Source organism: Plectrocnemia conspersa, unplaced genomic scaffold (assembly GCF_051122295.1).
Source record: "Plectrocnemia conspersa isolate PC_06_02 unplaced genomic scaffold, ASM5112229v1 ptg000014l, whole genome shotgun sequence".
NCBI classification, from domain to species: domain Eukaryota; kingdom Metazoa; phylum Arthropoda; class Insecta; order Trichoptera; family Polycentropodidae; genus Plectrocnemia; species Plectrocnemia conspersa.
Window position 1 is genome coordinate 33039297 of NW_028277178.1, and position 72089 is coordinate 33111385.

The following is a 72089-nucleotide window of genomic DNA, read 5'->3' on the forward strand; positions in this document are numbered from 1 at the left end:
AATCTTATGAGCGTATGTATGGTGGGTCGATCGACTCATCACACTAAACGTGTTTTGAAAAAAAAATACTTTTATTTTTTAATTTTTAATTTTTTTGTATAGTATCGTAAGTATAGTTGAAAGCTCTATTTGGTATAAAAAATTCAAGTCAATTTCTTAAATAGAAGCTTCATACGAGCGTTAACTGTATGCAGAGTCGCATAAAAGCTCGTTCGAGGTCTCGGTCAATATATGGTAAGACTCGGTTTTTATTAAAAAAAAAAAAATTAAAAATTGCTTTTATATGCAAAATAAAATTCCAAACACTTTTTGCATACGACATTTTTCAGTAGGATTTGATTTAGCAAAGTTATGACACTTTGAATTTTTACGATAGCCGCCATTTTGAAAAAAAATTTTATATATTTTTTTTAAACATAACGTATAGGGGCTGCACGTTAGTTCTATGCGATATTAAAAATTAAAATTTTAATCTTCGAAACCAAGCAGTTAAGAGCGTTAACTCTTCCGAAAGTCTCAAAATGGCTAGTATGGGGGTACGATCGAACTGATACATCGCTTGTTTTCAAGCAAAAATATATATTTTTTATATTTTACTTAGATGAGCTTTAGGCTTCTCAACATTTCATGTATAGAGACCTTTTTGACAAAATTGAACACTACTGAGTAATAAGTGATTGAATTTTAATACTTGTCGCCATTTTGCAAAAAATTGACAAAATGGATTTTGCTAACAAACATACACAGGATGCTTAAGAATTCTATACTGTCACAAAATTTTGAAATTCAAATATGTATAAATAAGCTCACACTGACCTTAACTATATTGAAAATCTTATGAGCGTATGTATGGTGGGTCGATCGACTCATCACACTAAACGTGTTTTGAAAAAAAAATACTTTTATTTTTTAATTTTTAATTTTTTTGTATAGTATCGTAAGTATAGTTGAAAGCTCTATTTGGTATAAAAAATTCAAGTCAATTTCTTAAATAGAAGCTTCATACGAGCGTTAACTGTATGCAGAGTCGCATAAAAGCTCGTTCGAGGTCTCGGTCAATATATGGTAAGACTCGGTTTTTATTAAAAAAAAAATAATTAAAAATTGCTTTTATATGCAAAATAAAATTCCAAACACTTTTTGCATACGACATTTTTCAGTAGGATTTGATTTAGCAAAGTTATGACACTTTGAATTTTTACGATAGCCGCCATTTTGAAAAAACATTTTATATATTTTTTTTAAACATAACGTATAGGGGCTGCACGTTAGTTCTATGCGATATTAAAAATTAAAATTTAAATCTTCGAAACCAAGCAGTTAAGAGCGTTAACTCTTCCGAAAGTCTCAAAATGGCTAGTATGGGGGTACGATCGAACTGATACATCGCTTGTTTTCAAGCTAAAATATATATTTTTTATATTTTACTTAGATGAGCTTTAGGCTTCTCAACATTTCATGTATAGAGACCTTTTTGACAAAATTGAACACTACTGAGTAATAAGTGATTGAATTTTAATACTTGTCGCCATTTTGCAAAAAATTGACAAAATGGATTTTGCTAACAAACATACACAGGATGCTTAAGAATTCTATACTGTCACAAAATTTTGAAATTCAAATATGTATAAATAAGCTCACACTGACCTTAACTATATTGAAAATCTTATGAGCGTATGTATGGTGGGTCGATCGACTCATCACACTAAACGTGTTTTGAAAAAAAAATACTTTTATTTTTTAATTTTTAATTTTTTTGTACAGTATCGTAAGTATAGTTGAAAGCTCTATTTGGTATAAAAAATTCAAGTCAATTTCTTAAATAGAAGCTTCATACGAGCGTTAACTGTATGCAGAGTCGCATAAAAGCTCGTTCGAGGTCTCGGTCAATATATGGTAAGACTCGGTTTTTATTAAAAAAAAAATAATTAAAAATTGCTTTTATATGCAAAATAAAATTCCAAACACTTTTTGCATACGACATTTTTCAGTAGGATTTGATTTAGCAAAGTTATGACACTTTGAATTTTTACGATAGCCGCCATTTTGAAAAAAAATTTTATATATTTTTTTTAAACATAACGTATAGGGGCTGCACGTTAGTTCTTAGCGATATTAAAAATTAAAATTTTAATCTTCGAAACCAAGCAGTTAAGAGCGTTAACTCTTCCGAAAGTCTCAAAATGGCTAGTATGGGGGTACGATCGAACTGATACATCGCTTGTTTTCAAGCAAAAATATATATTTTTTATATTTTACTTAGATGAGCTTTAGGCTTCTCAACATTTCATGGATAGAGACCTTTTTGACAAAATTGAACACTACTGAGTAATAAGTGATTGAATTTTAATACTTGTCGCCATTTTGCAAAAAATTGACAAAATGGATTTTGCTAACAAACATACACAGGATGCTTAAGAATTCTATACTGTCACAAAATTTTGAAATTCAAATATGTATAAATAAGCTCACACTGACCTTAACTATATTGAAAATCTTATGAGCGTATGTATGGTGGGTCGATCGACTCATCACACTAAACGTGTTTTGAAAAAAAAATACTTTTATTTTTTAATTTTTAATTTTTTTGTATAGTATCGTAAGTATAGTTGAAAGCTCTATTTGGTATAAAAAATTCAAGTCAATTTCTTAAATAGAAGCTTCATACGAGCGTTAACTGTATGCAGAGTCGCATAAAAGCTCGTTCGAGGTCTCGGTCAATATATGGTAAGACTCGGTTTTTATTAAAAAAAAATAATTAAAAATTGCTTTTATATGCAAAATAAAATTCCAAACACTTTTTGCATACGACATGTTTCAGTAGGATTTGATTTAGCAAAGTTATGACACTTTGAATTTTTACGATAGCCGCCATTTTGAAAAAAAATTTTATATATTTTTTTTAAACATAACGTATAGGGGCTGCACGTTAGTTCTATGCGATATTAAAAATTAAAATTTTAATCTTCGAAACCAAGCAGTTAAGAGCGTTAACTCTTCCGAAAGTCTCAAAATGGCTAGTATGGGGGTACGATCGAACTGATACATCGCTTTTTTTCAAGCAAAAATATATATTTTTTATATTTTACTTAGATGAGCTTTAGGCTTCTCAACATTTCATGTATAGAGACCTTTTTGACAAAATTGAACACTACTGAGTAATAAGTGATTGAATTTTAATACTTGTCGCCATTTTGCAAAAAATTGACAAAATGGATTTTGCTAACAAACATACACAGGATGCTTAAGAATTCTATACTGTCACAAAATTTTGAAATTCAAATATGTATAAATAAGCTCACACTGACCTTAACTATATTGAAAATCTTATGAGCGTATGTATGGTGGGTCGATCGACTCATCACACTAAACGTGTTTTGAAAAAAAAATACTTTTATTTTTTAATTTTTAATTTTTTTGTATAGTATCGTGAGTATAGTTGAAAGCTCTATTTGGTATAAAAAATTCAAGTCAATTTCTTAAATAGAAGCTTCATGCGAGCGTTAACTGTATGCAGAGTCGCATAAAAGCTCGTTCGAGGTCTCGGTCAATATATGGTAAGACTCGGTTTTTATTAAAAAAAAAATAATTAAAAATTGCTTTTATATGCAAAATAAAATTCCAAACACTTTTTGCATACGACATTTTTCAGTAGGATTTGATTTAGCAAAGTTATGACACTTTGAATTTTTACGATAGCCGCCATTTTGAAAAAAAATATAATATATTTTTTTTAAACATAACGTATAGGGGCTGCACGTTAGTTCTATGCGATATTAAAAATTAAAATTTTAATCTTCGAAACCAAGCAGTTAAGAGCGTTAACTCTTCCGAAAGTCTCAAAATGGCTAGTATGGGGGTACGATCGAACTGATACATCGCTTGTTTTCAAGCAAAAATATATATTTTTTATATTTTACTTAGATGAGCTTTAGGCTTCTCAACATTTCATGTATAGAGACCTTTTTGACAAAATTGAACACTACTGAGTAATAAGTGATTGAATTTTAATACTTGTCGCCATTTTGCAAAAAATTGACAAAATGGATTTTGCTAACAAACATACACAGGATGCTTAAGAATTCTATACTGTCACAAAATTTTGAAATTCAAATATGTATAAATAAGCTCACACTGACCTTAACTATATTGAAAATCTTATGAGCGTATGTATGGTGGGTCGATCGACTCATCACACTAAACGTGTTTTGAAAAAAAAATACTTTTATTTTTTAATTTTTAATTTTTTTGTACAGTATCGTAAGTATAGTTGAAAGCTCTATTTGGTATAAAAAATTCAAGTCAATTTCTTAAATAGAAGCTTCATACGAGCGTTAACTGTATGCAGAGTCGCATAAAAGCTCGTTCGAGGTCTCGGTCAATTTATGGTAAGACTCGGTTTTTATTAAAAAAAAAATAATTAAAAATTGCTTTTATATGCAAAATAAAATTCCGAACACTTTTTGCATACGACATTTTTCAGTAGGATTTGATTTAGCAAAGTTATGACACTTTGAATTTTTACGATAGCCGCCATTTTGAAAAAAAATTTTATATATTTTTTTTAAACATAACGTATAGGGGCTGTACGTTAGTTCTATGCGATATTAAAAATTAAAATTTTAATCTTCGAAACCAAGCAGTTAAGAGCGTTAACTCTTCCGAAAGTCTCAAAATGGCTAGTATGGGGGTACGATCGAACTGATACATCGCTTGTTTTCAAGCAAAAATATATATTTTTTATATTTTACTTAGATGAGCTTTAGGCTTCTCAACATTTCATGTATAGAGACCTTTTTGACAAAATTGAACACTACTGAGTAATAAGTGATTGAATTTTAATACTTGTCGCCATTTTGCAAAAAATTGACAAAATGGATTTTGCTAACAAACATACACAGGATGCTTAAGAATTCTATACTGTCACAAAATTTTGAAATTCAAATATGTATAAATAAGCTCACACTGACCTTAACTATATTGAAAATCTTATGAGCGTATGTATGGTGGGTCGATCGACTCATCACACTAAACGTGTTTTGAAAAAAAAATACTTTTATTTTTTAATTTTTAATTTTTTTGTACAGTATCGTAAGTATAGTTGAAAGCTCTATTTGGTATAAAAAATTCAAGTCAATTTCTTTAATAGAAGCTTCATACGAGCGTTAACTGTATGCAGAGTCGCATAAAAGCTCGTTCGAGGTCTCGGTCAATATATGGTAAGACTCGGTTTTTATTAAAAAAAAAATAATTAAAAATTACTTTTATATGCAAAATAAAATTCCAAACACTTTTTGCATACGACATTTTTCAGTAGGATTTGATTTAGCAAAGTTATGACACTTTGAATTTTTACGATAGCCGCCATTTTGAAAAAAAATTTTATATATTTTTTTTAAACATAACGTATAGGGGCTGCACGTTAGTTCTTAGCGATATTAAAAATTAAAATTTTAATCTTCGAAACCAAGCAGTTAAGAGCGTTAACTCTTCCGAAAGTCTCAAAATGGCTAGTATGGGGGTACGATCGAACTGATACATCGCTTGTTTTCAAGCAAAAATATATATTTTTTATATTTTACTTAGATGAGCTTTAGGCTTCTCAACATTTCATGTATAGAGACCTTTTTGACAAAATTGAACACTACTGAGTAATAAGTGATTGAATTTTAATACTTGTCGCCATTTTGCAAAAAATTGACAAAATGGATTTTGCTAACAAACATACACAGGATGCTTAAGAATTCTATACTGTCACAAAATTTTGAAATTCAAATATGTATAAATAAGCTCACACTGACCTTAACTATATTGAAAATCTTATGAGCGTATGTATGGTGGGTCGATCGACTCATCACACTAAACGTGTTTTGAAAAAAAAATACTTTTATTTTTTAATTTTTAATTTTTTTGTATAGTATCGTAAGTATAGTTGAAAGCTCTATTTGGTATAAAAAATTCAAGTCAATTTCTTAAATAGAAGCTTCATACGAGCGTTAACTGTATGCAGAGTCGCATAAAAGCTCGTTCGAGGTCTCGGTCAATATATGGTAAGACTCGGTTTTTATTAAAAAAAAAATAATTAAAAATTGCTTTTATATGCAAAATAAAATTCCAAACACTTTTTGCATACGACATTTTTCAGTAGGATTTGATTTAGCAAAGTTATGACACTTTGAATTTTTACGATAGCCGCCATTTTGAAAAAAAATTTTATATATTTTTTTTAAACATAACGTATAGGGGCTGCACGTTAGTTCTATGCGATATTAAAAATTAAAATTTTAATCTTCGAAACCAAGCAGTTAAGAGCGTTAACTCTTCCGAAAGTCTCAAAATGGCTAGTATGGGGGTACGATCGAACTGATACATCGCTTGTTTTCAAGCAAAAATATATATTTTTTATATTTTACTTAGATGAGCTTTAGGCTTCTCAACATTTCATGTATAGAGACCTTTTTGACAAAATTGAACACTACTGAGTAATAAGTGATTGAATTTTAATACTTGTCGCCATTTTGCAAAAAATTGACAAAATGGATTTTGCTAACAAACATACACAGGATGCTCAAGAATTCTATACTGTCACAAAATTTTGAAATTCAAATATGTATAAATAAGCTCACACTGACCTTAACTATATTGAAAATCTTATGAGCGTATGTATGGTGGGTCGATCGACTCATCACACTAAACGTGTTTTGAAAAAAAAATACTTTTATTTTTTAATTTTTAATTTTTTTGTATAGTATCGTAAGTATAGTTGAAAGCTCTATTTGGTGTAAAAAATTCAAGTCAATTTCTTAAATAGAAGCTTCATACGAGCGTTAACTGTATGCAGAGTCGCATAAAAGCTCGTTCGAGGTCTCGGTCAATATATGGTAAGACTCGGTTTTTATTAAAAAAAAAATAATTAAAAATTGCTTTTATATGCAAAATAAAATTCCAAACACTTTTTGCATACGACATTTTTCAGTAGGATTTGATTTAGCAAAGTTATGACACTTTGAATTTTTACGATAGCCGCCATTTTGAAAAAAAATTTTATATATTTTTTTTAAACATAACGTATAGGGGCTGCACGTTAGTTCTATGCGATATTAAAAATTAAAATTTTAATCTTCGAAACCAAGCAGTTAAGAGCGTTAACTCTTCCGAAAGTCTCAAAATGGCTAGTATGGGGGTACGATCGAACTGATACATCGCTTGTTTTCAAGCAAAAATATATATTTTTTATATTTTACTTAGATGAGCTTTAGGCTTCTCAACATTTCATGTATAGAGACCTTTTTGACAAAATTGAACACTACTGAGTAATAAGTGATTGAATTTTAATACTTGTCGCCATTTTGCAAAAAATTGACAAAATGGATTTTGCTAACAAACATACACAGGATGCTTAAGAATTCTATACTGTCACAAAATTTTGAAATTCAAATATGTATAAATAAGCTCACACTGACCTTAACTATATTGAAAATCTTATGAGCGTATGTATGGTGGGTCGATCGACTCATCACACTAAACGTGTTTTGAAAAAAAAATACTTTTATTTTTTAATTTTTAATTTTTTTGTATAGTATCGTAAGTATAGTTGAAAGCTCTATTTGGTATAAAAAATTCAAGTCAATTTCTTAAATAGAAGCTTCATACGAGCGTTAACTGTATGCAGAGTCGCATAAAAGCTCGTTCGAGGTCTCGGTCAATATATGGTAAGACTCGGTTTTTATTAAAAAAAAAATAATTAAAAATTGCTTTTATATGCAAAATAAAATTCCAAACACTTTTTGCATACGACATTTTTCAGTAGGATTTGATTTAGCAAAGTTATGACACTTTGAATTTTTACGATAGCCGCCATTTTGAAAAAAAATTTTATATATTTTTTTTAAACATAACGTATAGGGGCTGCACGTTAGTTCTATGCGATATTAAAAATTAAAATTTTAATCTTCGAAACCAAGCAGTTAAGAGCGTTAACTCTTCCGAAAGTCTCAAAATGGCTAGTATGGGGGTACGATCGAACTGATACATCGCTTGTTTTCAAGCAAAAATATATATTTTTTATATTTTACTTAGATGAGCTTTAGGCTTCTCAACATTTCATGTATAGAGACCTTTTTGACAAAATTGAACACTACTGAGTAATAAGTGATTGAATTTTAATACTTGTCGCCATTTTGCAAAAAATTGACAAAATGGATTTTGCTAACAAACATACACAGGATGCTTAAGAATTCTATACTGTCACAAAATTTTGAAATTCAAATATGTATAAATAAGCTCACACTGACCTTAACTATATTGAAAATCTTATGAGCGTATGTATGGTGGGTCGATCGACTCATCACACTAAACGTGTTTTGAAAAAAAAATACTTTTATTTTTTAATTTTTAATTTTTTTGTACAGTATCGTAAGTATAGTTGAAAGCTCTATTTGGTATAAAAAATTCAAGTCAATTTCTTAAATAGAAGCTTCATACGAGCGTTAACTGTATGCAGAGTCGCATAAAAGCTCGTTCGAGGTCTCGGTCAATTTATGGTAAGACTCGGTTTTTATTAAAAAAAAAATAATTAAAAATTGCTTTTATATGCAAAATAAAATTCCGAACACTTTTTGCATACGACATTTTTCAGTAGGATTTGATTTAGCAAAGTTATGACACTTTGAATTTTTACGATAGCCGCCATTTTGAAAAAAAATTTTATATATTTTTTTTAAACATAACGTATAGGGGCTGTACGTTAGTTCTATGCGATATTAAAAATTAAAATTTTAATCTTCGAAACCAAGCAGTTAAGAGCGTTAACTCTTCCGAAAGTCTCAAAATGGCTAGTATGGGGGTACGATCGAACTGATACATCGCTTGTTTTCAAGCAAAAATATATATTTTTTATATTTTACTTAGATGAGCTTTAGGCTTCTCAACATTTCATGTATAGAGACCTTTTTGACAAAATTGAACACTACTGAGTAATAAGTGATTGAATTTTAATACTTGTCGCCATTTTGCAAAAAATTGACAAAATGGATTTTGCTAACAAACATACACAGGATGCTTAAGAATTCTATACTGTCACAAAATTTTGAAATTCAAATATGTATAAATAAGCTCACACTGACCTTAACTATATTGAAAATCTTATGAGCGTATGTATGGTGGGTCGATCGACTCATCACACTAAACGTGTTTTGAAAAAAAAATACTTTTATTTTTTAATTTTTAATTTTTTTGTACAGTATCGTAAGTATAGTTGAAAGCTCTATTTGGTATAAAAAATTCAAGTCAATTTCTTAAATAGAAGCTTCATACGAGCGTTAACTGTATGCAGAGTCGCATAAAAGCTCGTTCGAGGTCTCGGTCAATATATGGTAAGACTCGGTTTTTATTAAAAAAAAAATAATTAAAAATTGCTTTTATATGCAAAATAAAATTCCAAACACTTTTTGCATACGACATTTTTCAGTAGGATTTGATTTAGCAAAGTTATGACACATTGAATTTTTACGATAGCCGCCATTTTGAAAATAAATTTCATATATTTTTTTTAAACATAACGTATAGGGGCTGCACGTTAGTTCTATGCGATATTAAAAATTAAAATTTTAATCTTCGAAACCAAGCAGTTAAGAGCGTTAACTCTTCCGAAAGTCTCAAAATGGCTAGTATGGGGGTACGATCGAACTGATACATCGCTTGTTTTCAAGCAAAAATATATATTTTTTATATTTTACTTAGATGAGCTTTAGGCTTCTCAACATTTCATGTATAGAGACCTTTTTGACATAATTGAACACTACTGAGTAATAAGTGATTGAATTTTAATACTTGTCGCCATTTTGCAAAAAATTGACAAAATGGATTTTGCTAACAAACATACACAGGATGCTTAAGAATTCTATACTGTCACAAAATTTTGAAATTCAAATATGTATAAATAAGCTCACACTGACCTTAACTATATTGAAAATCTTATGAGCGTATGTATGGTGGGTCGATCGACTCATCACACTAAACGTGTTTTGAAAAAAAAATACTTTTATTTTTTAATTTTTAATTTTTTTGTATAGTATCGTAAGTATAGTTGAAAGCTCTATTTGGTATAAAAAATTCAAGTCAATTTCTTAAATAGAAGCTTCATACGAGCGTTAACTGTATGCAGAGTCGCATAAAAGCTCGTTCGAGGTCTCGGTCAATATATGGTAAGACTCGGTTTTTATTAAAAAAAAAATAAATAAAAACTGCTTTTATATGCAAAATAAAATTCCAAACACTTTTTGCATACGACATTTTTCAGTAGGATTTGATTTAGCAAAGTTATGACACTTTGAATTTTTACGATAGCCGCCATTTTGAAAAAAAATTTTATATATTTTTTTTAAACATAACGTATAGGGGCTGCACGTTAGTTCTATGCGATATTAAAAATTAAAATTTTAATCTTCGAAACCAAGCAGTTAAGAGCGTTAACTCTTCCGAAAGTCTCAAAATGGCTAGTATGGGGGTACGATCGAACTGATACATCGCTTGTTTTCAAGCAAAAATATATATTTTTTATATTTTACTTAGATGAGCTTTAGGCTTCTCAACATTTCATGTATAGAGACCTTTTTGACAAAATTGAACACTACTGAGTAATAAGTGATTGAATTTTAATACTTGTCGCCATTTTGCAAAAAATTGACAAAATGGATTTTGCTAACAAACATACACAGGATGCTCAAGAATTCTATACTGTCACAAAATTTTGAAATTCAAATATGTATAAATAAGCTCACACTGACCTTAACTATATTGAAAATCTTATGAGCGTATGTATGGTGGGTCGATCGACTCATCACACTAAACGTGTTTTGAAAAAAAAATACTTTTATTTTTTAATTTTTAATTTTTTTGTATAGTATCGTAAGTATAGTTGAAAGCTCTATTTGGTGTAAAAAATTCAAGTCAATTTCTTAAATAGAAGCTTCATACGAGCGTTAACTGTATGCAGAGTCGCATAAAAGCTCGTTCGAGGTCTCGGTCAATATATGGTAAGACTCGGTTTTTATTAAAAAAAAAATAATTAAAAATTGCTTTTATATGCAAAATAAAATTCCAAACACTTTTTGCATACGACATTTTTCAGTAGGATTTGATTTAGCAAAGTTATGACACTTTGAATTTTTACGATAGCCGCCATTTTGAAAAAAAATTTTATATATTTTTTTTAAACATAACGTATAGGGGCTGCACGTTAGTTCTATGCGATATTAAAAATTAAAATTTTAATCTTCGAAACCAAGCAGTTAAGAGCGTTAACTCTTCCGAAAGTCTCAAAATGGCTAGTATGGGGGTACGATCGAACTGATACATCGCTTGTTTTCAAGCAAAAATATATATTTTTTATATTTTACTTAGATGAGCTTTAGGCTTCTCAACATTTCATGTATAGAGACCTTTTTGACAAAATTGAACACTACTGAGTAATAAGTGATTGAATTTTAATACTTGTCGCCATTTTGCAAAAAATTGACAAAATGGATTTTGCTAACAAACATACACAGGATGCTTAAGAATTCTATACTGTCACAAAATTTTGAAATTCAAATATGTATAAATAAGCTCACACTGACCTTAACTATATTGAAAATCTTATGAGCGTATGTATGGTGGGTCGATCGACTCATCACACTAAACGTGTTTTGAAAAAAAAATACTTTTATTTTTTAATTTTTAATTTTTTTGTATAGTATCGTAAGTATAGTTGAAAGCTCTATTTGGTATAAAAAATTCAAGTCAATTTCTTAAATAGAAGCTTCATACGAGCGTTAACTGTATGCAGAGTCGCATAAAAGCTCGTTCGAGGTCTCGGTCAATATATGGTAAGACTCGGTTTTTATTAAAAAAAAAAAAATTAAAAATTGCTTTTATATGCAAAATAAAATTCCAAACCCTTTTTGCATACGACATTTTTCAGTAGGATTTGATTTAGCAAAGTTATGACACTTTGAATTTTTACGATAGCCGCCATTTTGAAAAAAAATTTTATATATTTTTTTTAAACATAACGTATAGGGGCTGCACGTTAGTTCTATGCGATATTAAAAATTAAAATTTTAATCTTCGAAACCAAGCAGTTAAGAGCGTTAACTCTTCCGAAAGTCTCAAAATGGCTAGTATGGGGGTACGATCGAACTGATACATCGCTTGTTTTCAAGCAAAAATATATATTTTTTATATTTTACTTAGATGAGCTTTAGGCTTCTCAACATTTCATGTATAGAGACCTTTTTGACAAAATTGAACACTACTGAGTAATAAGTGATTGAATTTTAATACTTGTCGCCATTTTGCAAAAAATTGACAAAATGGATTTTGCTAACAAACATACACAGGATGCTTAAGAATTCTATACTGTCACAAAATTTTGAAATTCAAATATGTATAATTAAGCTCACACTGACCTTAACTATATTGAAAATCTTATGAGCGTATGTATGGTGGGTCGATCGACTCATCACACTAAACGTGTTTTGAAAAAAAAATACTTTTATTTTTTAATTTTTAATTTTTATGTATAGTATCGTAAGTATAGTTGAAAGCTCTATTTGGTATAAAAAATTCAAGTCAATTTCTTAAATAGAAGCTTCATACGAGCGTTAACTGTATGCAGAGTCGCATAAAAGCTCGTTCGAGGTCTCGGTCAATATATGGTAAGACTCGGTTTTTATTAAAAAAAAAATAATTAAAAATTGCTTTTATATGCAAAATAAAATTCCAAACACTTTTTGCATACGACATTTTTCAGTAGGATTTGATTTAGCAAAGTTATGACACTTTGAGATTTTACGATAGCCGCCATTTTGAAAAAAAAATTTATATATTTTTTTTAAACATAACGTATAGGGGCTGCACGTTAGTTCTATGCGATATTAAAAATTAAAATTTTAATCTTCGAAACCAAGCAGTTAAGAGCGTTAACTCTTCCGAAAGTCTCAAAATGGCTAGTATGGGGGTACGATCGAACTGATACATCGCTTGTTTTCAAGCAAAAATATATATTTTTTATATTTTACTTAGATGAGCTTTAGGCTTCTCAACATTTCATGTATAGAGACCTTTTTGACAAAATTAAACACTACTGAGTAATAAGTGATTGAATTTTAATACTTGTCGCCATTTTGCAAAAAATTGACAAAATGGATTTTGCTAACAAACATACACAGGATGCTTAAGAATTCTATACTGTCACAAAATTTTGAAATTCAAATATGTATAAATAAGCTCACACTGACCTTAACTATATTAAAAATCTTATGAGCGTATGTATGGTGGGTCGATCGACTCATCACACTAAACGTGTTTTGAAAAAAAAATACTTTTATTTTTTAATTTTTAATTTTTTTGTATAGTATCGTAAGTATAGTTGAAAGCTCTATTTGGTATAAAAAATTCAAGTCAATTTCTTAAATAGAAGCTTCATACGAGCGTTAACTGTATGCAGAGTCGCATAAAAGCTCGTTCGAGGTCTCGGTCAATATATGGTAAGACTCGGTTTTTATTAAAAAAAAAATAATTAAAAATTGCTTTTATATGCAAAATAAAATTCCAAACACTTTTTGCATACGACATTTTTCAGTAGGATTTGATTTAGCAAAGTTATGACACTTTGAATTTTTACGATAGCCGCCATTTTGAAAAAAAATTTTATATATTTTTTTTAAACATAACGTATAGGGGCTGCACGTTAGTTCTATGCGATATTAAAAATTAAAATTTTAATCTTCGAAACCAAGCAGTTAAGAGCGTTAACTCTTCCGAAAGTCTCAAAATGGCTAGTATGGGGGTACGATCGAACTGATACATCGCTTGTTTTCAAGCAAAAATATATATTTTTTATATTTTACTTAGATGAGCTTTAGGCTTCTCAACATTTCATGTATAGAGACCTTTTTGACAAAATTGAACACTACTGAGTAATAAGTGATTGAATTTTAATACTTGTCGCCATTTTGCAAAAAATTGACAAAATGGATTTTGCTAACAAACATACACAGGATGCTTAAGAATTCTATACTGTCACAAAATTTTGAAATTCAAATATGTATAAATAAGCTCACACTGACCTTAACTATATTGAAAATCTTATGAGCGTATGTATGGTGGGTCGATCGACTCATCACACTAAACGTGTTTTGAAAAAAAAATACTTTTATTTTTTAATTTTTAATTTTTTTGTATAGTATCGTAAGTATAGTTGAAAGCTCTATTTGGTATAAAAAATTCAAGTCAATTTCTTAAATAGAAGCTTCATACGAGCGTTAACTGTATGCAGAGTCGCATAAAAGCTCGTTCGAGGTCTCGGTCAATATATGGTAAGACTCGGTTTTTATTAAAAAAAAAATAATTAAGAATTGCTTTTATATGCAAAATAAAATTCCAAACACTTTTTGCATACGACATTTTTCAGTAGGATTTGATTTAGCAAAGTTATGACACTTTGAGATTTTACGATAGCCGCCATTTTGAAAAAAAATTTTATATATTTTTTTTAAACATAACATATAGGGGCTGCACGTTAGTTCTATGCGATATTAAAAATTAAAATTTTAATCTTCGAAACCAAGCAGTTAAGAGCGTTAACTCTTCCGAAAGTCTCAAAATGGCTAGTATGGGGGTACGATCGAACTGATACATCGCTTGTTTTCAAGCAAAAATATATATTTTTTATATTTTACTTAGATGAGCTTTAGGCTTCTCAACATTTCATGTATAGAGACCTTTTTGACAAAATTAAACACTACTGAGTAATAAGTGATTGAATTTTAATACTTGTCGCCATTTTGCAAAAAATTGACAAAATGGATTTTGCTAACAAACATACACAGGATGCTTAAGAATTCTATACTGTCACAAAATTTTGAAATTCAAATATGTATAAATAAGCTCACACTGACCTTAACTATATTGAAAATCTTATGAGCGTATGTATGGTGGGTCGATCGACTCATCACACTAAACGTGTTTTGAAAAAAAAATACTTTTATTTTTTAATTTTTAATTTTTTTGTACAGTATCGTAAGTATAGTTGAAAGCTCTATTTGGTATAAAAAATTCAAGTCAATTTCTTAAATAGAAGCTTCATACGAGCGTTAACTGTATGCAGAGTCGCATAAAAGCTCGTTCGAGGTCTCGGTCAATATATGGTAAGACTCGGTTTTTATTAAAAAAAAAATAATTAAGAATTGCTTTTATATGCAAAATAAAATTCCAAACACTTTTTGCATACGACATTTTTCAGTAGGATTTGATTTAGCAAAGTTATGACACTTTGAGATTTTACGATAGCCGCCATTTTGAAAAAAAATTTTATATATTTTTTTTAAACATAACGTATAGGGGCTGCACGTTAGTTCTATGCGATATTAAAAATTAAAATTTTAATCTTCGAAACCAAGCAGTTAAGAGCGTTAACTCTTCCGAAAGTCTCAAAATGGCTAGTATGGGGGTACGATCGAACTGATACATCGCTTGTTTTCAAGCAAAAATATATATTTTTTATATTTTACTTAGATGAGCTTTAGGCTTCTCAACATTTCATGTATAAAGACCTTTTTGACAAAATTGAACACTACTGATTAATAAGTGATTGAATTTTAATACTTGTCGCCATTTTGCAAAAAATTGACAAAATGGATTTTGCTAACAAACATACACAGGATGCTTAAGAATTCTATACTGTCACAAAATTTTGAAATTCAAATATGTATAAATAAGCTCACACTGACCTTAACTATATTGAAAATCTTATGAGCGTATGTATGGTGGGTCGATCGACTCATCACACTAAACGTGTTTTGAAAAAAAAATACTTTTATTTTTTAATTTTTAATTTTTTTGTATAGTATCGTAAGTATAGTTAAAAGCTCTATTTGGTATAAAAAATTCAAGTCAATTTCTCAAATAGAAGCTTCATACGAGCGCTAACTGTATGCAGAGTCGCATAAAAGCTCGTTCGAGGTCTCGGTCAATATATGGTAAGACTCGGTTTTTATTAAAAAAAAAATAATTAAAAATTGCTTTTATATGCAAAATAAAATTCCAAACACTTTTTGCATACGACATTTTTCAGTAGGATTTGATTTAGCAAAGTTATGACACTTTGAATTTTTACGATAGCCGCCATTTTGAAAAAAAATTTTATATATTTTTTTTAAACATAACGTATAGGGGCTGCACGTTAGTTCTATGCGATATTAAAAATTAAAATTTTAATCTTCGAAACCAAGCAGTTAAGAGCGTTAACTCTTCCGAAAGTCTCAAAATGGCTAGTATGGGGGTACGATCGAACTGATACATCGCTTGTTTTCAAGCAAAAATATATATTTTTTATATTTTACTTAGATGAGCTTTAGGCTTCTCAACATTTCATGTATAGAGACCTTTTTGACAAAATTGAACACTACTGAGTAATAAGTGATTGAATTTTAATACTTGTCACCATTTTGCAAAAAATTGACAAAATGGATTTTGCTAACAAACATACACAGGATGCTTAAGAATTCTATACTGTCACAAAATTTTGAAATTCAAATATGTATAAATAAGCTCACACTGACCTTAACTATATTGAAAATCTTATGAGCGTATGTATGGTGGGTCGATCGACTCATCACACTAAACGTGTTTTGAAAAAAAAATACTTTTATTTTTTAATTTTTAATTTTTTTGTATAGTATCGTAAGTATAGTTGAAAGCTCTATTTGGTATAAAAAATTCAAGTCAATTTCTTAAATAGAAGCTTCATACGAGCGTTAACTGTATGCAGAGTCGCATAAAAGCTCGTTCGAGGTCTCGGTCAATATATGGTAAGACTCGGTTTTTATTAAAAAAAAAATAATTAAAAATTGCTTTTATATGCAAAATAAAATTCCAAACACTTTTTGCATACGACATTTTTCAGTAGGATTTGATTTAGCAAAGTTATGACACTTTGAATTTTTACGATAGCCGCCATTTTGAAAAAAAATTTTATATATTTTTTTTAAACATAACGTATAGGGGCTGCACGTTAGTTCTATGCGATATTAAAAATTAAAATTTTAATCTTCGAAACCAAGCAGTTAAGAGCGTTAACTCTTCCGAAAGTCTCAAAATGGCTAGTATGGGGGTACGATCGAACTGATACATCGCTTGTTTTCAAGCAAAAATATATATTTTTTATATTTTACTTAGATGAGCTTTAGGCTTCTCAACATTTCATGTATAGAGACCTTTTTGACAAAATTGAACACTACTGAGTAATAAGTGATTGAATTTTAATACTTGTCGCCATTTTGCAAAAAATTGACAAAATGGATTTTGCTAACAAACATACACAGGATGCTTAAGAATTCTATACTGTCACAAAATTTTGAAATTCAAATATGTATAAATAAGCTCACACTGACCTTAACTATATTAAAAATCTTATGAGCGTATGTATGGTGGGTCGATCGACTCATCACACTAAACGTGTTTTGAAAAAAAAATACTTTTATTTTTTAATTTTTAATTTTTTTGTACAGTATCGTAAGTATAGTTGAAAGCTCTATTTGGTATAAAAAATTCAAGTCAATTTCTTAAATAGAAGCTTCATACGAGCGTTAACTGTATGCAGAGTCGCATAAAAGCTCGTTCGAGGTCTCGGTCAATATATAGTAAGACTCGGTTTTTATTAAAAAAAAAATAATTAAAAATTGCTTTTATATGCAAAATAAAATTCCAAACACTTTTTGCGTACGACATTTTTCAGTAGGATTAGATTTAGCAAAGTTATGACACTTTGAATTTTTACGATAACCGCGATTTTGAAAAAAAATTTTATATATTTTTTTTAAACATAACGTATAGGGGCTGCACGTTAGTTCTATGCGATATTAAAAATTAAAATTTTAATCTTCGAAACCAAGCAGTTAAGAGCGTTAACTCTTCCGAAAGTCTCAAAATGGCTAGTATGGGGGTACGATCGAACTGATACATCGCTTGTTTTCAAGCAAAAATATATATTTTTTATATTTTACTTAGATGAGCTTTAGGCTTCTCAACATTTCATGTATAGAGACCTTTTTGACAAAATTGAACACTACTGAGTAATAAGTGATTGAATTTTAATACTTGTCGCCATTTTGCAAAAAATTGACAAAATGGATTTTGCTAACAAACATACACAGGATGCTTAAGAATTCTATACTGTCACAAAATTTTGAAATTCAAATATGTATAAATAAGCTCACACTGACCCTAACTATATTGAAAATCTTATGAGCGTATGTATGGTGGGTCGATCGACTCATCACACTAAACGTGTTTTGAAAAAAAAATACTTTTATTTTTTAATTTTTAATTTTTTTGTATAGTATCGTAAGTATAGTTGAAAGCTCTATTTGGTATAAAAAATTCAAGTCAATTTCTTAAATAGAAGCTTCATACGAGCGTTAACTGTATGCAGAGTCGCATAAAAGCTCGTTCGAGGTCTCGGTCAATATATGGTAAGACTCGGTTTTTATTAAAAAAAAAATAATTAAAAATTGCTTTTATATGCAAAATAAAATTCCAAACACTTTTTGCATACGACATTTTTCAGTAGGATTTGATTTAGCAAAGTTATGACACTTTGAATTTTTACGATAGCCGCCATTTTGAAAAAAAATTTTATATATTTTTTTTAAACATAACGTATAGGGGCTGCACGTTAGTTCTATGCGATATTAAAAATTAAAATTTTAATCTTCGAAACCAAGCAGTTAAGAGCGTTAACTCTTCCGAAAGTCTCAAAATGGCTAGTATGGGGGTACGATCGAACTGATACATCGCTTGTTTTCAAGCAAAAATATATATTTTTTATATTTTACTTAGATGAGCTTTAGGCTTCTCAACATTTCATGTATAGAGACCTTTTTGATAAAATTAAACACTACTGAGTAATAAGTGATTGAATTTTAATACTTGTCGCCATTTTGCAAAAAATTGACAAAATGGATTTTGCTAACAAACATACACAGGATGCTTAGGAATTCTATACTGTCACAAAATTTTGAAATTCAAATATGTATAAATAAGCTCACACTGACCTTAACTATATTGAAAATCTTATGAGCGTATGTATGGTGGGTCGATCGACTCATCACACTAAACGTGTTTTGAAAAAAAAATACTTTTATTTTTTAATTTTTAATTTTTTTGTATAGTATCGTAAGTATAGTTGAAAGCTCTATTTGGTATAAAAAATTCAAGTCAATTTCTTAAATAGAAGCTTCATACGAGCGTTAACTGTATGCAGAGTCGCATAAAAGCTCGTTTGAGGTCTCGGTCAATATATGGTAAGACTCGGTTTTTATTAAAAAAAAAATAATTAAAAATTGCTTTTATATGCAAAATATAATTCCAAACACTTTTTGCATACGACATTTTTCAGTAGGATTTGATTTAGCAAAGTTATGACACTTTAAATTTTTACGATAGCCGCCATTTTGAAAAAAAATTTTATATATTTTTTTTAAACATAACGTATAGGGGCTGCACGTTAGTTCTATGCGATATTAAAAATTAAAATTTTAATCTTCGAAACCAAGCAGTTAAGAGCGTTAACTCTTCCGAAAGTCTCAAAATGGCTAGTATGGGGGTACGATCGAACTGATACATCGCTTGTTTTCAAGCAAAAATATATATTTTTTATATTTTACTTAGATGAGCTTTAGGCTTCTCAACATTTCATGTATAGAGACCTTTTTGACAAAATTGAACACTACTGAGTAATAAGTGATTGAATTTTAATACTTGTCGCCATTTTGCAAAAAATTGACAAAATGGATTTTGCTAACAAACATACACAGGATGCTTAAGAATTCTATACTGTCACAAAATTTTGAAATTCAAATATGTATAAATAAGCTCACACTGACCTTAACTATATTGAAAATCTTATGAGCGTATGTATGGTGGGTCGATCGACTCATCACACTAAACGTGTTTTGAAAAAAAAATACTTTTATTTTTTAATTTTTAATTTTTTTGTATAGTATCGTAAGTATAGTTGAAAGCTCTATTTGGTATAAAAAATTCAAGTCAATTTCTTAAATAGAAGCTTCATACGAGCGTTAACTGTATGCAGAGTCGCATAAAAGCTCGTTCGAGGTCTCGGTCAATATATGGTAAGACTCGGTTTTTATTAAAAAAAAAATAATTAAAAATTGCTTTTATATGCAAAATAAAATTCCAAACACTTTTTGCATACGACATTTTTCAGTAGGATTTGATTTAGCAAAGTTATGACACTTTGAATTTTTACGATAGCCGCCATTTTGAAAAAAAAAATTATATATTTTTTTTAAACATAACGTATAGGGGCTGCACGTTAGTTCTATGCGATATTAAAAATTAAAATTTTAATCTTCGAAACCAAGCAGTTAAGAGCGTTAACTCTTCCGAAAGTCTCAAAATGGCTAGTATGGGGGTACGATCGAACTGATACATCGCTTGTTTTCAAGCAAAAATATATATTTTTTATATTTTACTTAGATGAGCTTTAGGCTTCTCAACATTTCATGTATAGAGACCTTTTTGATAAAATTAAACACTACTGAGTAATAAGTGATTGAATTTTAATACTTGTCGCCATTTTGCAAAAAATTGACAAAATGGATTTTGCTAACAAACATACACAGGATGCTTAGGAATTCTATACTGTCACAAAATTTTCAAATTCAAATATGTATAAATAAGCTCACACTGACCTTAACTATATTGAAAATCTTATGAGCGTATGTATGGTGGGTCGATCGACTCATCACACTAAACGTGTTTTGAAAAAAAAATACTTTTATTTTTTAATTTTTCATTTTTTTGTATAGTATCGTAAGTATAGTTGAAAGCTCTATTTGGTATAAAAAATTCAAGTCAATTTCTTAAATAGAAGCTTCATACGAGCGTTAACTGTATGCAGAGTCGCATAAAAGCTCGTTTGAGGTCTCGGTCAATATATGGTAAGACTCGGTTTTTATTAAAAAAAAAATAATTAAAAATTGCTTTTATATGCAAAATATAATTCCAAACACTTTTTGCATACGACATTTTTCAGTAGGATTTGATTTAGCAAAGTTATGACACTTTGAATTTTCACGATAGCCGCCATTTTGAAAAAAAAATTTATATATTTTTTTTAAACATAACGTATAAGGGCTGCACGTTAGTTCTATGCGATATTAAAAATTAAAATTTTAATCTTCGAAACCAAGCAGTTAAGAGCGTTAACTCTTCCGAAAGTCTCAAAATGGCTAGTATGGGGGTACGATCGAACTGATACATCGCTTGTTTTCAAGCAAAAATATATATTTTTTATATTTTACTTAGATGAGCTTTAGGCTTCTCAACATTTCATGTATAGAGACCTTTTTGACAAAATTGAACACTACTGAGTAATAAGTGATTGAATTTTAATACTTGTCGCCATTTTGCAAAAAATTGACAAAATGGATTTTGCTAACAAACATACACAGGATGCTTAAGAATTCTATACTGTCACAAAATTTTGAAATTCAAATATGTATAAATAAGCTCACACTGACCTTAACTATATTGAAAATCTTATGAGCGTATGTATGGTGGGTCGATCGACTCATCACACTAAACGTGTTTTGAAAAAAAAATACTTTTATTTTTTAATTTTTAATTTTTTTGTATAGTATCGTAAGTATAGTTGAAAGCTCTATTTGGTATAAAAAATTCAAGTCAATTTCTTAAATAGAAGCTTCATACGAGCGTTAACTGTATGCAGAGTCGCATAAAAGCTCGTTCGAGGTCTCGGTCAATATATGGTAAGACTCGGTTTTTATTAAAAAAAAAATAATTAAAAATTGCTTTTATATGCAAAATAAAATTCCAAACACTTTTTGCATACGACATTTTTCAGTAGGATTTGATTTAGCAAAGTTATGACACTTTGAATTTTTACGATAGCCGCCATTTTGAAAAAAATTTTTATATATTTTTTTTAAACATAACGTATAGGGGCTGCACGTTAGTTCTATGCGATATTAAAAATTAAAATTTTAATCTTCGAAACCAAGCAGTTAAGAGCGTTAACTCTTCCGAAAGTCTCAAAATGGCTAGTATGGGGGTACGATCGAACTGATACATCGCTTGTTTTCAAGCAAAAATATATATTTTTTATATTTTACTTAGATGAGCTTTAGGCTTCTCAACATTTCATGTATAGAGACCTTTTTGACAAAATTGAACACTACTGAGTAATAAGTGATTGAATTTTAATACTTGTCGCCATTTTGCAAAAAATTGACAAAATGGATTTTGCTAACAAACATACACAGGATGCTTAAGAATTCTATACTGTCACAAAATTTTGAAATTCAAATATGTATAAATAAGCTCACACTGACCTTAACTATATTGAAAATCTTATGAGCGTATGTATGGTGGGTCGATCGACTCATCACACTAAACGTGTTTTGAAAAAAAAATACTTTTATTTTTTAATTTTTAATTTTTTTGTATAGTATCGTAAGTATAGTTGAAAGCTCTATTTGGTATAAAAAATTCAAGTCAATTTCTTAAATAGAAGCTTCATACGAGCGTTAACTGTATGCAGAGTCGCATAAAAGCTCGTTCGAGGTCTCGGTCAATATATGGTAAGACTCGGTTTTTATTAAAAAAAAAATAATTAAAAATTGCTTTTATATGCAAAATAAAATTCCAAACACTTTTTGCATACGACATTTTTCAGTAGGATTTGATTTAGCAAAGTTATGACACTTTGAATTTTTACGATAGCCGCCATTTTGAAAAAAAAAATTATATATTTTTTTTAAACATAACGTATAGGGGCTGCACGTTAGTTCTATGCGATATTAAAAATTAAAATTTTAATCTTCGAAACCAAGCAGTTAAGAGCGTTAACTCTTCCGAAAGTCTCAAAATGGCTAGTATGGGGGTACGATCGAACTGATACATCGCTTGTTTTCAAGCAAAAATATATATTTTTTATATTTTACTTAGATGAGCTTTAGGCTTCTCAACATTTCATGTATAGAGACCTTTTTGATAAAATTAAACACTACTGAGTAATAAGTGATTGAATTTTAATACTTGTCGCCATTTTGCAAAAAATTGACAAAATGGATTTTGCTAACAAACATACACAGGATGCTTAGGAATTCTATACTGTCACAAAATTTTCAAATTCAAATATGTATAAATAAGCTCACACTGACCTTAACTATATTGAAAATCTTATGAGCGTATGTATGGTGGGTCGATCGACTCATCACACTAAACGTGTTTTGAAAAAAAAATACTTTTATTTTTTAATTTTTCATTTTTTTGTATAGTATCGTAAGTATAGTTGAAAGCTCTATTTGGTATAAAAAATTCAAGTCAATTTCTTAAATAGAAGCTTCATACGAGCGTTAACTGTATGCAGAGTCGCATAAAAGCTCGTTTGAGGTCTCGGTCAATATATGGTAAGACTCGGTTTTTATTAAAAAAAAAATAATTAAAAATTGCTTTTATATGCAAAATATAATTCCAAACACTTTTTGCATACGACATTTTTCAGTAGGATTTGATTTAGCAAAGTTATGACACTTTGAATTTTTACGATAGCCGCCATTTTGAAAAAAAATTTTATATATTTTTTTTAAACATAACGTATAGGGGCTGCACGTTAGTTCTATGCGATATTAAAAATTAAAATTTTAATCTTCGAAACCAAGCAGTTAAGAGCGTTAACTCTTCCGAAAGTCTCAAAATGGCTAGTATGGGGGTACGATCGAACTGATACATCGCTTGTTTTCAAGCAAAAATATATATTTTTTATATTTTACTTAGATGAGCTTTAGGCTTCTCAACATTTCATGTATAGAGACATTTTTGACAAAATTGAACACTACTGAGTAATAAGTGATTGAATTTTAATACTTGTCGCCATTTTGCAAAAAATTGACAAAATGGATTTTGCTAACAAACATACACAGGATGCTTAAGAATTCTATACTGTCACAAAATTTTGAAATTCAAATATGTATAAATAAGCTCACACTGACCTTAACTATATTGAAAATCTTATGAGCGTATGTATGGTGGGTCGATCGACTCATCACACTAAACGTGTTTTGAAAAAAAAATACTTTTATTTTTTAATTTTTAATTTTTTTGTATAGTATCGTAAGTATAGTTGAAAGCTCTATTTGGTATAAAAAATTCAAGTCAATTTCTTAAATAGAAGCTTCATACGAGCGTTAACTGTATGCAGAGTCGCATAAAAGCTCGTTCGAGGTCTCGGTCAATATATGGTAAGACTCGGTTTTTATTAAAAAAAAAATAATTAAAAATTGCTTTTATATGCAAAATAAAATTCCAAACACTTTTTGCATACGACATTTTTCAGTAGGATTTGATTTAGCAAAGTTATGACACTTTGAATTTTTACGATAGCCGCCATTTTGAAAAAAAATTTTATATATTTTTTTTAAACATAACATATAGGGGCTGCACGTTAGTTCTATGCGATATTAAAAATTAAAATTTTAATCTTCGAAACCAAGCAGTTAAGAGCGTTAACTCTTCCGAAAGTCTCAAAATGGCTAGTATGGGGGTACGATCGAACTGATACATCGCTTGTTTTCAAGCAAAAATATATATTTTTTATATTTTACTTAGATGAGCTTTAGGCTTCTCAACATTTCATGTATAGAGACCTTTTTGACAAAATTGAACACTACTGAGTAATAAGTGATTGAATTTTAATACTTGTCGCCATTTTGCAAAAAATTGACAAAATGGATTTTGCTAACAAACATACACAGGATGCTTAAGAATTCTATACTGTCACAAAATTTTGAAATTCAAATATGTATAAATAAGCTCACACTGACCTTAACTATATTGAAAATCTTATGAGCGTATGTATGGTGGGTCGATCGACTCATCACACTAAACGTGTTTTGAAAAAAAAATACTTTTATTTTTTAATTTTTAATTTTTTTGTATAGTATCGTAAGTATAGTTGAAAGCTCTATTTGGTATAAAAAATTCAAGTCAATTTCTTAAATAGAAGCTTCATACGAGCGTTAACTGTATGCAGAGTCGCATAAAAGCTCGTTCGAGGTCTCGGTCAATATATGGTAAGACTCGGTTTTTATTAAAAAAAAAATAATTAAAAATTGCTTTTATATGCAAAATAAAATTCCAAACACTTTTTGCATACGACATTTTTCAGTAGGATTTGATTTAGCAAAGTTATGACACTTTGAATTTTTACGATAGCCGCCATTTTGAAAAAAAATTTTATATATTTTTTTTAAACATAACGTATAGGGGCTGCACGTTAGTTCTATGCGATATTAAAAATTAAAATTTTAATCTTCGAAACCAAGCAGTTAAGAGCGTTAACTCTTCCGAAAGTCTCAAAATGGCTAGTATGGGGGTACGATCGAACTGATACATCGCTTGTTTTCAAGCAAAAATATATATTTTTTATATTTTACTTAGATGAGCTTTAGGCTTCTCAACATTTCATGTATAGAGACCTTTTTGACAAAATTGAACACTACTGAGTAATAAGTGATTGAATTTTAATACTTGTCGCCATTTTGCAAAAAATTGACAAAATGGATTTTGCTAACAAACATACACAGGATGCTTAAGAATTCTATACTGTCACAAAATTTTGAAATTCAAATATGTATAAATAAGCTCACACTGACCTTAACTATATTGAAAATCTTATGAGCGTATGTATGGTGGGTCGATCGACTCATCACACTAAACGTGTTTTGAAAAAAAAATACTTTTATTTTTTAATTTTTAATTTTTTTGTATAGTATCGTAAGTATAGTTGAAAGCTCTATTTGGTATAAAAAATTCAAGTCAATTTCTTAAATAGAAGCTTCATACGAGCGTTAGCTGTATGCAGAGTCGCATAAAAGCTCGTTCGAGGTCTCGGTCAATATATGGTAAGACTCGGTTTTTATTAAAAAAAAAATAATTAAAAATTGCTTTTATATGCAAAATAAAATTCGAAACACTTTTTGCATACGACATTTTTCAGTAGGATTTGATTTAGCAAAGTTATGACACTTTGAATTTTTACGATAGCCGCCATTTTGAAAAAAAATTTTATATATTTTTTTTAAACATAACGTATAGGGGCTGCACGTTAGTTTTATGCGATATTAAAAATTAAAATTTTAATCTTCGAAACCAAGCAGTTAAGAGCGTTAACTCTTCCGAAAGTCTCAAAATGGCTAGTATGGGGGTACGATCGAACTGATACATCGCTTGTTTTCAAGCAAAAATATATATTTTTTATATTTTACTTAGATGAGCTTTAGGCTTCTCAACATTTTATGTATAGAGACCTTTTTGACAAAATTGAACACTACTGAGTAATAAGTGATTGAATTTTAATACTTGTCGCCATTTTGCAAAAAATTGACAAAATGGATTTTGCTAACAAACATACACAGGATGCTTAAGAATTCTATACTGTCACAAAATTTTGAAATTCAAATATGTATAAATAAGCTCACACTGACCTTAACTATATTGAAAATCTTATGAGCGTATGTATAGTGGGTCGATCGACTCATCACACTAAACGTGTTTTGAAAAAAAAATACTTTTATTTTTTAATTTTTAATTTTTTTGTATAGTATCGTAAGTATAGTTGAAAGCTCTATTTGGTATAAAAAATTCAAGTCAATTTCTTAAATAGAAGCTTCATACGAGCGTTAACTGTATGCAGAGTCGCATAAAAGCTCGTTCGAGGTCTCGGTCAATATATGGTAAGACTCGGTTTTTATTAAAAAAAAAATAATTAAAAATTGCTTTTATATGCAAAATAAAATTCCAAACACTTTTTGCATACGACATTTTTCAGTAGGATTTGATTTAGCAAAGTTATGACACTTTGAATTTTTACGATAGCCGCCATTTTGAAAAAAAATTTTATATATTTTTTTTAAACATAACGTATAGGGGCTGCACGTTAGTTCTATGCGATATTAAAAATTTAAATTTTAATCTTTGAAACCAAGCAGTTAAGAGCGTTAACTCTTCCGAAAGTCTCAAAATGGCTAGTATGGGGGTACGATCGAACTGATACATCGCTTGTTTTCAAGCAAAAATATATATTTTTTATATTTTACTTAGATGATCTTTAGGCTTCTCAACATTTCATGTATAGAGACCTTTTTGACAAAATTGAACACTACTGAGTAATAAGTGATTGAATTTTAATACTTGTCGCCATTTTGCAAAAAATTGACAAAATGGATTTTGCTAACAAACATACACAGGATGCTTAAGAATTCTATACTGTCACAAAATTTTGAAATTCAAATATGTATAAATAAGCTCACACTGACCTTAACTATATTGAAAATCTTATGAGCGTATGTATGGTGGGTCGATCGACTCATCACACTAAACGTGTTTTGAAAAAAAAATACTTTTATTTTTTAATTTTTAATTTTTTTGTATAGTATCGTAAGTATAGTTGAAAGCTCTATTTGGTATAAAAAATTCAAGTCAATTTCTTAAATAGAAGCTTCATACGAGCGTTAGCTGTATGCAGAGTCGCATAAAAGCTCGTTCGAGGTCTCGGTCAATATATGGTAAGACTCGGTTTTTATTAAAAAAAAAATAATTAAAAATTGCTTTTATATGCAAAATAAAATTCCAAACACTTTTTGCATACGACATTTTTCAGTAGGATTTGATTTAGCAAAGTTATGACACTTTGAATTTTTACGATAGCCGCCATTTTGAAAAAAAATTTTATATATTTTTTTTAAACATAACGTATAGGGGCTGCACGTTAGTTTTATGCGATATTAAAAATTAAAATTTTAATCTTCGAAACCAAGCAGTTAAGAGCGTTAACTCTTCCGAAAGTCTCAAAATGGCTAGTATGGGGGTACGATCGAACTGATACATCGCTTGTTTTCAAGCAAAAATATATATTTTTTATATTTTACTTAGATGAGCTTTAGGCTTCTCAACATTTTATGTATAGAGACCTTTTTGACAAAATTGAACACTACTGAGTAATAAGTGATTGAATTTTAATACTTGTCGCCATTTTGCAAAAAATTGACAAAATGGATTTTGCTAACAAACATACACAGGATGCTTAAGAATTCTATACTGTCACAAAATTTTGAAATTCAAATATGTATAAATAAGCTCACACTGACCTTAACTATATTGAAAATCTTATGAGCGTATGTATGGTGGGTCGATCGACTCATCACACTAAACGTGTTTTGAAAAAAAAATACTTTTATTTTTTAATTTTTAATTTTTTTGTATAGTATCGTAAGTATAGTTAAAAGCTCTATTTGGTATAAAAAATTCAAGTCAATTTCTCAAATAGAAGCTTCATACGAGCGCTAACTGTATGCAGAGTCGCATAAAAGCTCGTTCGAGGTCTCGGTCAATATATGGTAAGACTCGGTTTTTATTAAAAAAAAAATAATTAAAAATTGCTTTTATATGCAAAATAAAATTCCAAACACTTTTTGCATACGACATTTTTCAGTAGGATTTGATTTAGCAAAGTTATGACACTTTGAATTTTTACGATAGCCGCCATTTTGAAAAAAAAATTTATATATTTTTTTTAAACATAACGTATAGGGGCTGCACGTTAGTTCTATGCGATATTAAAAATTAAAATTTTAATCTTCGAAACCAAGCAGTTAAGAGCGTTAACTCTTCCGAAAGTCTCAAAATGGCTAGTATGGGGGTACGATCGAACTGATACATCGCTTGTTTTCAAGCAAAAATATATATTTTTTATATTTTACTTAGATGAGCTTTAGGCTTCTCAACATTTCATGTATAGAGACCTTTTTGACAAAATTGAACACTACTGAGTAATAAGTGATTGAATTTTAATACTTGTCGCCATTTTGCAAAAAATTGACAAAATGGATTTTGCTAACAAACATACACAGGATGCTTAAGAATTCTATACTGTCACAAAATTTTGAAATTCAAATATGTATGAATAAGCTCACACTGACCTTAACTATATTAAAAATCTTATGAGCGTATGTATGGTGGGTCGATCGACTCATCACACTAAACGTGTTTTGAAAAAAAAATACTTTTATTTTTTAATTTTTAATTTTTTTGTACAGTATCGTAAGTATAGTTGAAAGCTCTATTTGGTATAAAAAATTCAAGTCAATTTCTTAAATAGAAGCTTCATACGAGCGTTAACTGTATGCAGAGTCGCATAAAAGCTCGTTCGAGGTCTCGGTCAATATATGGTAAGACTCGGTTTTTATTAAAAAAAAAATAATTAAAAATTGCTTTTATATGCAAAATAAAATTCCAAACACTTTTTGCGTTCGACATTTTTCAGTAGGATTAGATTTAGCAAAGTTATGACACTTTGAATTTTTACGATAGCCGCGATTTTGAAAAAAATTTTTATATATTTTTTTTAAACATAACGTATAGGGGCTGCACGTTAGTTCTATGCGATATTAAAAATTAAAATTTTAATCTTCGAAACCAAGCAGTTAAGAGCGTTAACTCTTCTGAAAGTCTCAAAATGGCTAGTATGGGGGTACGATCGAACTGATACATCGCTTGTTTTCAAGCAAAAATATATATTTTTTATATTTTACTTAGATGAGCTTTAGGCTTCTCAACATTTCATGTATAGAGACCTTTTTGACAAAATTGAACACTACTGAGTAATAAGTGATTGAATTTTAATACTTGTCGCCATTTTGCAAAAAATTGACAAAATGGATTTTGCTAACAAACATACACAGGATGCTTAAGAATTCTATACTGTCACAAAATTTTGAAATTCAAATATGTATAAATAAGCTCACACTGACCTTAACTATATTGAAAATCTTATGAGCGTATGTATGGTGGGTCGATCGACTCATCACACTAAACGTGTTTTGAAAAAAAAATACTTTTATTTTTTAATTTTTAATTTTTTTGTATAGTATCGTAAGTATAGTTGAAAGCTCTATTTGGTATAAAAAATTCAAGTCAATTTCTTAAATAGAAGCTTCATACGAGCGTTAACTGTATGCAGAGTCGCATAAAAGCTCGTTCGAGGTCTCGGTCAATATATGGTAAGACTCGGTTTTTATTAAAAAAAAAATAATTAAAAATTGCTTTTATATGCAAAATAAAATTCCAAACACTTTTTGCATACGACATTTTTCAGTAGGATTTGATTTAGCAAAGTTATGACACTTTGAATTTTTACGATAGCCGCCATTTTGAAAAAAAATTTTATATATTTTTTTTAAACATAACGTATAGGGGCTGCACGTTAGTTTTATGCGATATTAAAAATTAAAATTTTAATCTTCGAAACCAAGCAGTTAAGAGCGTTAACTCTTCCGAAAGTCTCAAAATGGCTAGTATGGGGGTACGATCGAACTGATACATCGCTTGTTTTCAAGCAAAAATATATATTTTTTATATTTTACTTAGATGAGCTTTAGGCTTCTCAACATTTTATGTATACAGACCTTTTTGACAAAATTGAACACTACTGAGTAATAAGTGATTGAATTTTAATACTTGTCGCCATTTTGCAAAAAATTGACAAAATGGATTTTGCTAACAAACATACACAGGATGCTTAAGAATTCTATACTGTCACAAAATTTTAAAATTCAAATATGTATAAATAAGCTCACACTGACCTTAACTATATTGAAAATCTTATGAGCGTATGTATGGTGGGTCGATCGACTCATCACACTAAACGTGTTTTGAAAAAAAAATACTTTTATTTTTTAATTTTTAATTTTTTTGTATAGTATCGTAAGTATAGTTGAAAGCTCTATTTGGTATAAAAAATTCAAGTCAATTTCTTAAATAGAAGCTTCATACGAGCGTTAACTGTATGCAGAGTCGCATAAAAGCTCGTTCGAGGTCTCGGTCAATATATAGTAAGACTCGGTTTTTATTAAAAAAAAAATAATTAAAAACTGCTTTTATATGCAAAATAAAATTCCGAACACTTTTTGCATACGACATTTTTCTGTAGGATTTGATTTAGCAAAGTTATGACACTTTGAATTTTTACGATAGCCGCCATTTTGAAAAAAATTTTTATATATTTTTTTTAAACATAACGTATAGGGGCTGCACGTTAGTTCTATGCGATATTAAAAATTAAAATTTTAATCTTCGAAACCAAGCAGTTAAGAGCGTTAACTCTTCCGAAAGTCTCAAAATGGCTAGTATGGGGGTACGATCGAACTGATACATCGCTTGTTTTCAAGCAAAAATATATATTTTTTATATTTTACTTAGATGAGCTTTAGGCTTCTCAACATTTCATGTATAGAGACCTTTTTGACAAAATTGAACACTACTGAGTAATAAGTGATTGAATTTTAATACTTGTCGCCATTTTGCAAAAAATTGACAAAATGGATTTTGCTAACAAACATACACAGGATGCTTAAGAATTCTATACTGTCACAAAATTTTGAAATTCAAATATGTATAAATAAGCTCACACTGACCTTAACTATATTGAAAATCTTATGAGCGTATGTATGGTGGGTCGATCGACTCATCACACTAAACGTGTTTTGAAAAAAAAATACTTTTATTTTTTAATTTTTAATTTTTTTGTATAGTATCGTAAGTATAGTTGAAAGCTCTATTTGGTATAAAAAATTCAAGTCAATTTCTTAAATAGAAGCTTCATACGAGCGTTAACTGTATGCAGAGTCGCATAAAAGCTCGTTCGAGGTCTCGGTCAATATATTGTGAGACTCGGTTTTTATTAAAAAAAAAATAATTAAAAATTGCTTTTATATGCAAAATATAATTCCAAACACTTTTTGCATACGACATTTTTTAGTAGGATTTGATTTAGCAAAGTTATGACACTTTGAATTTTTACGATAGCCGCCATTTTGAAAAAAAATTTTATATATTTTTTTTAAACATAACGTATAGGGGCTGCACGTTAGTTCTATGCGATATTAAAAATTAAAATTTTAATCTTCGAAACCAAGCAGTTAAGAGCGTTAACTCTTCCGAAAGTCTCAAAATGGCTAGTATGGGGGTACGATCGAACTGATACATCGCTTGTTTTCAAGCTAAAATATATATTTTTTATATTTTAGTTAGATGAGCTTTAGGCTTCTCAACATTTCATGTATAGAGACCTTTTTGACAAAATTGAACACTACTGAGTAATAAGTGATTGAATTTTAATACTTGTCGCCATTTTGCAAAAAATTGACAAAATGGATTTTGCTAACAAACATACACAGGATGCTTAAGAATTCTATACTGTCACAAAATTTTGAAATTCAAATATGTATAAATAAGCTCACACTGACCTTAACTATATTGAAAATCTTATGAGCGTATGTATGGTGGGTCGATCGACTCATCACACTAAACGTGTTTTGAATAAAAAATACTTTTATTTTTTAATTTTTAATTTTTTTGTACAGTATCGTAAGTATAGTTGAAAGCTCTATTTGGTATAAAAAATTCAAGTCAATTTCTTAAATAGAAGCTTCATACGAGCGTTAACTGTATGCAGAGTCGCATAAAAGCTCGTTCGAGGTCTCGGTCAATATATGGTAAGACTCGGTTTTTATTAAAAAAAAAATAATTAAAAATTGCTTTTATATGCAAAATAAAATTCCAAACACTTTTTGCATACGACATTTTTCAGTAGGATTTGATTTAGCAAAGTTATGACACTTTGAATTTTTACGATAGCCGCCATTTTGAAAAAAAATTTTATATATTTTTTTTAAACATAACGTATAGGGGCTGCACGTTAGTTCTATGCGATATTAAAAATTAAAATTTTAATCTTCGAAACCAAGCAGTTAAGAGCGTTAACTCTTCCGAAAGTCTCAAAATGGCTAGTATGGGGGTACGATCGAACTGATACATCGCTTGTTTTCAAGCAAAAATATATATTTTTTATATTTTACTTAGATGAGCTTTAGGCTTCTCAACATTTCATGTATAGAGACCTTTTTGATAAAATTAAACACTACTGAGTAATAAGTGATTGAATTTTAATACTTGTCGCCATTTTGCAAAAAATTGACAAAATGGATTTTGCTAACAAACATACACAGGATGCTTAAGAATTCTATACTGTCACAAAATTTTGAAATTCAAATATGTATAAATAAGCTCACACTGACCTTAACTATATTGAAAATCTTATGAGCGTATGTATGGTGGGTCGATCGACTCATCACACTAAACGTGTTTTGAAAAAAAAATACTTTTATTTTTTAATTTTTAATTTTTTTGTATAGTATCGTAAGTATAGTTGAAAGCTCTATTTGGTATAAAAAATTCAAGTCAATTTCTTAAATAGAAGCTTCATACGAGCGTTAACTGTATGCAGAGTCGCATAAAAGCTCGTTCGAGGTCTCGGTCAATATATGGTAAGACTCGGTTTTTATTAAAAAAAAAATAATTAAAAATTGCTTTTATATGCAAAATAAAATTCCAAACACTTTTTGCATACGACATTTTTCAGTAGGATTTGATTTAGCAAAGTTATGACACTTTGAATTTTTATGATAGCCGCCATTTTGAAACAAAAATTTATATATTTTTTTTAAACATAACGTATAGGGGCTGCACGTTAGTTCTATGCGATATTAAAAATTAAAATTTTAATCTTCGAAACCAAGCAGTTAAGAGCGTTAACTCTTCCGAAAGTCTCAAAATGGCTAGTATGGGGGTACGATCGAACTGATACATCGCTTGTTTTCAAGCAAAAATATATATTTTTTATATTTTACTTAGATGAGCTTTAGGCTTCTCAACATTTCATGTATAGAGACCTTTTTGACAAAATTGAACACTACTGAGTAATAAGTGATTGAATTTTAATACTTGTCGCCATTTTGCAAAAAATTGACAAAATGGATTTTGCTAACAAACATACACAGGATGCTTAAGAATTCTATACTGTCACAAAATTTTGAAATTCAAATATGTATAAATAAGCTCACACTGACCTTAACTATATTGAAAATCTTATGAGCGTATGTATGGTGGGTCGATCGACTCATCACACTAAACGTGTTTTGAAAAAAAAATACTTTTATTTTTTAATTTTTAATTTTTTTGTATAGTATCGTAAGTATAGTTGAAAGCTCTATTTGGTATAAAAAATTCAAGTCAATTTCTTAAATAGAAGCTTCATACGAGCGTTAACTGTATGCAGAGTCGCATAAAAGCTCGTTCGAGGTCTCGGTCAATATATGGTAAGACTCGGTTTTTATTAAAAAAAAAATAATTAAAAATTGCTTTTATATGCAAAATAAAATTCCAAACACTTTTTGCATACGACATTTTTCAGTAGGATTTGATTTAGCAAAGTTATGACACTTTGAATTTTTACGATAGCCGCCATTTTGAAAAAAAATTTTATATATTTTTTTTAAACATAACGTATAGGGGCTGCACGTTAGTTTTATGCGATATTAAAAATTAAAATTTTAATCTTCGAAACCAAGCAGTTAAGAGCGTTAACTCTTCCGAAAGTCTCAAAATGGCTAGTATGGGGGTACGATCGAACTGATACATCGCTTGTTTTCAAGCAAAAATATATATTTTTTATATTTTACTTAGATGAGCTTTAGGCTTCTCAACATTTTATGTATAGAGACTTTTTTGACAAAATTGAACACTACTGAGTAATAAGTGATTGAATTTTAATACTTGTCGCCATTTTGCAAAAAATTGACAAAATGGATTTTGCTAACAAACATACACAGGATGCTTAAGAATTCTATACTGTCACAAAATTTTGAAATTCAAATATGTATAAATAAGCTCACACTGACCTTAACTATATTGAAAATCTTATGAGCGTATGTATGGTGGGTCGATCGACTCATCACACTAAACGTGTTTTGAAAAAAAAATACTTTTATTTTTTAATTTTTAATTTTTTTGTATAGTATCGTAAGTATAGTTGAAAGCTCTATTTGGTATAAAAAATTCAAGTCAATTTCTTAAATAGAAGCTTCATACGAGCGTTAACTGTATGCAGAGTCGCATAAAAGCTCGTTCGAGGTCTCGGTCAATATATGGTAAGACTCGGTTTTTATTAAAAAAAAAATAATTAAAAACTGCTTTTATATGCAAAATAAAATTCCGAACACTTTTTGCATACGACATTTTTCTGTAGGATTTGATTTAGCAAAGTTATGACACTTTGAATTTTTACGATAGCCGCCATTTTGAAAAAAATTTTTATATATTTTTTTTAAACATAACGTATAGGGGCTGCACGTTAGTTCTATGCGATATTAAAAATTAAAATTTTAATCTTCGAAACCAAGCAGTTAAGAGCGTTAACTCTTCCGAAAGTCTCAAAATGGCTAGTATGGGGGTACGATCGAACTGATACATCGCTTGTTTTCAAGCAAAAATATATATTTTTTATATTTTACTTAGATGAGCTTTAGGCTTCTCAACATTTCATGTATAGAGACCTTTTTGACAAAATTGAACACTACTGAGTAATAAGTGATTGAATTTTAATACTTGTCGCCATTTTGCAAAAAATTGACAAAATGGATTTTGCTAACAAACATACACAGGATGCTTAAGAATTCTATACTGTCACAAAATTTTGAAATTCAAATATGTATAAATAAGCTCACACTGACCTTAACTATATTGAAAATCTTATAAGCGTATGTATGGTGGGTCGATCGACTCATCACACTAAACGTGTTTTGAAAAAAAAATACTTTTATTTTTTAATTTTTAATTTTTTTGTATAGTATCGTAAGTATAGTTGAAAGCTCTATTTGGTATAAAAAATTCAAGTCAATTTCTTAAATAGAAGCTTCATACGAGCGTTAACTGTATGCAGAGTCGCATAAAAGCTCGTTCGAGGTCTCGGTCAATATATGGTAAGACTCGGTTTTTATTAAAAAAAAAATAATTAAAAATTGCTTTTATATGCAAAATATAATTCCAAACACTTTTTGCATACGACATTTTTTAGTAGGATTTGATTTAGCAAAGTTATGACACTTTGAATTTTTACGATAGCCGCCATTTTGAAAAAAAATTTTATATATTTTTTTTAAACATAACGTATAGGGGCTGCACGTTAGTTCTATGCGATATTAAAAATTAAAATTTTAATCTTCGAAACCAAGCAGTTAAGAGCGTTAACTCTTCCGAAAGTCTCAAAATGGCTAGTATGGGGGTACGATCGAACTGATACATCGCTTGTTTTCAAGCAAAAATATATATTTTTTATATTTTACTTAGATGAGCTTTAGGCTTCTCAACATTTCATGTATAGAGACCTTTTTGACAAAATTGAACACTACTGAGTAATAAGTGATTGAATTTTAATACTTGTCGCCATTTTGCAAAAAATTGACAAAATGGATTTTGCTAACAAACATACACAGGATGCTTAAGAATTCTATACTGTCACAAAATTTTGAAATTCAAATATGTATAAATAAGCTCACACTGACCTTAACTATATTGAAAATCTTATGAGCGTATGTATGGTGGGTCGATCGACTCATCACACTAAACGTGTTTTGAATAAAAAATACTTTTATTTTTTAATTTTTAATTTTTTTGTACAGTATCGTAAGTATAGTTGAAAGCTCTATTTGGTATAAAAAATTCAAGTCAATTTCTTAAATAGAAGCTTCATACGAGCGTTAACTGTATGCAGAGTCGCATAAAAGCTCGTTCGAGGTCTCGGTCAATATATGGTAAGACTCGGTTTTTATTAAAAAAAAAATAATTAAAAATTGCTTTTATATGCAAAATAAAATTCCAAACACTTTTTGCATACGACATTTTTCAGTAGGATTTGATTTAGCAAAGTTATGACACTTTGAATTTTTACGATAGCCGCCATTTTGAAAAAAAAATTTTATATATTTTTTTTAAACATAACGTATAGGGGCTGCACGTTAGTTTTATGCGATATTAAAAATTAAAATTTTAATCTTCGAAACCAAGCAGTTAAGAGCGTTAACTCTTCCGAAAGTCTCAAAATGGCTAGTATGGGGGTACGATCGAACTGATACATCGCTTGTTTTCAAGCAAAAATATATATTTTTTATATTTTACTTAGATGAGCTTTAGGCTTCTCAACATTTCATGTATAGAGACCTTTTTGACAAAATTGAACACTACTGAGTAATAAGTGATTGAATTTTAATACTTGTCGCCATTTTGCAAAAAATTGACAAAATGGATTTTGCTAACAAACATACACAGGATGCTTAAGAATTCTATACTGTCACAAAATTTTGAAATTCAAATATGTATAAATAAGCTCACACTGACCTTAACTATATTGAAAATCTTATGAGCGTATGTATGGTGGGTCGATCGACTCATCACACTAAACGTGTTTTGAAAAAAAAATACTTTTATTTTTTAATTTTTAATTTTTTTGTACAGTATCGTAAGTATAGTTGAAAGCTCTATTTGGTATAAAAAATTCAAGTCAATTTCTTAAATAGAAGCTTCATACGAGCGTTAACTGTATGCAGAGTCGCATAAAAGCTCGTTCGAGGTCTCGGTCAATATATGGTAAGACTCGGTTTTTATTAAAAAAAAAATAATTAAAAATTGCTTTTATATGCAAAATAAAATTCCAAACACTTTTTGCATACGACATGTTTCAGTAGGATTTGATTTAGCAAAGTTATGACACTTTGAATTTTTACGATAGCCGCCATTTTGAAAAAAAAATTTATATATTTTTTTTAAACATAACGTATAGGGGCTGCACGTTAGTTCTATGCGATATTAAAAATTAAAATTTTAATCTTCGAAACCAAGCAGTTAAGAGCGTTAACTCTTCCGAAAGTCTCAAAATGGCTAGTATGGGGGTACGATCGAACTGATACATCGCTTGTTTTCAAGCAAAAATATATATTTTTTATATTTTACTTAGATGAGCTTTAGGCTTCTCAACATTTCATGTATAGAGACCTTTTTGACAAAATTGAACACTACTGAGTAATAAGTGATTGAATTTTAATACTTGTCGCCATTTTGCAAAAAATTGACAAAATGGATTTTGCTAACAAACATACACAGGATGCTTAAGAATTCTATACTGTCACAAAATTTTGAAATTCAAATATGTATAAATAAGCTCACACTGACCTTAACTATATTGAAAATCTTATGAGCGTATGTATGGTGGGTCGATCGACTCATCACACTAAACGTGTTTTGAAAAAAAAATACTTTTATTTTTTAATTTTTAATTTTTTTGTATAGTATCGTAAGTATAGTTGAAAGCTCTATTTGGTATAAAAAATTCAAGTCAATTACTTAAATAGAAGCTTCATACGAGCGTTAACTGTATGCAGAGTCGCATAAAAGCTCGTTCGAGGTCTCGGTCAATATATGGTAAGACTCGGTTTTTATTAAAAAAAAAATAATTAAAAATTGCTTTTATATGCAAAATAAAATTCCAAACACTTTTTGCATACGACATGTTTCAGTAGGATTTGATTTAGCAAAGTTATGACACTTTGAATTTTTACGATAGCCGCCATTTTGAAAAAAAATTTTATATATTTTTTTTAAACATAACGTATAGGGGCTGCACGTTAGTTCTATGCGATATTAAAAATTAAAATTTTAATCTTCGAAACCAAGCAGTTAAGAGCGTTAACTCTTCCGAAAGTCTCAAAATGGCTAGTATGGGGGTACGATCGAACTGATACATCGCTTGTTTTCAAGCAAAAATATATATTTTTTATATTTTACTTAGATGAGCTTTAGGCTTCTCAACATTTCATGTATAGAGACCTTTTTGACAAAATTGAACACTACTGAGTAATAAGTGATTGAATTTTAATACTTGTCGCCATTTTGCAAAAAATTGACAAAATGGATTTTGCTAACAAACATACACAGGATGCTTAAGAATTCTATACTGTCACAAAATTTTGAAATTCAAATATGTATAAATAAGCTCACACTGACCTTAACTATATTGAAAATCTTATGAGCGTATGTATGGTGGGTCGATCGACTCATCACACTAAACGTGTTTTGAAAAAAAAATACTTTTATTTTTTAATTTTTAATTTTTTTGTACAGTATCGTAAGTATAGTTGAAAGCTCTATTTGGTATAAAAAATTCAAGTCAATTTCTTAAATAGAAGCTTCATACGAGCGTTAACTGTATGCAGAGTCGCATAAAAGCTCGTTCGAGGTCTCGGTCAATATATGGTAATACTCGGTTTTTATTAAAAAAAAAATAACTAAAAATTGCTTTTATATGCAAAATAAAATTCCAAACACTTTTTGCATACGACATTTTTCAGTAGGATTTGATTTAGCAAAGTTATGACACTTTGAATTTTTACGATAGCCGCCATTTTGAAAAAAAATTTTATATATTTTTTTTAAACATAACGTATAGGGGCTGCACGTTAGTTCTATGCGATATTAAAAATTAAAATTTCAATCTTCGAAACCAAGCAGTTAAGAGCGTTAACTCTTCCGAAAGTCTCAAAATGGCTAGTATGGGGGTACGATCGAACTGATACATCGCTTGTTTTCAAGCAAAAATATATATTTTTTATATTTTACTTAGATGAGCTTTAGGCTTCTCAACATTTCATGTATAGAGACCTTTTTGACAAAATTGAACACTACTGAGTAATAAGTGATTGAATTTTAATACTTGTCGCCATTTTGCAAAAAATTGACAAAATGGATTTTGCTAACAAACATACACAGGATGCTTAAGAATTCTATACTGTCACAAAATTTTGAAATTCAAATATGTATAAATAAGCTCACACTGACCTTAACTATATTGAAAATCTTATGAGCGTATGTATGGTGGGTCGATCGACTCATCACACTAAACGTGTTTTGAAAAAAAAATACTTTTATTTTTTAATTTTTAATTTTTTTGTACAGTATCGTAAGTATAGTTGAAAGCTCTATTTGGTATAAAAAATTCAAGTCAATTTCTTAAATAGAAGCTTCATACGAGCGTTAACTGTATGCAGAGTCGCATAAAAGCTCGTTCGAGGTCTCGGTCAATATATGGTAAGACTCGGTTTTTATTAAAAAAAAAATAATTAAAAATTGCTTTTATATGCAAAATAAAATTCCAAACACTTTTTGCATACGACATTTTTCAGTAGGATTTGATTTAGCAAAGTTATGACACTTTGAATTTTTACGATAGCCGCCATTTTGAAAAAAAATTTTATATATTTTTTTTAAACATAACGTATAGGGGCTGCACGTTACTTCTATGCGATATTAAAAATTAAAATTTTAATCTTCGAAACCAAGCAGTTAAGAGCGTTAACTCTTCCGAAAGTCTCAAAATGGCTAGTATGGGGGTACGATCGAACTGATACATCGCTTGTTTTCAAGCAAAAATATATATTTTTTATATTTTACTTAGATGAGCTTTAGGCTTCTCAACATTTCATGTATAGAGACCTTTTTGACAAAATTGAACACTACTGAGTAATAAGTGATTGAATTTTAATACTTGTCGCCATTTTGCAAAAAATTGACAAAATGGATTTTGCTAACAAACATACACAGGATGCTTAAGAATTCTATACTGTCACAAAATTTTGAAATTCAAATATGTATAAATAAGCTCACACTGACCTTAACTATATTAAAAATCTTATGAGCGTATGTATGGTGGGTCGATCGACTCATCACACTAAACGTGTTTTGAAAAAAAAATACTTTTATTTTTTAATTTTTAATTTTTTTGTACAGTATCGTAAGTATAGTTGAAAGCTCTATTTGGTATAAAAAATTCAAGTCAATTTCTTAAATAGAAGCTTCATACGAGCGTTAACTGTATGCAGAGTCGCATAAAAGCTCGTTCGAGGTCTCGGTCAATATATGGTAAGACTCGGTTTTTATTAAAAAAAAAATAATTAAAAATTGCTTTTATATGCAAAATAAAATTCCAAACACTTTTTGCGTACGACATTTTTCAGTAGGATTAGATTTAGCAAAGTTATGACACTTTGAATTTTTACGATAGCCGCGATTTTGAAAAAAAATTTTATATATTTTTTTTAAACATAACGTATAGGGGCTGCACGTTAGTTCTATGCGATATTAAAAATTAAAATTTTAATCTTCGAAACCAAGCAGTTAAGAGCGTTAACTCTTCCGAAAGTCTCAAAATGGCTAGTATGGGGGTACGATCGAACTGATACATCGCTTGTTTTCAAGCAAAAATATATATTTTTTATATTTTACTTAGATGAGCTTTAGGCTTCTCAACATTTCATGTATAGAGACCTTTTTGACAAAATTGAACACTACTGAGTAATAAGTGATTGAATTTTAATACTTGTCGCCATTTTGCAAAAAATTGACAAAATGGATTTTGCTAACAAACATACACAGGATGCTTAAGAATTCTATACTGTCACAAAATTTTGAAATTCAAATATGTATAAATAAGCTCACACTGACCTTAACTATATTGAAAATCTTATGAGCGTATGTATGGTGGGTCGATCGACTCATCACACTAAACGTGTTTTGAAAAAAAAATACTTTTATTTTTTAATTTTTAATTTTTTTGTACAGTATCGTAAGTATAGTTGAAAGCTCTATTTGGTATAAAAAATTCAAGTCAATTTCTTAAATAGAAGCTTCATACGAGCGTTAACTGTATGCAGAGTCGCATAAAAGCTCGTTCGAGGTCTCGGTCAATATATGGTAAGACTCGGTTTTTATTAAAAAAAAAATAATTAAAAATTGCTTTTATATGCAAAATAAAATTCCAAACACTTTTTGCATACGACATTTTTCAGTAGGATTTGATTTAGCAAAGTTATGACACTTTGAATTTTTACGATAGCCGCCATTTTGAAAAAAAATTTTATATATTTTTTTTAAACATAACGTATAGGGGCTGCACGTTACTTCTATGCGATATTAAAAATTAAAATTTTAATCTTCGAAACCAAGCAGTTAAGAGCGTTAACTCTTCCGAAAGTCTCAAAATGGCTAGTATGGGGGTACGATCGAACTGATACATCGCTTGTTTTCAAGCAAAAATATATATTTTTTATATTTTACTTAGATGAGCTTTAGGCTTCTCAACATTTCATGTATAGAGACCTTTTTGACAAAATTGAACACTACTGAGTAATAAGTGATTGAATTTTAATACTTGTCGCCATTTTGCAAAAAATTGACAAAATGGATTTTGCTAACAAACATACACAGGATGCTTAAGAATTCTATACTGTCACAAAATTTTGAAATTCAAATATGTATAAATAAGCTCACACTGACCTTAACTATATTAAAAATCTTATGAGCGTATGTATGGTGGGTCGATCGACTCATCACACTAAACGTGTTTTGAAAAAAAAATACTTTTATTTTTTAATTTTTAATTTTTTTGTACAGTATCGTAAGTATAGTTGAAAGCTCTATTTGGTATAAAAAATTCAAGTCAATTTCTTAAATAGAAGCTTCATACGAGCGTTAACTGTATGCAGAGTCGCATAAAAGCTCGTTCGAGGTCTCGGTCAATATATGGTAAGACTCGGTTTTTATTAAAAAAAAAATAATTAAAAATTGCTTTTATATGCAAAATAAAATTCCAAACACTTTTTGCGTACGACATTTTTCAGTAGGATTAGATTTAGCAAAGTTATGACACTTTGAATTTTTACGATAGCCGCGATTTTGAAAAAAAATTTTATATATTTTTTTTAAACATAACGTATAGGGGCTGCACGTTAGTTCTATGCGATATTAAAAATTAAAATTTTAATCTTCGAAACCAAGCAGTTAAGAGCGTTAACTCTTCCGAAAGTCTCAAAATGGCTAGTATGGGGGTACGATCGAACTGATACATCGCTTGTTTTCAAGCAAAAATATATATTTTTTATATTTTACTTAGATGAGCTTTAGGCTTCTCAACATTTCATGTATAGAGACCTTTTTGACAAAATTGAACACTACTGAGTAATAAGTGATTGAATTTTAATACTTGTCGCCATTTTGCAAAAAATTGACAAAATGGATTTTGCTAACAAACATACACAGGATGCTTAAGAATTCTATACTGTCACAAAATTTTGAAATTCAAATATGTATAAATAAGCTCACACTGACCTTAACTATATTGAAAATCTTATGAGCGTATGTATGGTGGGTCGATCGACTCATCACACTAAACGTGTTTTGAAAAAAAAATACTTTTATTTTTTAATTTTTAATTTTTTTGTATAGTATCGTAAGTATAGTTGAAAGCTCTATTTGGTATAAAAAATTCAAGTCAATTTCTTAAATAGAAGCTTCATACGAGCGTTAACTGTATGCAGAGTCGCATAAAAGCTCGTTCGAGGTCTCGGTCAATATATGGTAAGACTCGGTTTTTATTAAAAAAAAAATAATTAAAAATTGCTTTTATATGCAAAATAAAATTCCAAACACTTTTTGCATACGACATTTTTCAGTAGGATTTGATTTAGCAAAGTTATGACACTTTGAATTTTTACGATAGCCGCCATTTTGAAAAAAAATTTTATATATTTTTTTTAAACATAACGTATAGGGGCTGCACGTTACTTCTATGCGATATTAAAAATTAAAATTTTAATCTTCGAAACCAAGCAGTTAAGAGCGTTAACTCTTCCGAAAGTCTCAAAATGGCTAGTATGGGGGTACGATCGAACTGATACATCGCTTGTTTTCAAGCAAAAATATATATTTTTTATATTTTACTTAGATGAGCTTTAGGCTTCTCAACATTTCATGTATAGAGACCTTTTTGACAAAATTGAACACTACTGAGTAATAAGTGATTGAATTTTAATACTTGTCGCCATTTTGCAAAAAATTGACAAAATGGATTTTGCTAACAAACATACACAGGATGCTTAAGAATTCTATACTGTCACAAAATTTTGAAATTCAAATATGTATAAATAAGCTCACACTGACCTTAACTATATTAAAAATCTTATGAGCGTATGTATGGTGGGTCGATCGACTCATCACACTAAACGTGTTTTGAAAAAAAAATACTTTTATTTTTTAATTTTTAATTTTTTTGTACAGTATCGTAAGTATAGTTGAAAGCTCTATTTGGTATAAAAAATTCAAGTCAATTTCTTAAATAGAAGCTTCATACGAGCGTTAACTGTATGCAGAGTCGCATAAAAGCTCGTTCGAGGTCTCGGTCAATATATGGTAAGACTCGGTTTTTATTAAAAAAAAAATAATTAAAAATTGCTTTTATATGCAAAATAAAATTCCAAACACTTTTTGCGTACGACATTTTTCAGTAGGATTAGATTTAGCAAAGTTATGACACTTTGAATTTTTACGATAGCCGCGATTTTGAAAAAAAATTTTATATATTTTTTTTAAACATAACGTATAGGGGCTGCACGTTAGTTCTATGCGATATTAAAAATTAAAATTTTAATCTTCGAAACCAAGCAGTTAAGAGCGTTAACTCTTCCGAAAGTCTCAAAATGGCTAGTATGGGGGTACGATCGAACTGATACATCGCTTGTTTTCAAGCAAAAATATATATTTTTTATATTTTACTTAGATGAGCTTTAGGCTTCTCAACATTTCATGTATAGAGACCTTTTTGACAAAATTGAACACTACTGAGTAATAAGTGATTGAATTTTAATACTTGTCGCCATTTTGCAAAAAATTGACAAAATGGATTTTGCTAACAAACACACAGGATGCTTAAGAATTCTATACTGTCACAAAATTTTGAAATTCAAATATGTATAAATAAGCTCACACTGACCTTAACTATATTGAAAATCTTATGAGCGTATGTATGGTGGGTCGATCGACTCATCACACTAAACGTGTTTTGAAAAAAAAATACTTTTATTTTTTAATTTTTAATTTTTTTGTATAGTATCGTAAGTATAGTTGAAAGCTCTATTTGGTATAAAAAATTCAAGTCAATTTCTTAAATAGAAGCTTCATACGAGCGTTAACTGTATGCAGAGTCGCATAAAAGCTCGTTCGAGGTCTCGGTCAATATATGGTAAGACTCGGTTTTTATTAAAAAAAAAATAATTAAAAATTGCTTTTATATGCAAAATAAAATTCCAAACACTTTTTGCATACGACATTTTTCAGTAGGATTTGATTTAGCAAAGTTATGACACTTTGAATTTTTACGATAGCCGCCATTTTGAAAAAAAATTTTATATATTTTTTTTAAACATAACGTATAGGGGCTGCACGTTAGTTCTATGCGATATTAAAAATTAAAATTTTAATCTTCGAAACCAAGCAGTTAAGAGCGTTAACTCTTTCGAAAGTCTCAAAATGGCTAGTATGGGGGTACGATCGAACTGATACATCGCTTGTTTTCAAGCAAAAATATATATTTTTTATATTTTACTTAGATGAGCTTTAGGCTTCTCAACATTTCATGTATAGAGACCTTTTTGACAAAATTGAACACTACTGAGTAATAAGTGATTGAATTTTAATACTTGTCGCCATTTTGCAAAAAATTGACAAAATGGATTTTGCTAACAAACATACACAGGATGCTTAAGAATTCTATACTGTCACAAAATTTTGAAATTCAAATATGTATAAATAAGCTCACACTGACCTTAACTATATTGAAAATCTTATGAGCGTATGTATGGTGGGTCGATCGACTCATCACACTAAACGTGTTTTGAAAAAAAATACTTTTATTTTTTAATTTTTAATTTTTTTGTATAGTATCGTAAGTATAGTTGAAAGCTCTATTTAGTATTAAAAATTCAAGTCAATTTCTTAAATAGAAGCTTCATACGAGCGTTAACTGTATGCAGAGTCGCATAAAAGCTCGTTCGAGGTCTCGGTCAATATATGGTAAGACTCGGTTTTTATTAAAAAAAAAATAATTAAAAATTGCTTTTATATGCAAAATAAAATTCCAAACACTTTTTGCATACGACATTTTTCAGTTGGATTTGATTTAGGAAAGTTATGACACTTTGAATTTTTACGATAGCCGCCATTTTGAAAAAAAATTTTATATATTTTTTTTAAACATAACGTATAGGGGCTGCACGTTAGTTCTATGCGATATTAAAAATTAAAATTTTAATCTTTGAAACCAAGCAGTTAAGAGCGTTAACTCTTCCGAAAGTCTCAAAATGGCTAGTATGGGGGTACGATCGAACTGATACATCGCTTGTTTTCAAGCAAAAATATATATTTTTTATATTTTACTTAGATGAGCTTTAGGCTTCTCAACATTTCATGTATAGAGACCTTTTTGACAAAATTGAACACTACTGAGTAATAAGTGATTGAATTTTAATACTTGTCGCCATTTTGCAAAAAATTGACAAAATGGATTTTGCTAACAAACATACACAGGATGCTTAAGAATTCTATACTGTCACAAAATTTTGAAATTCAAATATGTATAAATAAGCTCACACTGACCTTAACTATATTGAAAATCTTATGAGCGTATGTATGGTGGGTCGATCGACTCATCACACTAAACGTGTTTTGAAAAAAAAATACTTTTATTTTTTAATTTTTAATTTTTTTGTACAGTATCGTAAGTATAGTTAAAAGCTCTATTTGGTATAAAAAATTCAAGTCAATTTCTTAAATAGAAGCTTCATACGAGCGTTAACTGTATGCAGAGTCGCATAAAAGCTCGTTCGAGGTCTCGGTCAATATATGGTAAGACTCGGTTTTTATTAAAAAAAAAATAATTAAAAATTGCTTTTATATGCAAAATAAAATTCCAAACACTTTTTGCATACGACATTTTTTAGTAGGATTTGATTTAGCAAAGTTATGACACTTTGAATTTTTACGATAGCCGCCATTTTGAAAAAAAATTTTATATATTTTTTTTAAACATAACGTATAGGGGCTGCACGTTAGTTCTATGCGATATTAAAAATTAAAATTTTAATCTTCGAAACCAAGCAGTTAAGAGCGTTAACTCTTCCGAAAGTCTCAAAATGGCTAGTATGGGGGTACGATCGAACTGATACATCGCTTGTTTTCAAGCAAAAATATATATTTTTTATATTTTACTTAGATGAGCTTTAGGCTTCTCAACATTTCATGTATAGAGACCTTTTTGACAAAATTGAACACTACTGAGTAATAAGTGATTGAATTTTAATACTTGTCGCCATTTTGCAAAAAATTGACAAAATGGATTTTGCTAACAAACATACACAGGATGCTTAAGAATTCTATACTGTCACAAAATTTTGAAATTCAAATATGTATAAATAAGCTCACACTGACCTTAACTATATTGAAAATCTTATGAGCGTATGTATGGTGGGTCGATCGACTCATCACACTAAACGTGTTTTGAAAAAAAAATACTTTTTTTTTTTAATTTTTAATTTTTTTGTACAGTATCGTAAGTATAGTTGAAAGCTCTATTTGGTAAAAAAAATTCAAGTCAATTTCTTAAATAGAAGCTTCATACGAGCGTTAACTGTATGCAGAGTCGCATAAAAGCTCGTTCGAGGTCTCGGTCAATATATGGTAAGACTCGGTTTTTATTAAAAAAAAAATAATTAAAATATGCTTTTATATGCAAAATAAAATTCCAAACACTTTTTGTATACGACATTTTTCAGTAGGATTTGATTTAGCAAAGTTATGACACTTTGAATTTTTACGATAGCCGCCATTTTGAAAAAAATATTTATATATTTTTTTTAAACATAACGTATAGGGGCTGCACGTTAGTTCTATGCGATATTAAAAATTAAAATTTTAATCTTCGAAACCAAGCAGTTAAGAGCGTTAACTCTTCCGAAAGTCTCAAAATGGCTAGTATGGGGGTACGATCGAACTGATACATCGCTTGTTTTCAAGCAAAAATATATATTTTTTATATTTTACTTAGATGAGCTTTAGGCTTCTCAACATTTCATGTATAGAGACCTTTTTGACAAAATTGAACACTACTGAGTAATAAGTGATTGAATTTTAATACTTGTCGCCATTTTGCAAAAAATTGACAAAATGGATTTTGCTAACAAACATACACAGGATGCTTAAGAATTCTATACTGTCACAAAATTTTGAAATTCAAATATGTATAAATAAGCTCACACTGACCTTAACTATATTGAAAATCTTATGAGCGTATGTATGGTGGGTCGATCGACTCATCACACTAAACGTGTTTTGAAAAAAAAATACTTTTATTTTTTAATTTTTAATTTTTTTGTACAGTATCGTAAGTATAGTTGAAAGCTCTATTTGGTATAAAAAATTCAAGTCAATTTCTTAAATAGAAGCTTCATACGAGCGTTAACTGTATGCAGAGTCGCATAAAAGCTCGTTCGAGGTCTCGGTCAATATATGGTAAGACTCGGTTTTTATTAAAAAAAAAATAATTAAAAATTGCTTTTATATGCAAAATAAAATTCCAAACACTTTTTGCATACGACATTTTTCAGTAGGATTTGATTTAGCAAAGTTATGACACTTTGAATTTTTACGATAGCCGCCATTTTGAAAAAAAATTTTATATATTTTTTTTAAACATAACGTATAGGGGCTGCACGTTAGTTCTATGCGATATTAAAAATTAAAATTTTAATCTTCGAAACCAAGCAGTTAAGAGCGTTAACTCTTCCGAAAGTCTCAAAATGGCTAGTATGGGGGTACGATCGAACTGATACATCGCTTGTTTTCAAGCAAAAATATATATTTTTTATATTTTACTTAGATGAGCTTTAGGCTTCTCAACATTTCATGTATAGAGACCTTTTTGACAAAATTGAACACTACTGAGTAATAAGTGATTGAATTTTAATACTTGTCGCCATTTTGCAAAAAATTGACAAAATGGATTTTGCTAACAAACATACACAGGATGCTTAAGAATTCTATACTGTCACAAAATTTTGAAATTCAAATATGTATAAATAAGCTCACACTGACCTTAACTATATTGAAAATCTTATGAGCGTATGTATGGTGGGTCGATCGACTCATCACACTAAACGTGTTTTGAAAAAAAAATACTTTTATTTTTTAATTTTTAATTTTTTTGTATAGTATCGTAAGTATAGTTGAAAGCTCTATTTGGTATAAAAAATTCAAGTCAATTTCTTAAATAGAAGCTTCATACGAGCGTTAACTGTATGCAGAGTCGCATAAAAGCTCGTTCGAGGTCTCGGTCAATATATGGTAAGACTCGGTTTTTATTAAAAAAAAAATAATTAAAAATTGCTTTTATATGCAAAATAAAATTCCAAACACTTTTTGCATACGACATTTTTCAGTAAGATTTGATTTAGCAAAGTTATGACACTTTGAATTTTTACGATAGCCGCCATTTTGAAAAAAAATTTTATATATTTTTTTTAAACATAACGTATAGGGGCTGCACGTTAGTTCTATGCGATATTAAAAATTAAAATTTTAATCTTCGAAACCAAGCAGTTAAGAGCGTTAACTCTTCCGAAAGTCTCAAAATGGCTAGTATGGGGGTACGATCGAACTGATACATCGCTTGTTTTCAAGCAAAAATATATATTTTTTATATTTTACTTAGATGAGCTTTAGGCTTCTCAACATTTCATGTATAGAGACCTTTTTGACAAAATTGAACACTACTGAGTAATAAGTGATTGAATTTTAATACTTGTCGCCATTTTGCAAAAAATTGACAAAATGGATTTTGCTAACAAACATACACAGGATGCTTAAGAATTCTATACTGTCACAAAATTTTGAAATTCAAATATGTATAAATAAGCTCACACTGACCTTAACTATATTAAAAATCTTATGAGCGTATGTATGGTGGGTCGATCGACTCATCACACTAAACGTGTTTTGAAAAAAAAATACTTTTATTTTTTAATTTTTAATTTTTTTGTACAGTATCGTAAGTATAGTTGAAAGCTCTATTTGGTATAAAAAATTCAAGTCAATTTCTTAAATAGAAGCTTCATACGAGCGTTAACTGTATGCAGAGTCGCATAAAAGCTCGTTCGAGGTCTCGGTCAATATATAGTAAGACTCGGTTTTTATTAAAAAAAAAATAATTAAAAATTGCTTTTATATGCAAAATAAAATTCCAAACACTTTTTGCGTACGACATTTTTCAGTAGGATTAGATTTAGCAAAGTTATGACACTTTGAATTTTTACGATAGCCGCGATTTTGAAAAAAAATTTTATATATTTTTTTTAAACATAACGTATAGGGGCTGCACGTTAGTTCTATGCGATATTAAAAATTAAAATTTTAATCTTCGAAACCAAGCAGTTAAGAGCGTTAACTCTTCCGAAAGTCTCAAAATGGCTAGTATGGGGGTACGATCGAACTGATACATCGCTTGTTTTCAAGCAAAAATATATATTTTTTATATTTTACTTAGATGAGCTTTAGGCTTCTCAACATTTCATGTATAGAGACCTTTTTGACAAAATTGAACACTACTGAGTAATAAGTGATTGAATTTTAATACTTGTCGCCATTTTGCAAAAAATTGACAAAATGGATTTTGCTAACAAACATACACAGGATGCTTAAGAATTCTATACTGTCACAAAATTTTGAAATTCAAATATGTATAAATAAGCTTACACTGACCTTAACTATATTAAAAATCTTATGAGCGTATGTATGGTGGGTCGATCGACTCATCACACTAAACGTGTTTTGAAAAAAAAATACTTTTATTTTTTAATTTTTAATTTTTTTGTATAGTATCGTAAGGATAGTTGAAAGCTCTATTTGGTATAAAAAATTCAAGTCAATTTCTTAAATAGAAGCTTCATACGAGCGTTAACTGTATGCAGAGTCGCATAAAAGCTCGTTCGATGTCTCGGTCAATATATGGTAAGACTCGGTTTTTATTAAAAAAAAAATAATAAAAAATTGCTTTTATATGCAAAATAAAATTCCAAACACTTTTTGCATACGACATTTTTCAGTAGGATTTGATTTAGCAAAGTTATGACACTTTGAATTTTTACGATAGCCGCCATTTTGAAAAAAAATTTTATATATTTTTTTTAAACATAACGTATAGGGGCTGCACGTTAGTTCTATGCGATATTAAAAATTAAAATTTTAATCTTCGAAACCAAGCAGTTAAGAGCGTTAACTCTTCCGAAAGTCTCAAAATGGCTAGTATGGGGGTACGATCGAACTGATACATCGCTTGTTTTCAAGCAAAAATATATATTTTTTATATTTTACTTAGATGAGCTTTAGGCTTCTCAACATTTCATGTATAGAGACCTTTTTGACAAAATTGAACACTACTGAGTAATAAGTGATTGAATTTTAATACTTGTCGCCATTTTGCAAAAAATTGACAAAATGGATTTTGCTAACAAACATACACAGGATGCTTAAGAATTCTATACTGTCACAAAATTTTGAAATTCAAATATGTATAAATAAGCTCACACTGACCTTAACTATATTGAAAATCTTATGAGCGTATGTATGGTGGGTCGATCGACTCATCACACTAAACGTGTTTTGAAAAAAAAATACTTTTATTTTTTAATTTTTAATTTTTTTGTATAGTATCGTAAGTATAGTTGAAAGCTCTATTTGGTATAAAAAATTCAAGTCAATTTCTTAAATAGAAGCTTCATACGAGCGTTAACTGTATGCAGAGTCGCATAAAAGCTCGTTCGAGGTCTCGGTCAATATATGGTAAGACTCGGTTTTTATTAAAAAAAAAATAATTAAAAATTGCTTTTATATGCAAAATATAATTCCAAACACTTTTTGCATACGACATTTTTCAGTAGGATTTGATTTAGCAAAGTTATGACACTTTGAATTTTTACGATAGCCGCCATTTTGAAAAAAAATTTTATATATTTTTTTTAAACATAACGTATAGGGGCTGCACGTTAGTTCTATGCGATATTAAAAATTAAAATTTTAATCTTCGAAACCAAGCAGTTAAGAGCGTTAACTCTTCCGAAAGTCTCAAAATGGCTAGTATGGGGGTACGATCGAACTGATACATCGCTTGTTTTCAAGCAAAAATATATATTTTTTATATTTTACTTAGATGAGCTTTAGGCTTCTCAACATTTCATGGATAGAGACCTTTTTGACAAAATTGAACACTACTGAGTAATAAGTGATTGAATTTTAATACTTGTCGCCATTTTGCAAAAAATTGACAAAATGGATTTTGATAACAAACATACACAGGATGCTTAAGAATTCTATACTGTCACAAAATTTTGAAATTCAAATATGTATAAATAAGCTCACACTTACCTTAACTATATTGAAAATCTTATGAGCGTATGTATGGTGGGTCGATCGACTCATCACACTAAACGTGTTTTGAAAAAAAAATACTTTTATTTTTTAATTTTTAATTTTTTTGTACAGTATCGTAAGTATAGTTGAAAGCTCTATTTGGTATAAAAAATCCAAGTCAATTTCTTAAATAGAAGCTTCATACGAGCGTTAACTGTATGCAGAGTCGCATAAAAGCTCGTTCGAGGTCTCGGTCAATATATGGTAAGACTCGGTTTTTAAAAAAAAAAAAATAATTAAAAATTGCTTTTATATGCAAAATAAAATTCCAAACACTTTTTGCATACGACATTTTTCAGTAGGATTTGATTTAGCAAAGTTATGACACTTTGAATTTTTACGATAGCCGCCATTTTGAAAAAAAATTTTATATATTTTTTTTAAACATAACGTATAGGGGCTGCACGTTAGTTCTATGCGATATTAAAAATTAAAATTTTAATCTTCGAAACCAAGCAGTTAAGAGCGTTAACTCTTCCGAAAGTCTCAAAATGGCTAGTATGGGGGTACGATCGAACTGATACATCGCTTGTTTTCAAGCAAAAATATATATTTTTTATATTTTACTTAGATGAGCTTTAGGCTTCTCAACATTTCATGTATAGAGACCTTTTTGACAAAATTGAACACTACTGAGTAATAAGTGATTGAATTTTAATACTTGTCGCCATTTTGCAAAAAATTGACAAAATGGATTTTGCTAACAAACATACACAGGATGCTTAAGAATTCTATACTGTCACAAAATTTTGAAATTCAAATATGTATAAATAAGCTCACACTGACCTTAACTATATTGAAAATCTTATGAGCGTATGTATGGTGGGTCGATCGACTCATCACACTAAACGTGTTTTGAAAAAAAAATACTTTTATTTTTTAATTTTTAATTTTTTTGTATAGTATCGTAAGTATAGTTGAAAGCTTTATTTGGTATAAAAAATTCAAGTCAATTTCTTAAATAGAAGCTTCATACGAGCGCTAACTGTATGCAGAGTCGCATAAAAGCTCGTTCGAGGTCTCGGTCAATATATGGTAAGACTCGGTTTTTATTAAAAAAAAAATAATTAAAAACTGCTTTTATATGCAAAATAAAATTCCAAACACTTTTTGCATACGACATTTTTCAGTAGGATTTGATTTAGCAAAGTTATGACACTTTGAATTTTTACGATAGCCGCCATTTTGAAAAAAAATTTTATATATTTTTTTTAAACATAACGTATAGGGGCTGCACGTTAGTTCTATGCGATATTAAAAATTAAAATTTTAATCTTCGAAACCAAGCAGTTAAGAGCGTTAACTCTTCCGAAAGTCTCAAAATGGCTAGTATGGGGGTACGATCGAACTGATACATCGCTTGTTTTCAAGCAAAAATATATATTTTTTATATTTTACTTAGATGAGCTTTAGGCTTCTCAACATTTCATGTATAGAGACCTTTTTGACAAAATTGAACACTACTGAGTAATAAGTGATTGAATTTTAATACTTGTCGCCATTTTGCAAAAAATTGACAAAATGGATTTTGCTAACAAACATACACAGGATGCTTAAGAATTCTATACTGTCACAAAATTTTGAAATTCAAATATGTATAAATAAGCTCACACTGACCTTAACTATATTTATAATCTTATGAGCGTATGTATGGTGGGTCGATCGACTCATCACACTAAACGTGTTTTGAAAAAAAAATACTTTTATTTTTTAATTTTTAATTTTTTTGTACAGTATCGTAAGTATAGTTGAAAGCTCTATTTGGTATAAAAAATTCAAGTCAATTTCTTAAATAGAAGCTTCATACGAGCGTTAACTGTATGCAGAGTCGCATAAAAGCTCGTTCGAGGTCTCGGTCAATATATGGTAAGACTCGGTTTTTATTAAAAAAAAAATAATTAAAAATTGCTTTTATATGCAAAAAAAAATTCCAAACACTTTTTGCATACGACATTTTTCAGTAGGATTTGATTTAGCAAAGTTATGACACTTTGAATTTTTACGATAGCCGCCATTTTGAAAAAAAATTTTATATATTTTTTTTAAACATAACGTATAGGGGCTGCACGTTAGTTCTATGCGATATTAAAAATTAAAATTTTAATCTTCGAAACCAAGTAGTTAAGAGCGTTAACTCTTCCGAAAGTATCAAAATGGCTAGTATGGGGGTACGATCGAACTGATACATCGCTTGTTTTCAAGCAAAAATATATATTTTTTATATTTTACTTAGATGAGCTTTAGGCTTCTCAACATTTCATGTATAGAGACCTTTTTGACAAAATTGAACACTACTGAGTAATAAGTGATTGAATTTTAATACTTGTCGCCATTTTGCAAAAAATTGACAAAATGGATTTTGATAACAAACATACACAGGATGCTTAAGAATTCTATACTGTCACAAAATTTTGAAATTCAAATATGTATAAATAAGCTCACACTGACCTTAACTATATTGAAAATCTTATGAGCGTATGTATGGTGGGTCGATCGACTCATCACACTAAACGTGTTTTGAAAAAAAAATACTTTTATTTTTTAATTTTTATTTTTTTTGTACAGTATCGTAAGTATAGTGTAAAGCTCTATTTGGTATAAAAAATTCAAGTCAATTTCTTAAATAGAAGCTTCATACGAGCGTTAACTGTATGCAGAGTCGCATAAAAGCTCGTTCGAGGTCTCGGTCAATATATGGTAAGACTCGGTTTTTATTAAAAAAAAAATAATTAAAAATTGCTTTTATATGCAAAATATAATTCCAAACACTTTTTGCATACGACATTTTTCAGTAGGATTTGATTTAGCAAAGTTATGACACTTTGAATTTTTACGATAGCCGTCATTTTGAAAAAAAATTTTATATATTTTTTTTAAACATAACGTATAGGGGCTGCACGTTAGTTCTATGCGATATTAAAAATTAAAATTTTAATCTTCGAAACCAAGCAGTTAAGAGCGTTAACTCTTCCGAAAGTCTCAAAATGGCTAGTATGGGGGTACGATCGAACTGATACATCGCTTGTTTTCAAGCAAAAATATATATTTTTTATATTTTACTTAGATGAGCTTTAGGCTTCTCAACATTTCATGGATAGAGACCTTTTTGACAAAATTGAACACTACTGAGTAATAAGTGATTGAATTTTAATACTTGTCGCCATTTTGCAAAAAATTGACAAAATGGATTTTGCTAACAAACATACACAGGATGCTTAAGAATTCTATACTGTCACAAAATTTTGAAATTCAAAAATGTTTAAATAAGCTCACACTGACCTTAACTATATTGAAAATCTTATGAGCGTATGTATGGTGGGTCGATCGACTCATCACACTAAACGTGTTTTGAAAAAAAAATACTTTTATTTTTTAATTTTTAATTTTTTTGTACAGTATCGTAAGTATAGTTGAAAGCTCTATTTGGTATAAAAAATTCAAGTCAATTTCTTAAATAGAAGCTTCATACGAGCGTTAACTGTATGCAGAGTCGCATAAAAGCTCGTTCGAGGTCTCGGTCAATATATGGTAAGACTCGGTTTTTATTAAAAAAAAAATAATAAAAAATTGCTTTTATATGCAAAATAAAATTCCAAACACTTTTTGCATACGACATTTTTCAGTAGGATTTGATTTAGCAAAGTTATGACACTTTGAATTTTTACGATAGCCGCCATTTTGAAAAAAAAATTTATATATTTTTTTTAAACATAACGTATAGGGGCTGCACGTTAGTTCTATGCGATATCAAAAATTAAAATTTTAATCTTCGAAACCAAGCAGTTAAGAGCGTTAACTCTTCCGAAAGTCTCAAAATGGCTAGTATGGGGGTACGATCGAACTGATACATCGCTTGTTTTCAAGCAAAAATATATATTTTTTATATTTTACTTAGATGAGCTTTAGGCTTCTCAACATTTCATGTATAGAGACCTTTTTGACAAAATTGAACACTACTGAGTAATAAGTGATTGAATTTTAATACTTGTCGCCATTTTGCAAAAAATTGACAAAATGGATTTTGCTAACAAACATACACAGGATGCTTAAGAATTCTATACTGTCACAAAATTTTGAAATTCAAATATGTATAAATAAGCTCACACTGACCTTAACTATATTGAAAATCTTATGAGCGTATGTATGGTGGGTCGATCGACTCATCACACTAAACGTGTTTTGAAAAAAAAATACTTTTATTTTTTAATTTTTAATTTTTTTGTATAGTATCGTAAGTATAGTTGAAAGCTCTATTTGGTATAAAAAATTCAAGTCAATTTCTTAAATAGAAGCTTCATACGAGCGTTAACTGTATGCAGAGTCGCATAAAAGCTCGTTCGAGGTCTCGGTCAATATATGGTAAGACTCGGTTTTTATTAAAAAAAAAATAATTAAAAATTGCTTTTATATGCAAAATATAATTCCAAACACTTTTTGCATACAACATTTTTCAGTAGGATTTGATTTAGCAAAGTTAGGACACTTTGAATTTTTACGATAGCCGCTATTTTGAAAAAAAATTTTATATATTTTTTTTAAACATAACGTATAGGGGCTGCACGTTAGTTCTATGCGATATTAAAAATTAAAATTTTAATCTTCGAAACCAAGCAGTTAAGAGCGTTAACTCTTCCGAAAGTCTCAAAATGGCTAGTATGGGGGTACGATCGAACTGATACATCGCTTGTTTTCAAGCAAAAATATATATTTTTTATATTTTACTTAGATGAGCTTTAGGCTTCTCAACATTTCATGTATAGAGACCTTTTTGACAAAATTGAACACTACTAAGTAATAAGTGATTGAATTTTAATACTTGTCGCCATTTTGCAAAAAATTGACAAAATGGATTTTGCTAACAAACATACACAGGATGCTTAAGAATTCTATACTGTCACAAAATTTTGAAATTCAAATATGTATAAATAAGCTCACACTGACCTTAACTATATTGAAAATCTTATGAGCGTATGTATGGTGGGTCGATCGACTCATCACACTAAACGTGTTTTGAAAAAAAAATACTTTTATTTTTTAATTTTTAATTTTTTTGAGTAGTATCGTAAGTATAGTTGAAAGCTCTATTTGGTATAAAAAATTCAAGTCAATTTCTTAAATAGAAGCTTCATACGAGCGTTAACTGTATGCAGAGTCGCATAAAAGCTCGTTCGAGGTCTCGGTCAAAATATGGTAAGACTCGGTTTTTATTAAAAAAAAAATAATAAAATATTGCTTTTATATGCAAAATAAAATTCCAAACACTTTTTGCGTACGACATTTTTCAGTAGGATTTGATTTAGCAAAGTTATGACACTTTGAATTTTTACGATAGCCGCCATTTTGAAAAAAAATTTTATATATTTTTTTTAAACATAACGTATAGGGGCTGCACGTTAGTTCTATGCGATATTAAAAATTAAAATTTTAATCTTCGAAACCAAGCAGTTAAGAGCGTTAACTCTTCCGAAAGTCTCAAAATGGCTAGTATGGGGGTACGATCGAACTGATACATCGCTTGTTTTCAAGCAAAAATATATATTTTTTATATTTTACTTAGATGAGCTTTAGGCTTCTCAACATTTCATGTATAGAGACCTTTTTGACAAAATTGAACACTACTGAGTAATAAGTGATTGAATTTTAATACTTGTCGCCATTTTGCAAAAAATTGACAAAATGGATTTTGCTAACAAACATACACAGGATGCTTAAGAATTCTATACTGTCACAAAATTTTGAAATTCAAATATGTTTAAATAAGCTCACACTGACCTTAACTATATTGAAAATCTTATGAGCGTATGTATGGTGGGTCGATCGACTCATCACACTAAACGTGTTTTGAAAAAAAAATACTTTTATTTTTTAATTTTTAATTTTTTTGTACAGTATCGTAAGTATAGTTGAAAGCTCTATTTGGTATAAAAAATTCAAGTCAATTTCTTAAATAGAAGCTTCATACGAGCGTTAACTGTATGCAGAGTCGCATAAAAGCTCGTTCGAGGTCTCGGTCAATATATAGTAAGACTCGGTTTTTATTAAAAAAAATAATTAAAAATTGCTTTTATATGCAAAATAAAATTCCAAACACTTTTTGCATACGACATTTTTCAGTAGGATTTGATTTAGCAAAGTTATGACACTTTGAATTTTTACGATAGTCGCCATTTTGAAAAAAAATTTTATATATTTTTTTTAAACATAACGTATAGGGGCTGCACGTTAGTTCTATGCGATATCAAAAATTAAAATTTTAATCTTCGAAACCAAGCAGTTAAGAGCGTTAAATCTTCCGAAAGTCTCAAAATGGCTAGTATGGGGGTACGATCGAACTGATACATCGCTTGTTTTCAAGCAAAAATATATATTTTTTATATTTTACTTAGATGAGCTTTAGGCTTCTCAACATTTCATGTATAGAGACCTTTTTGACAAAATTAAACACTACTGAGTAATAAGTGATTGAATTTTAATACTTGTCGCCATTTTGCAAAAAATTGACAAAATGGATTTTGCTAACAAACATACACAGGATGCTTAAGAATTCTATACTGTCACAAAATTTTGAAATTCAAATATGTATAAATAAGCTCACACTGACCTTAACTATATTGAAAATCTTATGAGCGTATGTATGGTGGGTCGATCGACTCATCACACTAAACGTGTTTTGAAAAAAAAATACTTTTATTTTTTAATTTTTAATTTTTTTGTATAGTATCGTAAGTATAGTTGAAAGCTCTATTTGGTATAAAAAATTCAAGTCAATTTCTTAAATAGAAGCTTCATACGAGCGTTAACTGTATGCAGAGTCGCATAAAAGCTCGTTCGAGGTCTCGGTCAATATATGGTAAGACTCGGTTTTTATTAAAAAAAAAATAATTAAAAATTGCTTTTATATGCAAAATAAAATTCCAAACACTTTTTGCATACGACATTTTTCAGTAGGATTTAATTTAGCAAAGTTAGGACACTTTGAATTTTTACGATAGCCGCCATTTTGAAAAAAAATTTTATATATTTTTTTTAAACATAACGTATAGGGGCTGCACGTTAGTTCTATGCGATATTAAAAATTAAAATTTTAATCTTCGAAACCAAGCAGTTAAGAGCGTTAACTCTTCCGAAAGTCTCAAAATGGCTAGTATGGGGGTACGATCGAACTGATACATCGCTTGTTTTCAAGCAAAAATATATATTTTTTATATTTTACTTAGATGAGCTTTAGGCTTCTCAACATTTCATGTATAGAGACCTTTTTGACAAAATTGAACACTACTGAGTAATAAGTGATTGAATTTTAATACTTGTCGCCATTTTGCAAAAAATTGACAAAATGGATTTTGCTAACAAACATACACAGGATGCTTAAGAATTCTATACTGTCACAAAATTTTGAAATTCAAATATGTATAAATAAGCTCACACTGACCTTAACTATATTGAAAATCTTATGAGCGTATGTATGGTGGGTCGATCGACTCATCACACTAAACGTGTTTTGAAAAAAAAATACTTTTTTTTTTTAATTTTTAATTTTTTTGTACAGTATCGTAAGTATAGTTGAAAGCTCTATTTGGTAAAAAAAATTCAAGTCAATTTCTTAAATAGAAGCTTCATACGAGCGTTAACTGTATGCAGAGTCGCATAAAAGCTCGTTCGAGGTCTCGGTCAATATATGGTAAGACTCGGTTTTTATTAAAAAAAAAATAATTAAAATATGCTTTTATATGCAAAATAAAATTCCAAACACTTTTTGTATACGACATTTTTCAGTAGGATTTGATTTAGCAAAGTTATGACACTTTGAATTTTTACGATAGCCGCCATTTTGAAAAAAATATTTATATATTTTTTTTAAACATAACGTATAGGGGCTGCACGTTAGTTCTATGCGATATTAAAAATTAAAATTTTAATCTTCGAAACCAAGCAGTTAAGAGCGTTAACTCTTCCGAAAGTCTCAAAATGGCTAGTATGGGGGTACGATCGAACTGATACATCGCTTGTTTTCAAGCAAAAATATATATTTTTTATATTTTACTTAGATGAGCTTTAGGCTTCTCAACATTTCATGTATAGAGACCTTTTTGACAAAATTGAACACTACTGAGTAATAAGTGATTGAATTTTAATACTTGTCGCCATTTTGCAAAAAATTGACAAAATGGATTTTGCTAACAAACATACACAGGATGCTTAAGAATTCTATACTGTCACAAAATTTTGAAATTCAAATATGTATAAATAAGCTCACACTGACCTTAACTATATTGAAAATCTTATGAGCGTATGTATGGTGGGTCGATCGACTCATCACACTAAACGTGTTTTGAAAAAAAAATACTTTTATTTTTTAATTTTTAATTTTTTTGTATAGTATCGTCAGTATAGTTGAAAGCTCTATTTGGTATAAAAAATTCAAGTCAATTTCTTAAATAGAAGCTTCATACGAGCGTTAACTGTATGCAGAGTCGCATAAAAGCTCGTTCGAGGTCTCGGTCAATATATGGTAAGACTCGGTTTTTATTAAAAAAAAAATAATAAAAAATTGCTTTTATATGCAAAATAAAATTCCAAACACTTTTTGCATACGACATTTTTCAGTAGGATTTGATTTAGCAAAGTTATGACACTTTGAATTTTTACGATAGCCGCCATTTTGAAAAAAAAATTTATATATTTTTTTTAAACATAACGTATAGGGGCTGCACGTTAGTTCTATGCGATATCAAAAATTAAAATTTTAATCTTCGAAACCAAGCAGTTAAGAGCGTTAACTCTTCCGAAAGTCTCAAAATGGCTAGTATGGGGGTACGATCGAACTGATACATCGCTTGTTTTCAAGCAAAAATATATATTTTTTATATTTTACTTAGATGAGCTTTAGGCTTCTCAACATTTCATGTATAGAGACCTTTTTGACAAAATTGAACACTACTGAGTAATAAGTGATTGAATTTTAATACTTGTCGCCATTTTGCAAAAAATTGACAAAATGGATTTTGCTAACAAACATACACAGGATGCTTAAGAATTCTATACTGTCACAAAATTTTGAAATTCAAATATGTATAAATAAGCTCACACTGACCTTAACTATATTGAAAATCTTATGAGCGTATGTATGGTGGGTCGATCGACTCATCACACTAAACGTGTTTTGAAAAAAAAATACTTTTATTTTTTAATTTTTAATTTTTTTGTATAGTATCGTAAGTATAGTTGAAAGCTCTATTTGGTATAAAAAATTCAAGTCAATTTCTTAAATAGAAGCTTCATACGAGCGTTAACTGTATGCAGAGTCGCATAAAAGCTCGTTCGAGGTCTCGGTCAATATATGGTAAGACTCGGTTTTTATTAAAAAAAAAATAATTAAAAATTGCTTTTATATGCAAAATATAATTCCAAACACTTTTTGCATACGACATTTTTCAGTAGGATTTGATTTAGCAAAGTTAGGACACTTTGAATTTTTACGATAGCCGCTATTTTGAAAAAAAATTTTATATATTTTTTTTAAACATAACGTATAGGGGCTGCACGTTAGTTCTATGCGATATCAAAAATTAAAATTTTAATCTTCGAAACCAAGCAGTTAAGAGCGTTAAATCTTCCGAAAGTCTCAAAATGGCTAGTATGGGGGTACGATCGAACTGATACATCGCTTGTTTTCAAGCAAAAATATATATTTTTTATATTTTACTTAGATGAGCTTTAGGCTTCTCAACATTTCATGTATAGAGACCTTTTTGACAAAATTAAACACTACTGAGTAATAAGTGATTGAATTTTAATACTTGTCGCCATTTTGCAAAAAATTGACAAAATGGATTTTGCTAACAAACATACACAGGATGCTTAAGAATTCTATACTGTCACAAAATTTTGAAATTCAAATATGTATAAATAAGCTCACACTGACCTTAACTATATTGAAAATCTTATGAGCGTATGTATGGTGGGTCGATCGACTCATCACACTAAACGTGTTTTGAAAAAAAAATACTTTTATTTTTTAATTTTTAATTTTTTTGTATAGTATCGTAAGTATAGTTGAAAGCTCTATTGGGTATAAAAAATTCAAGTCAATTTCTTAAATAGAAGCTTCATACGAGCGTTAACTGTATGCAGAGTCGCATAAAAGCTCGTTCGAGGTCTCGGTCAATATATGGTAAGACTCGGTTTTTATTAAAAAAAAAATAATTAAAAATTGCTTTTATATGCAAAATAAAATTCCAAACACTTTTTGCATACGACATTTTTCAGTAGGATTTGATTTAGCAAAGTTATGACACTTTGAATTTTTACGATAGCCGCCATTTTGAAAAAAAATTTTATATATTTTTTTTAAACATAACGTATAGGGGCTGCACGTTAGTTCTATGCGATATTAAAAATTAAAATTTTAATCTTCGAAACCAAGCAGTTAAGAGCGTTAACTCTTCCGAAAGTCTCAAAATGGCTAGTATGGGGGTACGATCGAACTGATACATCGCTTGTTTTCAAGCAAAAATATATATTTTTTATATTTTACTTAGATGAGCTTTAGGCTTCTCAACATTTCATGGATAGAGACCTTTTTGACAAAATTGAACACTACTGAGTAATAAGTGATTGAATTTTAATACTTGTCGCCATTTTGCAAAAAATTGACAAAATGGATTTTGCTAACAAACATACACAGGATGCTTAAGAATTCTATACTGTCACAAAATTTTGAAATTCAAAAATGTTTAAATAAGCTCACACTGACCTTAACTATATTGAAAATCTTATGAGCGTATGTATGGTGGGTCGATCGACTCATCACACTAAACGTGTTTTGAAAAAAAAATACTTTTATTTTTTAATTTTTAATTTTTTTGTACAGTATCGTAAGTATAGTTGAAAGCTCTATTTGGTATAAAAAATTCAAGTCAATTTCTTAAATAGAAGCTTCATACGAGCGTTAACTGTATGCAGAGTCGCATAAAAGCTCGTTCGAGGTCTCGGTCAATATATGGTAAGACTCGGTTTTTATTAAAAAAAAAATAATAAAAAATTGCTTTTATATGCAAAATAAAATTCCAAACACTTTTTGCATACGACATTTTTCAGTAGGATTTGATTAAGCAAAGTTATGACACTTTGAATTTTTACGATAGCCGCCATTTTGAAAAAAAAATTTATATATTTTTTTTAAACATAACGTATAGGGGCTGCACGTTAGTTCTATGCGATATCAAAAATTAAAATTTTAATCTTCGAAACCAAGCAGTTAAGAGCGTTAACTCTTCCGAAAGTCTCAAAATGGCTAGTATGGGGGTACGATCGAACTGATACATCGCTTGTTTTCAAGCAAAAATATATATTTTTTATATTTTACTTAGATGAGCTTTAGGCTTCTCAACATTTCATGTATAGAGACCTTTTTGACAAAATTGAACACTACTGAGTAATAAGTGATTGAATTTTAATACTTGTCGCCATTTTGCAAAAAATTGACAAAATGGATTTTGCTAACAAACATACACAGGATGCTTAAGAATTCTATACTGTCACAAAATTTTGAAATTCAAATATGTATAAATAAGCTCACACTGACCTTAACTATATTGAAAATCTTATGAGCGTATGTATGGTGGGTCGATCGACTCATCACACTAAACGTGTTTTGAAAAAAAAATACTTTTATTTTTTAATTTTTAATTTTTTTGTATAGTATCGTAAGTATAGTTGAAAGCTCTATTTGGTATAAAAAATTCAAGTCAATTTCTTAAATAGAAGCTTCATACGAGCGTTAACTGTATGCAGAGTCGCATAAAAGCTCGTTCGAGGTCTCGGTCAATATATGGTAAGACTCGGTTTTTATTAAAAAAAAAATAATTAAAAATTGCTTTTATATGCAAAATATAATTCCAAACACTTTTTGCATACAACATTTTTCAGTAGGATTTGATTTAGCAAAGTTAGGACACTTTGAATTTTTACGATAGCCGCTATTTTGAAAAAAAATTTTATATATTTTTTTTAAACATAACGTATAGGGGCTGCACGTTAGTTCTATGCGATATTAAAAATTAAAATTTTAATCTTCGAAACCAAGCAGTTAAGAGCGTTAACTCTTCCGAAAGTCTCAAAATGGCTAGTATGGGGGTACGATCGAACTGATACATCGCTTGTTTTCAAGCAAAAATATATATTTTTTATATTTTACTTAGATGAGCTTTAGGCTTCTCAACATTTCATGTATAGAGACCTTTTTGACAAAATTGAACACTACTAAGTAATAAGTGATTGAATTTTAATACTTGTCGCCATTTTGCAAAAAATTGACAAAATGGATTTTGCTAACAAACATACACAGGATGCTTAAGAATTCTATACTGTCACAAAATTTTGAAATTCAAATATGTATAAATAAGCTCACACTGACCTTAACTATATTGAAAATCTTATGAGCGTATGTATGGTGGGTCGATCGACTCATCACACTAAACGTGTTTTGAAAAAAAAATACTTTTATTTTTTAATTTTTAATTTTTTTGTATAGTATCGTAAGTATAGTTGAAAGCTCTATTTGGTATAAAAAATTCAAGTCAATTTCTTAAATAGAAGCTTCATACGAGCGTTAACTGTATGCAGAGTCGCATAAAAGCTCGTTCGAGGTCTCGGTCAAAATATGGTAAGACTCGGTTTTTATTAAAAAAAAAATAATAAAAAATTGCTTTTATATGCAAAATAAAATTCCAAACACTTTTTGCGTACGACATTTTTCAGTAGGATTTGATTTAGCAAAGTTATGACACTTTGAATTTTTACGATAGCCGCCATTTTGAAAAAAAATTTTATATATTTTTTTTAAACATAACGTATAGGGGCTGCACGTTAGTTCTATGCGATATTAAAAATTAAAATTTTAATCTTCGAAACCAAGCAGTTAAGAGCGTTAACTCTTCCGAAAGTCTCAAAATGGCTAGTATGGGGGTACGATCGAACTGATACATCGCTTGTTTTCAAGCAAAAATATATATTTTTTATATTTTACTTAGATGAGCTTTAGGCTTCTCAACATTTCATGTATAGAGACCTTTTTGACAAAATTGAACACTACTGAGTAATAAGTGATTGAATTTTAATACTTGTCGCCATTTTGCAAAAAATTGACAAAATGGATTTTGCTAACAAACATACACAGGATGCTTAAGAATTCTATACTGTCACAAAATTTTGAAATTCAAATATGTTTAAATAAGCTCACACTGACCTTAACTATATTGAAAATCTTATGAGCGTATGTATGGTGGGTCGATCGACTCATCACACTAAACGTGTTTTGAAAAAAAAATACTTTTATTTTTTAATTTTTAATTTTTTTGTACAGTATCGTAAGTATAGTTGAAAGCTCTATTTGGTATAAAAAATTCAAGTCAATTTCTTAAATAGAAGCTTCATACGAGCGTTAACTGTATGCAGAGTCGCATAAAAGCTCGTTCGAGGTCTCGGTCAATATATAGTAAGACTCGGTTTTTATTAAAAAAAAAATAATTAAAAATTGCTTTTATATGCAAAATAAAATTCCAAACACTTTTTGCATACGACATTTTTCAGTAGGATTTGATTTAGCAAAGTTATGACACTTTGAATTTTTACGATAGCCGCCATTTTGAAAAAAAATTTTATATATTTTTTTTAAACATAACGTATAGGGGCTGCACGTTAGTTCTATGCGATATCAAAAATTAAAATTTTAATCTTCGAAACCAAGCAGTTAAGAGCGTTAAATCTTCCGAAAGTCTCAAAATGGCTAGTATGGGGGTACGATCGAACTGATACATCGCTTGTTTTCAAGCAAAAATATATATTTTTTATATTTTACTTAGATGAGCTTTAGGCTTCTCAACATTTCATGTATAGAGACCTTTTTGACAAAATTAAACACTACTGAGTAATAAGTGATTGAATTTTAATACTTGTCGCCATTTTGCAAAAAATTGACAAAATGGATTTTGCTAACAAACATACACAGGATGCTTAAGAATTCTATACTGTCACAAAATTTTGAAATTCAAATATGTATAAATAAGCTCACACTGACCTTAACTATATTGAAAATCTTATGAGCGTATGTATGGTGGGTCGATCGACTCATCACACTAAACGTGTTTTGAAAAAAAAATACTTTTATTTTTTAATTTTTAATTTTTTTGTATAGTATCGTAAGTATAGTTGAAAGCTCTATTTGGTATAAAAAATTCAAGTCAATTTCTTAAATAGAAGCTTCATACGAGCGTTAACTGTATGCAGAGTCGCATAAAAGCTCGTTCGAGGTCTCGGTCAATATATGGTAAGACTCGGTTTTTATTAAAAAAAAAATAATTAAAAATTGCTTTTATATGCAAAATAAAATTCCAAACACTTTTTGCATACGACATTTTTCAGTAGGATTTAATTTAGCAAAGTTAGGACACTTTGAATTTTTACGATAGCCGCCATTTTGAAAAAAAATTTTATATATTTTTTTTAAACATAACGTATAGGGGCTGCACGTTAGTTCTATGCGATATTAAAAATTAAAATTTTAATCTTCGAAACCAAGCAGTTAAGAGCGTTAACTCTTCCGAAAGTCTCAAAATGGCTAGTATGGGGGTACGATCGAACTGATACATCGCTTGTTTTCAAGCAAAAATATATATTTTTTATATTTTACTTAGATGAGCTTTAGGCTTCTCAACATTTCATGTATAGAGACCTTTTTGACAAAATTGAACACTACTGAGTAATAAGTGATTGAATTTTAATATTTGTCGCCATTTTGCAAAAAATTGACAAAATGGATTTTGCTAACAAACATACACAGGATGCTTAAGAATTCTATACTGTCACAAAATTTTGAAATTCAAATATGTATAAATAAGCTCACACTGACCTTAACTATATTGAAAATCTTATGAGCGTATGTATGGTGGGTCGATCGACTCATCACACTAAACGTGTTTTGAAAAAAAAATACTTTTATTTTTTAATTTTTAATTTTTTTGTATAGTATCGTCAGTATAGTTGAAAGCTCTATTTGGTATAAAAAATTCAAGTCAATTTCTTAAATAGAAGCTTCATACGAGCGTTAACTGTATGCAGAGTCGCATAAAAGCTCGTTCGAGGTCTCGGTCAATATATGGTAAGACTCGGTTTTTATTAAAAAAAAAATAATTAAAAATTGCTTTTATATGCAAAATAAAATTCCAAACACTTTTTGCATACGACATTTTTCAGTAGGATTTGATTTAGCAAAGTTATGACACTTTGAATTTTTACGATAGCCGCCATTTTGAAAAAAAAATTTATATATTTTTTTTAAACATAACGTATAGGGGCTGCACGTTAGTTCTATGCGATATCAAAAATTAAAATTTTAATCTTCGAAACCAAGCAGTTAAGAGCGTTAACTCTTCCGAAAGTCTCAAAATGGCTAGTATGGGGGTACGATCGAACTGATACATCGCTTGTTTTCAAGCAAAAATATATATTTTTTATATTTTACTTAGATGAGCTTTAGGCTTCTCAACATTTCATGTATAGAGACCTTTTTGACAAAATTGAACACTACTGAGTAATAAGTGATTGAATTTTAATACTTGTCGCCATTTTGCAAAAAATTGACAAAATGGATTTTGCTAACAAACATACACAGGATGCTTAAGAATTCTATACTGTCACAAAATTTTGAAATTCAAATATGTATAAATAAGCTCACACTGACCTTAACTATATTGAAAATCTTATGAGCGTATGTATGGTGGGTCGATCGACTCATCACACTAAACGTGTTTTGAAAAAAAAATACTTTTATTTTTTAATTTTTAATTTTTTTGTATAGTATCGTAAGTATAGTTGAAAGCTCTATTTGGTATAAAAAATTCAAGTCAATTTCTTAAATAGAAGCTTCATACGAGCGTTAACTGTATGCAGAGTCGCATAAAAGCTCGTTCGAGGTCTCGGTCAATATATGGTAAGACTCGGTTTTTATTAAAAAAAAAATAATTAAAAATTGCTTTTATATGCAAAATATAATTCCAAACACTTTTTGCATTAGACATTTTTCAGTAGGATTTCATTTAGCAAAGTTAGGACACTTTGAATTTTTACGATAGCCGCTATTTTGAAAAAAAATTTTATATATTTTTTTTAAACATAACGTATAGGGGCTGCACGTTAGTTCTATGCGATATTAAAAATTAAAATTTTAATCTTCGAAACCAAGCAGTTAAGAGCGTTAACTCTTCCGAAAGTCTCAAAATGGCTAGTATGGGGGTACGATCGAACTGATACATCGCTTGTTTTCAAGCAAAAATATATATTTTTTATATTTTACTTAGATGAGCTTTAGGCTTCTCAACATTTTATGTATAGAGACCTTTTTGACAAAATTGAACACTACTGAGTAATAAGTGATTGAATTTTAATACTTGTCGCCATTTTGCAAAAAATTGACAAAATGGATTTTGCTAACAAACATACACAGGATGCTTAAGAATTCTATACTGTCACAAAATTTTGAAATTCAAATATGTATAAATAAGCTCACACTGACCTTAACTATATTGAAAATCTTATGAGCGTATGTATGGTGGGTCGATCGACTCATCACACTAAACGTGTTTTGAAAAAAAAATACTTTTATTTTTTAATTTTTAATTTTTTTGTATAGTATCGTAAGTATAGTTGAAAGCTCTATTTGGTATAAAAAATTCAAGTCAATTTCTTAAATAGAAGCTTCATACGAGCGTTAACTGTATGCAGAGTCGCATAAAAGCTCGTTCGAGGTCTCGGTCAATATATGGTAAGACTCGGTTTTTATTAAAAAAAAAATAATTAAAAACTGCTTTTATATGCAAAATAAAATTCCGAACACTTTTTGCATACGACATTTTTCAGTAGGATTAGATTTAGCAAAGTTATGACACTTTGAATTTTTACGATAGCCGCGATTTTGAAAAAAAATTTTATATATTTTTTTTAAACATAACGTATAGGGGCTGCACGTTAGTTCTATGCGATATTAAAAATTAAAATTTTAATCTTCGAAACCAAGCAGTTAAGAGCGTTAACTCTTCCGAAAGTCTCAAAATGGCTAGTATGGGGGTACGATCGAACTGATACATCGCTTGTTTTCAAGCAAAAATATATATTTTTTATATTTTACTTAGATGAGCTTTAGGCTTCTCAACATTTCATGTATAGAGACCTTTTTGACAAAATTGAACACTACTGAGTAATAAGTGATTGAATTTTAATACTTGTCGCCATTTTGCAAAAAATTGACAAAATGGATTTTGCTAACAAACATACACAGGATGCTTAAGAATTCTATACTGTCACAAAATTTTGAAATTCAAATATGTATAAATAAGCTCACACTGACCTTAACTATATTGAAAATCTTATGAGCGTATGTATGGTGGGTCGATCGACTCATCACACTAAACGTGTTTTGAAAAAAAAATACTTTTATTTTTTAATTTTTAATTTTTTTGTATAGTATCGTAAGTATAGTTGAAAGCTCTATTTGGTATAAAAAATTCAAGTCAATTTCTTAAATAGAAGCTTCATACGAGCGTTAACTGTATGCAGAGTCGCATAAAAGCTCGTTCGAGGTCTCGGTCAATATATGGTAAGACTCGGTTTTTATTAAAAAAAAAATAATTAAAAATTGCTTTTATATGCAAAATAAAATTCCAAACACTTTTTGCATACGACATTTTTCAGTAGGATTTGATTTAGCAAAGTTATGACACTTTGAATTTTTACGATAGCCGCCATTTTGAAAAAAAATTTTATATATTTTTTTTAAACATAACGTATAGGGGCTGCACGTTAGTTTTATGCGATATTAAAAATTAAAATTTTAATCTTCGAAACCAAGCAGTTAAGAGCGTTAACTCTTCCGAAAGTCTCAAAATGGCTAGTATGGGGGTACGATCGAACTGATACATCGCTTGTTTTCAAGCAAAAATATATATTTTTTATATTTTACTTAGATGAGCTTTAGGCTTTTCAACATTTTATGTATAGAGACTTTTTTGACAAAATTGAACACTACTGAGTAATAAGTGATTGAATTTTAATACTTGTCGCCATTTTGCAAAAAATTGACAAAATGGATTTTGCTAACAAACATACACAGGATGCTTAAGAATTCTATACTGTCACAAAATTTTGAAATTCAAATATGTATAAATAAGCTCACACTGACCTTAACTATATTGAAAATCTTATGAGCGTATGTATGGTGGGTCGATCGACTCATCACACTAAACGTGTTTTGAAAAAAAAATACTTTTATTATTTAATTTTTAATTTTTTTGTATAGTATCGTCAGTATAGTTGAAAGCTCTATTTGGTATAAAAAATTCAAGTCAATTTCTTAAATAGAAGCTTCATACGAGCGTTAACTGTATGCAGAGTCGCATAAAAGCTCGTTCGAGGTCTCGGTCAATATATGGTAAGACTCGGTTTTTATTAAAAAAAAAATAATAAAAAATTGCTTTTATATGCAAAATAAAATTCCAAACACTTTTTGCATACGACATTTTTCAGTAGGATTTGATTTAGCAAAGTTATGACACTTTGAATTTTTACGATAGCCGCCATTTTGAAAAAAAAATTTATATATTTTTTTTAAACATAACGTATAGGGGCTGCACGTTAGTTCTATGCGATATCAAAAATTAAAATTTTAATCTTCGAAACCAAGCAGTTAAGAGCGTTAACTCTTCCGAAAGTCTCAAAATGGCTAGTATGGGGGTACGATCGAACTGATACATCGCTTGTTTTCAAGCAAAAATATATATTTTTTATATTTTACTTAGATGAGCTTTAGGCTTCTCAACATTTCATGTATAGAGACCTTTTTGACAAAATTGAACACTACTGAGTAATAAGTGATTGAATTTTAATACTTGTCGCCATTTTGCAAAAAATTGACAAAATGGATTTTGCTAACAAACATACACAGGATGCTTAAGAATTCTATACTGTCACAAAATTTTGAAATTCAAATATGTATAAATAAGCTCACACTGACCTTAACTATATTGAAAATCTTATGAGCGTATGTATGGTGGGTCGATCGACTCATCACACTAAACGTGTTTTGAAAAAAAAATACTTTTATTTTTTAATTTTTAATTTTTTTGTATAGTATCGTAAGTATAGTTGAAAGCTCTATTTGGTATAAAAAATTCAAGTCAATTTCTTAAATAGAAGCTTCATACGAGCGTTAACTGTATGCAGAGTCGCATAAAAGCTCGTTCGAGGTCTCGGTCAATATATGGTAAGACTCGGTTTTTATTAAAAAAAAAATAATTAAAAATTGCTTTTATATGCAAAATATAATTCCAAACACTTTTTGCATACAACATTTTTCAGTAGGATTTGATTTAGCAAAGTTAGGACACTTTGAATTTTTACGATAGCCGCTATTTTGAAAAAAAATTTTATATATTTTTTTTAAACATAACGTATAGGGGCTGCACGTTAGTTCTATGCGATATTAAAAATTAAAATTTTAATCTTCGAAACCAAGCAGTTAAGAGCGTTAACTCTTCCGAAAGTCTCAAAATGGCTAGTATGGGGGTACGATCGAACTGATACATCGCTTGTTTTCAAGCAAAAATATATATTTTTTATATTTTACTTAGATGGGCTTTAGGCTTCTCAACATTTCA